The sequence below is a fragment of the Egretta garzetta genome, unplaced genomic scaffold (genome assembly GCF_000687185.1).
Source record: "Egretta garzetta isolate BGI_Z169 unplaced genomic scaffold, ASM68718v1 scaffold573, whole genome shotgun sequence".
Lineage (NCBI taxonomy): Eukaryota > Metazoa > Chordata > Aves > Pelecaniformes > Ardeidae > Egretta > Egretta garzetta.
In genome coordinates this window covers 589498-661586 of record NW_009259180.1, presented here as the reverse complement: position 1 = coordinate 661586, position 72089 = coordinate 589498, and the positions used below count along the sequence as shown (strand labels likewise).

At 37.5% G+C, this 72089-nt stretch overlaps 2 protein-coding genes across 6 annotated transcripts in view; one reads left to right on the top strand and one right to left on the bottom strand.

Annotated features, from left to right (window-relative positions):
- The window catches only part of DKK3 (dickkopf WNT signaling pathway inhibitor 3), a 26115-nt gene extending 1507 nt beyond the window's left edge, over window positions 1-24608 (top strand). The window contains exons 3-6 of the mRNA XM_009635646.2: window positions 17365-17457; window positions 19498-19642; window positions 22159-22315; window positions 24365-24608. Coding sequence (XP_009633941.1) covers window positions 17365-17457; window positions 19498-19642; window positions 22159-22315; window positions 24365-24608 — 639 coding nt within the window. The remainder of the gene's footprint in view (window positions 1-17364; window positions 17458-19497; window positions 19643-22158; window positions 22316-24364) is intronic.
- A 3090-nt stretch (window positions 24609-27698) lies between these two features.
- On the bottom strand, window positions 27699-69790 carry USP47 (ubiquitin specific peptidase 47). Of its 5 annotated transcripts, XM_035891258.1 has the most exons (29): window positions 69737-69790; window positions 66457-66660; window positions 65401-65514; window positions 64120-64258; window positions 63513-63701; window positions 62418-62514; window positions 61733-61878; window positions 60798-60877; window positions 59825-59974; window positions 53574-53669; window positions 53329-53481; window positions 51809-51976; window positions 50162-50293; window positions 49398-49474; window positions 49028-49083; window positions 45449-45561; window positions 44471-44575; window positions 43286-43493; window positions 42743-42858; window positions 41604-41723; window positions 39531-40308; window positions 37580-37755; window positions 37313-37393; window positions 36128-36243; window positions 34631-34749; window positions 32403-32533; window positions 30307-30354; window positions 30085-30215; window positions 27699-29098 (listed from the first exon to the last, which is right to left on the bottom strand). In XM_035891258.1, the coding sequence occupies exons 1-29, from the start codon at window positions 69755-69757 to the stop codon at window positions 28924-28926; spliced, it is 4239 nt and encodes a 1412-aa protein (XP_035747151.1). In that variant the 5' UTR covers window positions 69758-69790; the 3' UTR covers window positions 27699-28923. The 5 variants fall into 5 exon arrangements, 4 of the variants coding, with proteins under 4 accessions (XP_035747151.1, XP_035747150.1, XP_035747152.1 ...); XM_035891257.1 differs by lacking the exon at window positions 69737-69790 and having other exon boundaries at window positions 51809-51973; XM_035891260.1 differs by lacking the exon at window positions 63513-63701 and having other exon boundaries at window positions 27700-29098.
- Window positions 69791-72089: the final 2299 nt, after the last annotated feature.

Here is a 72089-nt window from a genome sequence, read left to right as displayed (position 1 = left end):
CCTCTGATAGCTGGCTTCACCTGACTAATAGTTTGTGGTTTAATTTAGTTTAACATGCCCTGGCTTTTTTTAGAGTAACTTTCTTCCAGTTCTTTCACAGAAGCAGCTCTTCAACTATTTTATAAAACATTAAAAAAAAATTATGGTGGTAGTTCCTTTTTTTTATGGGCATAAAACCTGAAATTAGCGCATCTTTTCTGCCGTTACCCTCTTAAGTTTTCCCTCTTTCAGCTCATATTTTTATACTGCTGTTAAAGTTTGAGAATGGCAAGTAGCAAAATAAAGTTGCTTGTATATGCTATACTTGTTTATTTTTTACTGTTTTGCAAAGCTTACAGATTAAATGGTAAGTCAAGGTACAAAACAAATTGCAACTATTCTAAGCTACAGCTTGGTTTTATACAAAGTGTGAACATATTCCACAATGCTTTTTAATAATGAGATATGTGTAATGAAGGCAATCCAAATGTTTTTTTCAAGGAAATATGGTCATCATCTTCAAACACAGTGTACAAAGGCAAACTTTTCAGCCTTCTTACCACTGGGACACAACACTGGTGTTGTTTCATAATGTATTTGGCTTGCTTGTGGTGTCTAATCATTCTTCACAGCTGTAAAAAATATTTCTAAGTTAGTTTTCTCCAACGGTCATACCGAGTTCCTTATAAGCTACATATATCTAGTGACATTATCTGCATTTTCCTTATGGGAAGGTTACCTCACCAAGTCAGTGCTGCATCCAGAACCAATACTGTTATTAGTCTTCCAGCTAAAGAATTTGAAGGCTGAATGCAAATTTTTGTCATAATTCATGGTGGCAGTGTTTATTCAGTTATGAAGTAAGCATAATCAGAACTGATCATGTTAACTCCTAATTATTTAAATCCTGGGGCGCTTTATTCACCAACATCCTTACTGCAGCAGCTGCTGAAACAAAACTACATTTGTTAATGTTTATTTCCCCTCTCACACTCACTTTGAACTTTCAGCATGCCCATGGTACAAACACCTTATTTAGAGGTTGCCAAGTTAGAGAAAAACCTAAATGGGAAAAGCAACCAACAGATGTGTTTGGTTGTTATTTAAGGAGAACGGGGAAACACACATACATTAATGTGACTACGAGATGCCTAACAGAATTAAATCTGAAAATACTTGAAAACTTTAAACATTAAGGAGGAATATGAATTACTTAGGGTACTACACGGGTGAAGAACTATTGTAGGAGTAATGGCATGAGATTGAGAATGGGAAAATTTGACTTGTAGCAGAAAAAACGTGCTGCCAAGGAGAGACCTACCAAGTGGAAGAAAAATTTTGTCCAAATTAAAAAGCATTATTGCTTAGATCTGTAAACTTAAGACAAAAGTACTGGGAAAATGAATTGCAGAAAACTTCGCGCTGGCCCCTTAGGTCATTTTTATGTATGTAAATTTTCATACTTGAAGTGCCATGTGACATTGTGGGATGTCCCAGTTGCTACCCAGGCCACAGGCTTCACACACCACTGGATGGTGGAAGAATAATTCTGCGTCTTTGCTGCTTATTTTAAATGTTAGCAACAAAGTAATATGTGTATAGGTTTTGTATTCTCCAGGCAGTTAAAAATGGAAACCTTTTGAAATCTGTTTGGAGATTATCTCAGTGGATCACTAAATACAGCTAGTGTATGCTGTTCTGTAATACACATCCTTAATACCCATCAGTGATTCATCATGCTGTTTAGTATAATGCAACAAGAGGTTTGTATAATTGTAGCTATAAGTACTGGCAGTCATTTGAAAAGGGTGATGCTGACATTTTTTTCTGGAGAATTTGGTAGCAGAGGCTGTAGGGAGCCATCCATTGGGAACAGGACCTCTGTTCTGGTGCTACTCCCATAGCCTTCAGATTGGCACCTCTTTAGAACAGCACTTTTGTTTTTATTTTCAATCTGTCAAGTAAGAGAAATGGGCACATGCTATCACACAACCTCAACTTTTATGCTTGTAGGGAATCTGAGTGCTGAAAACTAAACCTTTTTCATAGGTTCAGTTTAGAGGCTTAGCTTATAAAAGTTAAGGATTCCCACAGCTCCTGCACTTCTAGGTACAAAATAGGGTGGTAAATACAAGAATTCATCAAACACCTCAGCAAACCACCTGCTCTGAAATGTAAACTCTATGTAATTTATTACTGCAGTAATAAGTGGAACCCTACAACCCTCAGTTCATATTTATTCTCTGAGCTGAGTTAAAAGCCACTGAAATGAAAGTTTTTCCAGTGATGTTTTTGGGCTTTGAGACATGATGTAAAAGCCTCACAGATAGGCAAAGATCGGTCTTGTGACGGGTCTGTGTGTTGCAGTAATAAATCTACATACCGGCTGGAATGAAATTCGGCACTGGAGAAGCAGCTTCGTGGAAAACAGGTTGTGTCTGCTTTTTAAATCACAGTGCCTGTGCCACCCCTATATCTTCCTGCAAACAGGTACAAATACACACATATATAGTATATAAATATATACAGGTATATACACATACATACAGTGCAGATACAGTGTTATAGAAACATAAGGCATAATCTTACATGCACACACTTTCCCCTCTCGGACAGCATTTCTTGGCTTCGCATCACAGAAGTACTCTCTTTAGACTGTGTTCTTTGTTACTGAATGGCTCACTTGACAGTATTTTGATGGCCAAAAGACTATCAGTATTTTAAGTCTCCAGAAGAGGAATTGGGCTGCTTGCCATGTCTGGCAATGCAATCCTGTTCTTCAGAGGTGCTGCATTATTTGGAGGCGCCATTTACATTCCCAGACTAACACTCACTTTCTCAGATGTCAGTGCGGACTGACAGTCACCAGCATAGATGTCAGGCTTTGATCCAACAGTCTTGCATCTTTAAAGAGGCCAAGTACAGGCAAGAGGTCGCTGGATGCGCATGTTTTTATGTCTGTGCAGCATCCACGTGCTCTTGGGTTTAAGGCTCAAATATTCGATCATTTACTTCTCTGGGGAACATTGTTTGCTTGTAATAGAGTAATTCCAGTAGTAAGCTGAAGTATAGAACACAGATAAAGTAACAGCACTCTTTATTACCATATGAAAATCAAAATGTTTTCTGGCTTGTTGACTAGTCCTATTTCAATTGTGATGCATTAGCCTAACCAATGAAAAGCAAGCATGAAAAATAAAAGGAAACAGAATTGGTGCTGGTAAGATTTGCTGCACAAAGATTAGTTGCATTTCTTCTCAGTTGCGTTCAGAGTAGTATTTTATATAAGCTCTCTCTTCTAATTCAAAGCTAGTGTACCTAAGATTTTTTTTTCTTGTCTGTATTAATTTGATAAATAAAAATAGCAACAGCTTCTCTTTAGCAAGGGTTTTTTTTTCTTCCAAACTTCAATAGAAGTGCATCTGGTTGCTTTCAATTATCTATCTTGAAAGAGATTTGTAAAGATGCTGGTATCTAGAGAGGGTGTACCAGGGAACTGGAAGAGTATCATGCATTTCTCATTTGGCTTTGGCACTGTAAAACCCATTCTTTTCTTTCGCCTGTCCTTGGTGGTGGAGGCTCTTGAGGGCATGGCTGCGCCTTCTCATCAGTTACACTGTACAGGTCAAAACTGCTTTGTGGGGTGTAAGGAGAGGTGCCTCCACTGTGATTTTGTGCAAGGTGCTTGCTCTTTCTCTGCAAAGGTGGGTCTGTGCCTATATACACACGTATTTGGTACCCACCTTCTGCAAATACATCAGCTGGTTACTAAGTAATTTCAAACACTCTTAGGTCCTCAGGAGAGAGTCCCCATGATACCAGGCCTTTATTTCCATGGTCAGAGGGTGCTGTTTGGATCCCTGCAGCTCTGGGCAGGGAGGTCTGGATCACTGGGGACCTGCTTTTACATGCTGACTTGGCAGGTTCTGGAAGTGATCATCAGTCAGGTCACTGGATTATCTGTAGAGATAGAATGGGTAGCATGCCCATTATAATGGCCTTAGTTGAACCATTTTTCAGCCTTTATCTTTAGTCTCACAGTAAAATAGTAGAAAGAAAGAAAATAGTAGAAGAATGAAACATTAATCTCTGGGGTTCTATTTCCCCATTTTCTAGAGAAAATTCTGTTTTAAATGGCTAAGCTGTAGCATTTCATAACTGAGCTTCCACTTCTCTGCAGATATCCAGAACTGCTAAAGTAACTGCTTGATTCCTATCTGAGCAACTTTTATATGATTTCACTGAGCATGTTCTCAGCCACATATACTGGAGTTGCTCTCTTTGAGGTTCATACTGCTGCAAGGAGAGGCATTCATACCAGTGCTGAAGAGAAAAAGAGCTTTGAAAATTGAGAAGGAAGCATTAATGGAGTGAAAATTGCATTTTTTTTTCCATCAGCAGCACTGCGGGAGAGCAGCTGATGGCAGAAATTGAAACATGCAGCATCTTGGTGTTGACTTCTGCTCCCTTTGGCATGCTAGTGTCTCAGGGAAGACAGTAATTTTGGGCATCCCAGTCCTACATTTGGGTCTAATTTTTTTGTTTCATTTTTCACAGAACTTCTACTCCCTGGTGACTTGCAGTCAGCAACCTTAAGCTATCAGTAGACACACTAAGCACATTCCTGGGTTGAAATCCTGGTCTCTGGCTAGCCAAAAATCCCATAATACTTAAATTTGGTAGGTTTTGTATACTTAATAATTTAATTCATTAGCACTCCTAGTTTGCTTTTCTGTTAGCTGTCCAGCCTGCTCTGTTGACGTAACGTGTTACATGACTCATGTCTTGACTAGTACAGTTCTTTTCAAAACACCCCACCCTTTAGGTAATGCTTAGCATAGGAGTAGATAAGGCAAACTTCCTGCTCCAGGAATGCTCCACGAGAGAATTGAGAGATTTGAATGAACTCCCATCACTGTTTTTCAAGTTTATATACTAAACAGTAACTTGAATACATTATTACAGTAATAATATAGGCTAAAGCTTTCTGAAAAAAATGCATGAATAGCTTACAATGACAATTAGTTTAAAAAGTGAGCCATAGTTTCATTAGCCTTTTGTAAGCAGAATACCTGCATGCTTTGCACTCTCTTTAGACACATTCAACTGATACTTTTTAAGGAGTAAATCTCAAGTGTTTGCAAGTCATAGCTTACATTTTAAAGCAAAACACCTCTTGTAGGCTAGGTTCCATCCAGTCCAAATCCACCTAAACTCCTTCAGGAAAACTAATAGGCATTTTCTTTATCTTACCATGTGTGAAAAACTGTTGCTTTTCACTAGCAAATCTACCCTTACTTCTTTCAGTCTCTTGTACAACCTCTCCAAGGCAGTGTGATTTGTGTTTTGCCCTTCTGATGTATTAAGTTTCCTAACCTGCCTAATGCTAGCAATCTGCTAGTCTGCACTTACTCCACTGGGAAAGAGACAAAGTAGCCACGCAAACTGAAGTTAGTGAGAGAGCATTCTGATAGTGCTCCTGAGAGGCCTGAATACCTGTGTCTTGGTTTGAAACAAGCACATCCATCCACTGGCTTGTTTTAGAGAGCCAGGGCTCTTCAACCAGGCAGGGTTCAGGTATTCTGAACATTTTACCGAAACCCCTTTTTTTTTCCCCTTTTCAGTTTCAGTCTTGGCATGTAGAATATGAAGCCGAGGGGAAGGTGCAAAAAGCTCATGAGGACAAGTAGCTTGTGTTTGTTAGAGCAGAAAATGATGTGGAGAAGGGTGCAAAGGGAAATAGGATTTAGCCAAAGATGAGGAAAATGTTGCAAATAGTATTTTGAATTGCTCTTATTAGTCTGGAACACTTTTAGGTTATGAATCTTATATAGAGCAAGGGACATAGCCTTCTTGTATGAAAGGTGTGATGGAATGTGTGCATACCCCTGGGTATTCATATCTAACTCTGTAAGCAGCAAATGCTTCTTAAGTGATGCAAAAGCTATTAAGAGATTTAATTTAGCTCATGAGTGATAGGATGGCCTTATTGTCAGTCACAGTGTATCTCTAACACCAAAGTTTTTACCGGTCATCTGATGTTTACTGGACTATAGCCAAAAAAATCTGAATGTTAGCCTAATAAATGGAAAGATCTGACATAAGGAGTTTGAAAAACATGTGTCGTTTCTGATCCTGCATGAAGAAACTTCTCTGAGGAAGGTGGGAAATGTCTTTAAGTGCCAGCTGAGGGGTATCTTACACAATGCCCACATCTTTATTTAGTGAACTTAGTCCTTTCCGAGTTGGCTTGTTTTCTCAGAGAGAATGCTGTGTAGAAAGTTATGGACCCACACAGAGAGTCGGGAATGGATAGTGTGTACACACATAAGATGGTTTTGTAATACTATAGTGCTGCAATGGCCATGATATGGAGAAAAGTGAGACTGCAGTTTCCATGGACTCAGATATCATGCTTGGTGACCCTGAACAAACAAGCAGGTGTAAACAGCTGCTAGACCTTATCAGAGTGAAGAGAAGCAAGGTGCCTTTTGCTGAGAGGTGAGGCAAGCCAGGCAGGTGTTTCGGCTGAAAACACAACAACCAAAGGTCAGAGAACACAGATCATTATCACATTTTTTTGTCTTAAATAGTGGCTTGGATTTACAGGCAAAGAACTGATGCAACAGCAAAGGGGTTACTCCTAATTAAAGGTATCAAATCTTGCTCTTGTTTGTATCAGTGGGAGTCTGAAGTAATTCAGGTAACTTTAGTAAATTTACTTTGCTAGTAATGAAAAAAAAAATCAAAAGAGTGACTAGGGTTTCTTTTGTATTTCCTATTGGTCTAGCTTAATGTAAGTTTTTTTTTTTTCTGTTAAGTTAGGCAAACAAAACTGTGTGGTACTAATTGATATTCTGAAAGTAACTTGCTTCATTAATAATTCAGGTCTATGTCTGTGTTTAGAATTATTTTAAAATTTGCCAGATCCTCATGTACTATAATGTGGTATTTCTGTTCTAGTTAAACTCCAAAGAAAAAGTATTTTTATGCAAAATCAAGTTGGCTGAAGAATTGCCTCATCCTTTTTATCTATCTATCTGGACTGTTACCCTTTGAGTAGGTAAATATTGAAGGGAGAAAGAGTTTCTTGGAATAAATTTCTCCTCACCAAAAATAAGCTATTACTGTAACACATTCACAGTGCCTAGAATTGATTCAATTTTCTAGATGATTGTGTTAGTAGAAACACAACAGTAAAACAGTAAGTTTATCTCTGGAAAGCTACAAAACAGACTTTCTCTCAGAGAGTCAGTGCCCACCCGCTGCTTCATCAGTGTCGATCTGAGAGCCATGCACCACTTATAAAGCTTACAGTTGTGGAAATAAATTCTGAAGCTTTTCATCTGTGGGGAGGTACACATCATGTTCAGATATCTGCTTCTTCCTTGTTTGCATATTGGTTGGTACAACTCTTCTGCAAACAAGCTGTGGTAAGGCAGTAATGTAAATCAAAGAGCAGTTGTTTACCTTTTCCCTGGTTTTAGTTCAGTCTTCTAACACATAACACACTGAATTTAGGGAACCAAGGCCATCAAAATGTCTTTTACAGATCATGTCAAAGTTCTAGGGAGATACAAAAACAAATCACCATGAATGCTTTTACTTTCTGCCTCTACTAGATCAACCTATTTATCCTAAGAGAAATGAAATGGCTTTTTATCTTCTCTGTAAGGTAACAGATACAGTCAGGAGAGTGAATATTGTATGTGGGCTGGTGACAATTCTGTGGTCTACTGATGTCTGTTAAGAGATCATAGCATGGACTGTCTTCAGAGAGCAGAGAGGGTTCATCAGGAATGTTTCCTCTGTTCAGACGCATGTGGCAAAATTAATCACATGATAGAAAAAGCTTTAAGGCAAAAGAGACATTTTTTCCACTGTTTTTGATTACATGGTTTAATCTCTTGGCTCCAGCAGATACTTACTTGAGATTTTAGCTGAAACCATGTTACCTAATTAAGTAGTAACCTCTAGCTGGTAGGGTAGCAAGATGTAGCGAGGGCTTTACGAAATACAGGCTATGGTACTGGATGTAAAGCATAAATGTTTTGTCTTCTTATTTTTTATTTACAGCTGTTATAATCTTAGAATGATTGAGGTACAGAGGATACAGGTGAATGGACTAAATCTGCAGCTGGTTTACATCCAGTCCTAAGTCTTCTCTAACCTTTTCCTGGACCACAGGAGGGGTAGATCCATCAAAATCAGTAGAATGACACCGGTTTTACGCCATTGAGTAGGAGGAGATCTGTGATTGCTTGGTCTCCTGTGCAGTAGTTTATGGTCAGGAAGATGTGTGAGATGCTACTAATCCAGTTTGATGGTGTCTTGTGTATGATTTACTAAAGTAAACCATGGGAATTGAAGGAGAGAGGTGAATTGAACTCTGTTTCTGTTTAGTTGTTTCGTCAAAGATTTGGCAAATGTGAGAAAAAAAGCACTGTAGAATGGTGGCTTCAAGTGTATTCCCTTGAGAAATGCATTTCTGTGTCAGCTAGGTAAGTCTTGCTTTGTCCTTCCATCTGATTCAAAACCAGCATTTTGACATCTTTTTTGGTGTGAGTGTCTGCCTGACCTTTTGGGGGACTGAGTCACTTTGACAGTTAGCACTGAGGAACACAACACCAGTGAATGCATTAGCTGTCAAATTATGGCTGTTCACCACGGCAGCTTATGGATTCTTACCTTAATAACAAGTCCACTTCTCCCTTCCAGTTAGTAATATAACATAGCATAATTGGTAAAAAGATACACAGGGTGGAGTGGGAGTTTTGGATTTGTTTACTTGTTATTCTGTCTGGAAGTGACTCAGACCCTGTTCTGTGAATTTATATCAGATGAGGAATCCCTCAAAGTTGTTCCCTTAGAAAGTTCACTCAGCCCATGGGGAGGAAGATGCATGTAGAGAGGCTGACATCATGGTGTCAGGCAAAGAGGAACCTTAGTGGTCTTTCTCTGTCCAAGATGTTTCATAGCCATCAGCGAGGGAAAGTTTTGGTCTCATACATGGTAAAAATCTGTAATACATTCACATTCTTATGTCTTTCTGGAAAGACATAAAGAGTATGCTGAAGACCCTTTTTCATTTCTTCTTCATTGGAGTTTGTTTAGGAAATGGAATGAATATTCATGAATAGTCATCATCTCATGTTGTTGATATCCTCTAGACATACGATTTCAGACGGAGAATTAAATTAAGAGAAAAAAAAGGCTCTGTGGTAATCCCAACAAATGCCCCAAAGAGGAGGTCTGGAAGAAGCCTCAAAAAGTCAACATCTACCACCCAGATGCCTACTCCATCCTTAGGCAGACATTTATCTCCTGTTCTCAGAGTCCCCAAGTGCTGGAGGTGATTTATTCCAATGCTTCTCTGTGGTCACTCTAAAGTCTATTGCTGTAATTTAAACCCCTTCTTCCATCTACAGCTCATGAAAATAAATTATTCCCTTTCCTCTACAGTAACAGCAGTCTCCCATGCTGTCAACTCTGCTATAGGCAAAATCCATTGTAGATGAATTCTTACCCACGTATTTCTGTTCTAGTATTATTATCTTTGGCTGACACCTTAAACACAGTAAATAAGTCTGTTGAAACTGCAAGCTACCAAAAAAGTGTATCATATAAGAACAAAGCACGTAAGATTCAGTGTTTGAAATAAGCTCTGTAAGGGATTGAGCACAGGTTGGCATCTTACTCTCAAGTGTGCTACTCGTAATTTAGTGATTAAGATTACCAAGCAGCTATTAAGTACAGAAACCTTGTTTTCAGCTGTTTTTATTTTTGCACGGCTGTTTCACATCCTTGCTGTGTACATCTGCTCTGGGTTGTTTTGCTTTTATAAAATTTCAAATTTTACATAGTTTGGTAGTGAATCATGGAAACTTTGTGGCTGCCAATTGTAGAGAGAAGAGACACACGCATTAAAATTCAGCCCCCGGGCACACCATTACATGAAAGCTGGATCTTTATGTGATTACTGACTACTTAGAAATAATGGCACTTTAGAGCTTTGTAGCACAGTTTTACAGTGTTTCCATAGCTGTTACTGTATCTCAAGACATTTAGAATAAAAACCAAGATCTTTTAGACCACAAGATTTTAGACACATCTGGTTATCAGAGGTCAAAGAATTGTTGTTCTCCAATTAATACATCCACAGGTAAATGCATTTCTCTATTAAGACAATTAATTGCAAAATCATTAGGAAAACTTTGTTTGTAAACATGCATCAGTATTTTGACCTTATTTGATAATCTCATGTGAAAAACTTTTCTTAACATGGAGCAGTTCAACATGGAGCACATGACTATTGGTTTTGGGTCTCAGATTGTCTAACTTCAGAATACTCCTCATCTTTCTAATTATGGATATAGAAGACTACAGAGCCTCTGTGTATTTAAAAAAAAAAATGGACTGACTGTATAGAATGGCACCAGGTTTCGAGAAGGCCTAAGGGAAGATTTTCTTGTCAGAATTTCTGCCATCCTGCTCTGCCTATGGTACACCTGACAAACAGGAGAAAAGACGAGAAATTTCGTGTTATAACCTGTCCTGCCTGCTCTAGGCAAATGTGTGGGAGAAAGGAAACTCCTGCTATTGCAGACTGTCACTGCAGTGACTGTATATATGTGTGTATATATATATATGGCTGTATACATATCTATCTATCTATGTATGCATACATAGACACAGACCTTTGCTCCATTCTTAGTTGGGTAGCTCTTAGTTTCCAGACTAAGTTAATCACCTGTCAGATTATAATTTGTGAGGTTTCTTTACCAAATCTGAACCGTTCTTCTAGTGTGCCTCCTCCGATACTGTTGCAAAACAGAATGAAATAAGTACTTTGCACTGTGTTTCCTACTCAGCAGCATTTACACAGGCTGTAGGCTTGCCAGAATTAGATTATTACATTGCTTCCTGAGAAAAAGAGGGCGTGAGGGAAGAAAATAAAGCGACTGCTTCTGCAGAGTGACCTCCATGAAATTACTACATGAGATGCAGAGATTTTGACCTTGTGTGATTAGAACATGATCAGAGCATTTAGGCATCATTTTTCTCATTATCCTGAGGCATTTGTCAGACATCTTTTATTTTTTGCTTTTGTGTGTAGTTTCTTCTTTCACTGGAGTCTTACTTCTGTGAAGCTGTGGGCAATATGACATTTCATTTATTTCTTTTTTGACCTGGAACATTAACTGCATAAAGAGTCTGATCAGTGACAGGGTTGCTGTATTTGTGGTGAGAATAAGCAGATGGTGTAGAAAGGGGTGGATTTCTTACACTAGCTTTGCTGGCAGGCAGTTTATTGGGTGACTATAGCCTGCCTCAATTCATTCCCTAGGCTTTTTGACAGCACGTTAAGGCTAACGTAGCTGTGTCGCTTTTGGTACCTAAAGCCAAGCTTGAGTGCCTTTGGGATACCTTCAGTTATGTCATGTAGATATGTTTTGCATTCATTCATCCTGCATCAGGTGGAGAGCCAGAAATGAAGTTTTTCCGGTTAAAATCTTTGTTTTCTTGACAGGGGAAAAGGAAACGGGTGAGATTAGTTCTATGAAGAAGTTCAAGACAAAACTGAGGGAGTCACTTGTGTTTTCTTATTTATTAGTCTTGAGCTCAGAAGTCACATTCCTGTTGAACAGCCACACAAATAGCTGACTTCCCCACATAGCACTGGGATGTGACTAATACCATAGTTTGCAACTCACATGTCTGCTCTTTTTAGTATGTCTTTTTTTAACAGTAGTCCTTATTTTTATGAGTGCTATGTACTTGGCAGGACAGCAGTAAGAGGTTTGCTCTGCTGGAAAGTATTACTGAGGTTTTGAGGTATTTCAAGGCAAATTAATTCATATCTCATTAAAGACAAATGCATTATGACGTGCCCTGTCTAGACAACAAAGAGATTAGACACTGGAACGCTACTGCAATTCAAACTATGGTAGTAGTTCCATAAAAAAATATTCCATTCTATGTAATTCTGCCATTTTTCTACTACATGTAGTACATGTAGGATGTAAAACAGTTTTTATGCTTTTTTTTCCTTGCTACTCAGCAGTGTTTGACATCTGCTGCAGCAATGGAGACCAGCCCTGTGTGAAATGACTTGTAGAAATGAAAACAAAACCTAGAAGGGATATGTAAACACAGAAATAAATATTAACTCTTCCAAGTGCTGATTGCTAAGAAATGTCAGTTTCAAGGTGAACAAGTGGTTTTGCTGGAGCACTTCAGCTGTGGCTGAAACTATCACTGCCTCACAGATACACCTGGGTGAGCTCTGGAACAGTTTAGGAAGGATTTGTAGCTACCCTTTATGGAGGTTAATGTTGAGTTTTACTGGAGTTACAGCGTTTTGAAAAGGAAATTTCTTTATATCAGGAGCTTTTAAGAAACATGTACAGGGGCTTTTTGTTCAGAGGAGGTTATGAATCATAGTCATCCCAGTAGACTGCAAGAAGTGCCCCCATGCATTTCCAAGGTTGTTACTAAAAATAATTTTCTAATTGTTGCACCAACTGCTTTTGTACATTGCTTCCTTGTGTACCTGCTGGCAAAACTTCCTTACCTCTCTGAAATCAGTGAATTTTGCCTCTATAGTTTATGGCTTGTGAACTTGAAATCCACAGAGGCTTAGGAATGAACACTTTGGAATGGCTGTTTTGGCTTACATCTGTACAGGCAATGCCAAGGCAAAAAAAAAAAAAAAAGCCTTCCTCTCCTTTAGCTGTTAAGCTGTTCCAAAAGGTTTGTAGTCACAATAATAGAATAGACAAATCAAATGTCAATTTTGAATTTAAAAGCAACGATTCCATTTTTAAAGTCAGTGTCAGAATATGCTTGAGCGTTATTTTCTAGTCTGCACTTAGGGTATTAATTAGGAATTAAGGGGAAAAAGAGCAAAGCAAAATGAGCGTGATTTCCGTAGGTACTATATCACCAGCGAAACAGAGTATTAAAAATATTACCATAGTGAGGTACAGAAACCAGATGAACACTGCAAACGAAAGTGGGTTTCTGTGTGAAAGTAGGTTGACTCTAGTGTTGTAGTTCTTCCATAATTTGAACACAGAAATTCTTTACTTCTCCCTCTTTACCCTTAGCGTGTTACATGGGCAGAGGATAATGCGATCCGCACCACAGTTGGCTATACTCCACCAGACAAGCAGTCTGCCAAAAGAGTCCATAGTGCCTTCTAGGTCAATGAAGTTGACTGTAGGTCCATGCTGTTGGGTAGAGTGTGCAGACTGCTGTATCACATTGAAAGAAAATTTTTTTCTTCTGTGCCTTTCCATGTATAAATGAACATTCAGCCAGAAGGAAAGCACTCTTGTCAAAACCTGTTGCACCAGTTCAGACCTGTACGCTCCTGCACCATCTTGTGCTCAGGCATCTGTTTCAGTTTTCTGGTAGTAGTGATACTACCATACTTCACTGTCACTAACATCAGTCACTCACATTTTTACTTCTTTTATTCTCAAGTGTGGAGACTCACCATTCTTTAGGAAAGCAAACAATAGCTTGGCATAATCTGCCAAAGACAAGAATATTGAAGTTTCTTTCAGCAGCAGTTGTTTTAGGGTCTTAGAATACAGGGAAACTTTTCCATGAGTTTCAGTGTTTTGTTGTGTTTTTTTTTTTTCCCCAGTTCATTTTGGAACAGATCCTAACCCCCAAATTGCTTTCATGTGTTACAGGATATTCACTGCAGAGTACAATATTATAACAAGAGCCCACAGGATGCTGAGTATGTACTTACAGGTACATAGCACGCTCTCCTCCATCCTGGCTTCTGCTGTTCATGGGTCCTAGCACACCCATTAATAAATAGGCAATCCTACTTTCACTCTCCATTATTCTTTAGCGCGTCTCAAACAGCATATTCCTTTGCTGCTACATTAAATTAACTGGTATAACATCATAATGGATTTCTGAGAGATGTATACCATTATAAGTGTAGCTAATTCTGTCTTTAAGCTATCTGCTCAGCTTGTATGCTCTGCTGCATGCCAGAAGCCAGCACTCCCTCTCCTCAGTTTACACAGTTGCTCCTGCAAAGACAAAATATTTTGAGAAATAACTTAGTTTGTGGAATTCCAGAAAAAAAATGGATTGTTCAGAATCTGTTGCAGCTGATGAAGATCTTTAGGTTTGCTCCTTGTCCAGCAACTGTTGTGTCTCAATGTAGCCTGATTAGAAAAGGTCTGTAGCCTGATGAAATAAATTTAAAAAAAGAAAAAAAGATAAACGGTTACACATCTGCATGTGTAAGCATTACTGAGGTCTGCATTGACCGGATTACAATACCTGGGTGAAGGAAGTTGGTTTGGAGTGCGGTGCAAAATTTCACAGAGAGCATATGAAAGCAAGCTTTTTCCATGCCAGGAAAGAAAACCATGAAAGGATTTTTTTCCCCAACTGAAAACCCTTGTAAAACTGGAAGTCTGAGCTGGTGGGACACAATTCAGTAAGAGGGGAAAAAGAAGTTTTTTGGCATGGGACTCATTAGTGCAGGAGAAAGCAGTGACTGGAGAATTGCAATTTTGGTGTTAGGTGGTTTTAGAGCTGGAGAGAGTTATTCCATGAGCTTAAAAACTATTATGGCAAGATTTCGTCTCTGTGGAGAGGGACAATTGGAAAAACTGACTGAGACCTGGCTGTTTGCCTGAAAGTGGATGGAACAGCAATGAAACAGTACAGTTTATTCTGAGTATGGTTTATACAAAGGGATTCATAAAAGAAGCTGACAAAGCTACAGACAGAAAATTGGCCAGCATGGCTGCTGAAGGGGAGAGGGGCTAACTGCTAACTTGGAACCACAAACCCTCAAACTTACTATACGACTTTTGGATTTGGACCCGCCTCATTATGCAGCAACACAAAAACAAACCAGCAGAACACACACTGTACTGCAATAATGACGCTGCAAAAACATTATGATAATTTATAGCAGCCTAGACCTGGTGATACTAATGTCTCAAAACAGCTGTACTGAGTGCTTCTTAATTATATACATATAACCTGACTATCATGTCATTGGCTTGAATCAGGCCCCAGACTGTGTTTGGCTTCTGTTCTATGTTCTGGGTAATCAAATTGTTTGAAAACAGCTCAGATGGCCAAAATAGGAAACTTAGATGAGGCATTGCTCTTCATGCCGAGCAGCCTTGTCTCGCACAGGGCAAGGAGCTTCCATAAGGTTTGATCTGGAGAAGACCTGAAGACTGTTTCACAATGTGATGTTTTCCGCTTTCAGTGTTTATAGAAATTTAAGAGCTTCACTCAAAGTTCTTGCTGAGCTAATCATCAGCCCAGCTGAAACACAAAACCTAACTGGGATGGGGTGGAAGACGTCAGCAGTTTGGGGAGAAATGATCTAAAAAAGTAGAAATAGAAAATTAAAAGCTTAGTGGAAACTTTCAATAATGGTTGATGACAGTTGATCTGCTCCAGCAAGTGAGATTAACATCTGCCACAGAGCAGTCAACTGGTTTCTTCAGAGAATTCAGGGATTTTTGTATAATTCCTTTCTTTTTTTTTTGTTTAATTGACTAGTAGCAAAAAGCATCAACTTTATGACGGTACAAACCAATGATGGAGTACAAGCGACACAGAACAGTGGTGTGAGATAGTCTTCTTTTGGCTAGGTTGTTTCCAGCCTGGAGAAAACACGTTTTAGAGAACAGGGTTGATCACGTGATTTTTCAGAGGCAACCATTAGATGGGAAGAGGAAACACGCCCTCACTGTGAACCAGGCACTTCAGGGGTACACGAACATACATGCTTACTCTATTATCCTCACTGCCATACCTGCAGAGTTGTACTCTGGGAAGATTTTGTGAGCAGTTTGTACGTTCCCCCCGTGCAGCCTGAACGAAAGGTGAGCCATCTCTACCACAGTGCTTGTGGGACCTCTGGGTGAAGATACTTCAGTCCGAGTCTGTGATTCAGATGGGAACTCTCTCACGTGAACATTTTAGTTAAGGCCATGAAATTATTCCAGGTTTGAGAAGCTAAATGTGCACTCAAGCACCTTCTAGCTTGATGCCTGCTCTAGTGTCTTAGCTGGGTAGCAAAGGCTGATGCATTAGGGAACTGTGGGGCTTTTTTTCCCTAGGATGTATATGGCTCTTCAGTACCTGTCAATCTTAAATTAGTGTTCAAACCTGCCTGCTGAATACTTACATGCAGCAAACAAGGGGGGGAAACACTGAGTTTGTTATGTGCATTTCAGAAGTCTGTGATGTGGAAATCACGTTCTTCGAGAGGCTAGAGTGTTCCTAAATATAAATTGGCTTCATTGACAGCAGGGAGATGCCAGGGGAATGATGTCAGCTGAGAATCTACTCCTGCATATTTCGCAATATTCAAATTCAATTAAAGTACGGATTTAAAATTTACATGTGTAGGTATTTAGACATTTGCAGCTGTGAGCTCGCAGGTGATAGGCTATGGTGATGGGTACATGAGAGGCATGCTGTCAACCAAGAAAGGGAAATCAAATGGTGGATGACCTCTACTGCTTCCCAGAAGTACTGGCTGTAAGGTAGTGCTGCTGTTACCATAAAGTCCCAGGAATGTTTAATGTAACTAGTCCTGTGGAAAGCAGCACTGCATTTTTCAGTGTAGAAGCTGTGGCAGACAAAAATGCTCAGGCACTGCAAAGATTGCCTGAGAAGAATTTGTCTTCCCCTTGCAAAGGGGGGAGAGGAACAGTTAAAAGGAAAAGGAAACATATTTCCCTTCTCCCTTAGGGCTGTCCTTGCTGCCTTAGGGAAGCTAACCATGCTGCGGAGTTTCTGAGGCCGGCACTAATGTTGCTGGGGAAGAGGAGGGAGGATAGCATTAAGCTGCTTGGCCTGGGATCAAGAAAGCTGTTGCAGAATGGTCTCCCACAGAGCACAGAAAGATACTCTTGGCTGCTGCAGCTGCTGTAGCGTAGCCTCCTTCCTTCGGTCTTGCCCCCATCTGAAAAAACAGACAACAACTAGTGAATCAACAATTGTACTCTAATACAAGTAGAATAGATTTAATACAAATGTCTTCAGCCCCACTCCCCCCCCCCAAAAAACAAAACAAAACAAAACCCTAACCAAAAAGCCTGCAGAACAAGATAATTTATTTTCTTGTGGTTGCTGGTATCAATATTCATAGAATAAGTGAAGCCACCACCTAACACTTTGAGGCCACAATATTTAGGTGTGCCAGGGAGATAGCATTGTTCTATTACAGAACTGTGGTTGCATGAAGAACTGAAGCAAGTTTTTTTTTCAGTTCCCAAATTAGAGATATAATCAATCAAGACCGTCTGGCATTTCAAGAAGAGGTATGGATTTTTGACACACAATGGCAAATTACACTTTTATCCTTTTCTTCAGGAGTGTATCATTGACGAAGATTGTGAAACAGGGAAATATTGCCAGTTCTCCACCTTTGAATACAAGTGTCAGCTCTGTAAAACCCAGCATACGGTAAGTCCTGAATGAGAGGTGATTTTACGTGGTCTTTAGAAACTCAGTATGTAAGTTATTGTTGCTAATGTCAGCAAGTCAAAATTGATAGAAAACAAGATGCAAAGCTTACTGCATGAGGTTCAAAAATTGTAGAGTGTTTGGTTTGTTTTTTTTTTCTGCCTATTAACACAACTAAGTTTTTAAGGTTTCTGTTCTCATATGCTGTAAAACCTGTGCTCTGCTCCTTCTGACTCAAGCTTGACTTGTTAGGTGGCCTATGGACAGCATAAACTAACACAGTGTAGGTTGCCAGCAGAATAGGCAAAGAGGAAATGCTGTGCCAACTCTGAAGGCTCAGCTGACAGTTGGTCATTTCCAACTCTTGATTCCCAAGGAGAACTGCAGCAGCCTGCGCTCTTGCCTTCATTGACAACTTGTACACTGCTGTAGTGCAATTGTTACTGTATATGATCCTCTTACATGGATCATTTACATTATTTGAATCTGTGAACCTCAGGAAACATAAGTTCCAATCTTTTGAGCTGAAAGATAAATGTTCTTTGTAGCAGCTGTGGTTAGATTATCTTCTGTTGGTGACAGGTCCCTGAGAAGTTCAAGCTTTTTCCATGGTGAAAATCCAGTTTAAGAGCAGTCTGTCAAAAAAGGCCTTTTATCTGACTGTCCCTTTTCATCGAAGTTCTGCTGATGGCCTCTTGTGAAACAAATTAATTCCTCAAAGCATTTGCAGACAGTTAAGTCTGCAAGCAAGCAAACCTTGCTGTAAAGTCATGTGATCAATAGGATTATTACCATCTAAAAGCAATAGGCTGTTCCTGAAATGATTTAAATACTTCTCTAGGTAACATCAGGGAGTTCTATTGACTTCGGTGGATTAAATGCTTGCTTAAATGCAAGTCCTGAATATACGCTCAAGTGTCATTAAGAAAGCTTATTCTTCATATTTTAGAAAATGTTAAACTGGTAATTTTTCATGTTAACATGAAGTAATTAAAAATCAAGATTATAATGACCTAGCATCACCCCTTTTCTTTGCAGTCCTCTGTAGAAATGTTTGCAGGATAAAGAAAGTAAAAATGGGTCCTAGCTACACTCCTGTTGTAAAGTGAGCTCAGACTGAACATGGTGGGATCAATTCCCTGACCTAGAACCCCCACAATTACAAAACATATTTCTTTTTAATTAGCAGGTCTTAATAGCGCTAGCATAGTTCTACTTTTTGCCCTGCATTAAGCACTTCCTGTGGAATCCACTGGAAAAGAAATTCTGATTTTGTATGGCTGCCCAGACAGGGCTTTACACAGACAGAAAAAAGCTGTTAAAATGCTGACCTACTAGGAATCTTTAAGATGTCAATCAAACTACCTAAAATAAGAAAGCTTTTATTAGCTTGATTTATTATATGTGTATAGTTGAAACACTGGGATAATCTTCATACAAAGCTATCTTTAGGTAGAGATTTGCTTTTCTGATTTTCAAAGAAAATTCTTTTTCAAAGATTCTTAGTTACAAATGAGGTCTGGTTCTTATTCCAACTAAAAGTTGGATTTCAGTAAGATTTTTTTGCTTTGCTCTTTGAAAACAATCCTGAACAAACTGTAAATTCCTGACTGCATTTAACAATGGAAAAAAATCCATACTGGTTTCCATTGATAATGTTTCATTGATTAATTTTTGTTTTCCTTGATTGCAAAAGGATGTCCTAAAGTCCATTATTACACTGCAGGATGTCTGGCTGCTGATCAATTCTCACACAAATGCTAAAATAAGAATTCAGGTTTTGTAAGATTCAAAGTATAATAGTATAGGAAGAGTGCTGTTACTCTGCTGCGCAGGTTCCTGTCTGCAAATACTTTGATGTATGCTTGAAGTTGAGAACCTAAGCAGTTCTGTTTAAATAGTCGGAATATGACATGCATGTATTTAAAGCACATATATGCAGTTGTCTTCAGGAGCAGGGTTTAATTCTGTGTTTAGCTGTCCACACATGCAACTAGTGCTAGAGCGACAGTTTTCTCACGTGCTTTTTCCCTTTGCAAGCATTGCTCGCGGGATGTTGAATGCTGCGGAGACCAGCTTTGCGTTTGGGGCGAGTGCAGGAAATCCACTTCAAAAGGAGAGAACGGCACCATTTGTGAGAGCCAACATGACTGCAACCCTGGAATGTGCTGTGCTTTTCAGAAAGGTACAGAGGGTTTGCTTTTTATCCTATTCATTTCGTAACACAGGAGTGTGAATATTTAGCTCTTCTGCCCAAGTGAAGTGGTTAAATCTCTACAGAATCAATAGGCCATCCTCCCCCGGCCTGTGGAGCGCACCGTGTTAACTTCATTATAACACTTTAATAGAATTAAGAGTGAGATACAGTCTGATAGGGGTGCACAATGGTCAAAGAAAAGCCTGTTGCACACTGGAGATGAGAACAGCATGAGAAGCACAAAAATCTACTGTTCCTGAAGGGGAATCTCAGTAATTTAAAAGTAGCAGAACTCTGTGTTGAAATTTTATCCAATAGAGCAAAAATAAGAGAATTTAAATGAACAAAATAAATTAATGAGATTACCAAAAGTGGCTTGTCCTTCCTATCAGCAAGCAGGCCATCAGAATTGGACCGCAGATACCTTTCATACTCTGAGTTTTATATGAGCCTTCCAGGGCACCACGCTGTGCAATGCTGACTGGCCAGCCAAGATGCGGAGAGGAATGATGTTGCAGATTATGTTGTCAGACCACATGGGAATGTGAAACTTGATTTACAGAAGGGAGGGAGAGGAGGAGAAAGTATCAGGCCTGAAAGCAGTCCTAAATCCTGCCTGGTCAGGGCCCAACTTCTACTGTTTTACACTCACTAGTTCCTCACTGCTTTTATCAGAGTTCACCTTAATTTTGTAGTGACAGGATACAATTCCAATCATCTTCCTACGCCAGGTAGATGCTTCTCTAGATAGCTTTTTACCTGGCCCTTGCTATGAGCAAGAGTTGACCTTGTACCTTCACTGAGAGTTGGGCCGCCTGTCCCGCCTTCAGCCTGCTGGTCCATCAGGCTACCAGGGCATTTCAGGGAAACAAAGGAGAAAGCTCAACCACCCTTCAAAGGCAAGTGGGGCTGTTCAGCTTTTGAGCATTACATAGTGGACCTTCCACATCAAGTAAGTTTGGTTTCAGCAAGTTTTGATTAGAGCAGTTTTATTTTCCCCTTCATCACGTTTCTGCCTAAAGCATTTTTTTGGTTTTGTCAAGCTCTGCCAGAGATTTCTTTGTACTCTTTATTCTGAAATGAGGCAGAAAGAGCACTTTGAATAAACGCCTGTTACTTTCACTGTGTAAGACTTTGAATCTCTGCTCACGCTGCAGAGATGAGTAAATTGGTAATTTACATCCACTGGTGTTGGTAGCACTAGGCTAGTCTAGCATGAGGGTAATACTGCTTCTCTAGTCCCGATTTCCTGTGGGATCCAGACAACCTGCATCTTCATGATGATTATTTCAGCTGCATAAGATATTCACACTAGTTTGACTAAAAGTTAGTGCTTGGCTTGAAATGAAATTTAGTACAAACCTATAACTCAGCAAGGAACAATACAATAGATAATAATGATGGAATGATATTAATAAAACTTTAAATAAAGCTATTGATTAATAGCAATGGGTTTTTATTCTCTACAGTTGTCTATTTTAGCAGTGCTTTAGGGTTTTTCAGGTTAGGCCTAACCTCAAGGCCTAACCTCAAGGCCTTTCTCAAGGCCTACTCCATCACTAGAGTATTGCCAAAGGTTGTCCTAATAACAATTAGACTGGCTTTTACCCATGCATTTTTTATATAAAACTGTAGTAAAGTACGGAGCATTCTCTGCTTAAGATACAACCTGTTTTGGAATTAGGAACTGGTAAGTCATCTACGTTAAAGCATATAAATTTTGACCAAGCTTGTTTTAAAAACTTAAATTCTGAACTCTTCACAAATTTTATTCTGCTGTACCACAAAAAATAAGGTGAATGAAGACAAGAGGAGGAAGGGAGGTTTGATAAGAACATCTGGAAGAGCTGAATTCAAGCCCGACACTGTCAGGTACTAGCATCAGGAAACCCGAACGACATATCCTTCTAAATAATCTCTTACACAGGTTGCAATTCACTCCTGTGCAGAAACAAGGGTGCCAAGCCCCAAATACCATCAGACAGCCTTGCCTGTTGCAGAATTGCAATAACAAATTCAGTGGCTGAGGAGTAGTTCTTGTAACCTCGCTATTTAGTCTCTGAACAATTGCCCTGTATTTGTAACCTCTGCAAAGAAATAGAAGAAATAGGAAAAACAACAGAGAGTTCTAAAATGCAGGTATTTCTCTATTCAGATTTTAAACCATTAATGCTCTGCATTGAAAAGGATTCACTGTAATGTTAGTTTTCTTGGTTTTAGAATAGTCTTTCAAACCTCCAAGGGATGGAGTTGTGCGGTAGTACTGTCCTGACAGTAGTCTCTTTGTGAAGCAGCAGTTGATCTTGCTCATTAAGCAGAAACTTCAAATGTCTTACTCCCACCTAGTGGAAGCAACTTTCAGTTATAGCTCCCTAATACGTAAGGGGACTTCAGAAGGGGTTGTCTGTGTTTTTGTATCTTGCGTGTAGACTTAAAGATCAGGTCATCTCAGTTCAGTAGACAGTTAATGACTTCTCATAAAATTAATTTACTCTGGCATGCAGAGCTACTGTTTCCTGTGTGTACTCCGTTACCTGAAGAAGGTGAACCCTGCCACGATCCTTCAAACCGTCTTCTCAACCTGATCACCTGGGAACTGGAACCTGATGGAGTACTTGAGCGATGCCCATGTGCAAGTGGCTTGATCTGCCAGCCTCAGAGGTAAAGAGCAAAACTCAGCAGGCTTGAGATGTGTGAGGGGTCTCTCTCTGTGGTATGCAGATGCAGAATGAGCAGATTCTTCCCACAGTGGGAAGTGTTTTCACAGCTTTTCTCATCAGTAGCACTGAAACTTTCTCAGACTTGCTGGTTGGTTCCACACAGGTGCGCCTAATTGAGTTTGGCAACACCTTAATCTGGTGTGAATTAAATTTGTGTATTTTAGACATACTAAAGACATTTTAATACACACAGTAAATGTAAACAGGCTTGTTCCTGTTTACTGATTGGCTTTACAGAAGGCCACTTCTATCACAAGGAAAAAAAAAAAGGTTACATCTTTGCTTGCACTTTCCTTCAGTTTCAGACTAACCCCAGAAGCCAGTTTCCTGACAGCTGACTGTACAGAGCTGCTGTTCAGACCTGAAACGCTCCATACTGTGAAGACTTCGGTATCATTCAGTTTCACGGAATAGGAAGCAGGCTGACTCTGTATTTTCTGCTTAGAAGCTAAAACTTTTAATACACCATTCTTTAAAAGGACAGTTACTTGCATTATCAGCATTTTCACTGGGAGAAAGAAAGATAATTTCAGTTTTGCACTAAAAGCATTTTTAGAAAACCTACATGTTATCTATGAAATAAGCTCTCCAAGTTTGTTCCTACAATACCGTTTTCATTTTATTAACTTTCAACAAGACAGCACAGCTGTGATAAGAGATGTAGATTAGTATTTCTCTCTTCTTCTGCATCCAACTGTTTCTGTATTTTTTTCATGAGTTAAAAGTAATTGGGTAACATTTTGTTTCATAAATGTGATCTGAGGAAGCAAGCAGAGTTGATCCCATCCTTTCAGCACCAAAATTTTAGTTAACGTGCAAGTACCATTACCCTCAGGGAAGGTAAGTCAGCAAATGTCATGTCTAGTAAGAAGGAAAACATTTCAGGTGAGGATATAGAAACACAGAAATGAATTAGGGTGTTAATATAACTGAACTGTCCAGCTACAGTCATAGGAATCACTTACCTGGTTAGGGTTATCACAAATACAGTTATCCTGTGCGTACCACCTGCCCGTGACTCGCATGGACAGTAAGATAAGGCTGCTTCTGTGAATTTTAAGATTCAGATAATGTTTTTTTTTTATTAAAAGAAACAGCCCATCTCTGCTTGAAATGGCTCTTGGCTAAATATTACTAGTGAGCAACAAACACTGCAACAAGTGTTTCATTTCACTAGAGAATACAGGGACAGTCTGCCACACAGGAATCCAAAACATTCCTGAGGCTTCTTTTGTGTACATCTTTAGTTCGTTTACCCTTTGTTTCCAGTGACAGAGGCTGCAGCTGTAAGCAGCTGTTGCGGGGTGCCTGGCACAAGCAGCTGTCACCTCGCACTGTCACAAGGACGGGTAGCCCTGTTCTGTCCCGTGCAGTGCAAAGAGACCGGGTGAGCCGTGGTCAAGTTCTATCCCCCTGCCTCCTGTCAACAGATAGACACCATTCTTCCTCCCTTTTAAAGTTCTACAACAAACGTGGGTGTTTGTCTGCAGGCAACTGGAGCCACTTTTCAAAACAAAGACAGCAGCAAATACAGCTGCTGTCCTATTTAGAACCAAATATGTAATGCTCACAGTTCTCAACTCCACAGCTTGATGGCAAACAATATTTTTTCTGCACTCCTTTTCAGCTGGAGTATCGTGTTTCTTAACTCTGCATTAAGACATGAATAGAAAGGTACAGTCGCCATGAACTGCTTGTAGGCAGAAGGGCCAGATGGTGCTGAGGTCTGCTGCCATCTTGTGTCCCAGTCTCAAACATTTTTTGCTATTGGGATGTTTGTTCTAGCTCTGTATGTGGAAATCTCATCTTTAATTCTCCGGCTCTCAAGCATGTAAAAATCAGGTGTTTATGAGGTCAGCTATGGTAGATCTGACAGTATTACGCATTTAACGTGCTTTCCTGTGGGGAGGGAATGAAGTTGTTTATTAAGGAACTAACAAAAGAACATGACAAGATGTATTGCGTGACCAGACGTCTCTCTTTCCAACAGCCACAGCACTACATCTGTGTGTGAACTGTCCGCCAACGAAACCAGGAATAATGAAAAAGAAGATCCCTTAATGACGGATGAGATGCCATTTCTCAGCTTGATACCCAGAGATATTCTTTCTGATTATGAAGAAAGCAGTGTCATTCAGGAAGTGCGTAAGGAATTAGAAAGTCTGGAGGACCAAGCAGGTTTGAAGCCTGAGCCTGACTCAGCTCAAGACCTGGTTTTGGGAGATGAAATTTAAAGTCCAAACACCAGACAGTTGAGTTAGTTCTTTCTAGAATTTTTTGTCTATAGTGTCTTGCTTATATAAACCCTAAACACATATTGCTGGATAGAAGTGCAATAAACAAGGTCTTCAATGAGCACCCTTTTCTGTGCACCACACCTGCATGTTCAAATTATTGTTGAATTCATTCAGTCCTTGGACCAAACCTTCTGTCAAAGACAAATGAGAAGTATATCAGTGTTTCTTCTGGGTTAGTACTTTCCCGTTGTATGTTAGAAATAAACTGATCAGTACATGTACTCATTAAAAAAATACACATAAGCATAAACAATCTTGTTAGTGACTGCAGAAGTGACTTCTGAGTACATACGTTTAGAATAGTTTCTTTTTCTAGAGTAAGAACCATCTACTTTGTAGAGGTGTAGTCATTGATTTTAAGCATTTTTTTACTTTTTCTTTAAAAAATATAATCAGTGAAGCTGCAAGATACAGATTCTGGGTGTCATATCCCCCCACACACAGACTGTAAAAGGATGGAAAAGCTCAAGGAAGCTTACCCTCCCGGATGAATGTACCCAGAGCTGCTTTATCAGCTGCGTACAGCGGATGCCATCTGTCCTGCAGCAGCCCTCAGTGTAACTTAAGAACTGGTGTTCCACAGCTAGAGTAGCCCGTGAGTTTTATACTGTAGTAAACAATGGTCAGTGCCCCCCCCCTCCTGCCCCCGCTACATGAGGGGCATACCGACCAAAGAAAAAAGCCTGCGTTTTCCATATAAATAACAAACTGTGAACATAATTATATCCATCTAACACTGGTTTTCTATAGGAACTTTCATCTTCACTGTTCAGGGCTCTCTCAAGGGCGAAATACACTGTTTAACGCTGCAGGACAAACAGCTAAACAGGCTGAATACAAAGACTACAGATTCTCTGTTGCAGGCTGAATGCCTAAGTATCGGTACGTAAGAGAACAGCGCAGCTACAAGGTTACGCCTGAGCTAGAGCCAAGAGCAGTGCCATACATACAGCAGCATCCTGCACTACGTGAACAGAGCGGTAATGGGTAATGTTGCTTAAAGGACCTGCTGGCCATACTCCATCACCACCCACCCTTTTCGAGAGAGGCAGTGAACAAACTCATAACTCCACCGTAGCAGTAAGACAACCTAAATGGCTGCTTGCATTTAGAGACTTGTGCTTCTCCTACTTGATTCTATTACACCTAGAGAAAATTCTTTTGAGAAATGGTTTGTGCTTTTAATCCACTTCATAGGCGTAAAGCTGCATGTGTTACAAAACGTGATCATTGTTACCATCTAAACAGGTCATTGATTTAAGAAATCAATAGCAAGCAAAGAGTAGAACCCAATCCAAGCTCCCCAGCTCCCAGCTGTCTCAACAAATAGTTTGCTACAACAGCTCTCCCACTGTTAATGGTTTTTTGGGGTATAGATTTCACCATCTGTTATCGCATGTGGTAAAAGATGACACGAGGCTCCAGCCAAGTAACTTTTCATGGAGCTTCTTCCCAAATAACCCTACTGCTATGTCTAATTTGGGACAACAAAGCACCAGTAACTGAACAGGAGCAGCTACAAGACTGTGCCACTAGCCTGCAAGCCTTGCACCACTTCAGGTCTATGAGAGCTTTTCAGCAAATTCCTTGGGTACCGGAATTAACATTAACCATTATCATTAGTAAGGACATTTCTTCAGAACAGTCTGACTGTTAGTTTAAGGATTCACTCCTACCACCAATTATCATTAGTAAGGACATTTCTTCAGAACAGTCTGTTAGTTTAAGGATTCACTCCTACCACCAATCCTCACACCAACATGTGCACATGCTCTGAGAGTTCACTGAATTTACCTTTCCTTTCTATGCCTAGTAAAATTACTGTGCTCTAGCGCAGCCCATCTATACAAAGAGAAGGAATTAAATATCATTGCAATTATCCTGTTAAAAAAATACTTAACAAGAGCAGTAACTGTCTGTAAATACTGCCCTGCTTAAGGGTATCATTACGCTCCCTTTAAGTTTCTTGATGCCTCAGTTCCTGAAAGATCAACTGCTTGCACTCACCAGAAGTTCAGTAAGATTTCTGCTGAACTAAGATTAGAAACTCAAGGCTTTTTCTTTAATTAAAATGCCCATGGTCAAATTCAAAAATGTTTGAAAAGATCAGAGCGTAAAGCAGACACTGAAAAATGCCTCCTAGAACAACCCAGACTATACTGCAGTACACTTAGGCAGAAGGAAGTGCCCTACTGGACAGGAAACCATTGTAAGGATGCCCCTCAGTCCTCTATCCAGATTTCTGTCAAGACTTAACAGATTTAAAAGTACCTTCTTCAAAGTAGTTCTCAACAGAAGGTTCCTAAATAGGGCTAGATTAAGCAAGCAGTGTTTGGAATTCTTAACACTATTCCATCCCTACATTTTTGCCTCTCCACCTGTCTGAGTTGGAAGAAAATTCATGACCCATTTGATCGTTAATTTTTTTCTCTTGTCCCAATCCTCCAAGGATCCTTGAGCAGTCTTTACACATCCCTAACTGGTAGTTTAATGAAGTATTGTACCTAGTGGGTGGTACTCGCTCTACACTTCTTCTGTCTCTGCTTCCACCTCATCCCTGTTGGCCAAGAAGTGGCACAGGTCAAACAGGAAGAACGAGGGAATTCCTTTGCACAGTGCCTGGTTTTCAAACTGCCAGATTCCTCAGGATTTTTAGGTTGCTGTGGGTCAGCATGCAAGGAAGAGCTGAGTGCTCAGTTATTCAAAGTCTTTTTACTCTCTGGAGCCAATCGTATCCAGAGCTTAGAACTTTCACTGGCGAGGAATTAAATTCTGGAAAAGGAAACTTGAAGACAAATCTGGTGTGAGTATACGTAAAGAGGATCTGCACACGGGCTACAAAACATGTCCTGCAATAATGTGCACACGCGTGTGTGGGGGTGCATATACACACACATATACACACACAGCCTTACAATTCTGACATCACCTTGGGAAAGTCTGTAATTCCATGAAATAATTCCGTAATTTTTCAAATAAAAACCACACCATTTAATGATTAAAATAACACAACAGAATGAACAAATGTTTTATTGGCATGTTCATTGTTGTAAACAGCATCTGGCATGAAAAAGTTTACCAAAATCTTTTGATTGTTATAAATTAGGTGGTTTTCCAAAAACTACGGAGAATTGTTCTCTATTGATCTTTATGGACCAAAGCAAAAAATTGCTGTTCCTAGGCTTTGCAATGAAATCATGTTGACTGCATCAGTCTTTGCACCACAACCTGAACTACCAAGTCTGTATGTTGAGGTGTTAGAGGTTGCCCCAATATTTTTACTACATATAGCTACGGAATCAACTCTGCGAAAAATAAAATGACTTTCGGTGGGTGGAGAAGATGCAAACTTGTAATAGTCTCAAAAACAAAATGTACAAAAAGTAGCAGAACGAAACAAAAACTTCATTAACAAAGGGAAATACAACCCTAAAGTACCCAGCATCATCAAACATAAAATGAATACAAATTTAAATAGGCAACTATACTTCCAAACGTACACCATGAATGTTGATATGTGAAAAGAAATACCATGGTAAATAGCTGAACTGCAGTTCTGTTGAATGGCTAGGGCAAGTTTTATTTACACATTGAACGCAATACAGAGCTGCTCATCGGCTTCCATAACCTATTAAAAACCAGTTTACCTTACAACAGCACTTCTGCAAAACGCACCAACCCCGCCGGCAGCCTTCCGCAGGCGCCCCTCGCCCTACCTGTTCTATGGAAGAATCGTCTAAAACCTTACACGTGCAGCACTTCCATTTCATCTTCGACCCTTTGCTGCTGCTTTCCTAGAACCAATGTGTTAACATTTACTTCAGACTCTCTGATGAGGTAATGCGTGTTATCAGTGAAACAAACAGAAAAAAGGATTCTTTCATGGCCTTTGCACAGCTTTTATTATTAAGCTATGAGTATCCTGTTTGAGGCTAGTTTCACTAGCTACTATGTGCACACTGTCCTCAAAAATTTCCACTCGTTTCCCTCCCCGCCCACTTTTTAGTTCTAATCTTTTATTTGCACATCCCTTTTAGCTTTACAGTACATTTGACTATAGTGCACAACATGATTCCAAGTCAAACAGTGACCCAACGGGGCACTGCGCTGCTGATTGGTGACACAGCCCAACCAGTGCTGGTGTCAGCGCTTTACACCTAATGAGTGTCCTGCCGTAATGGCACTACACAGTAGTAGTGAACCTTTTCATTTTAAACAAAAAAATTCCCCAGGGAAAATGCTATAGCGAGTATCAGTCTTGAGTCAAATCTTTATTTGGTGCTCCGTCCAGATAAATTTTTAGTGCTTTTTCTTTACGGGGAGAGTAGGTTACCCGGTGTCCAGTCTTCTGGAGTCTGCTGCTTTCTTTTTTCATCAGTTCATTTCTCTGCTCATCTGTTAATTCCATTAATTCCTCTGTTTTATCCCTAAAATGAAAATAGATGTTAACATTCAGATTAAGACAACAACCATAATTGGCTTTCTGTAATTCTTTCACTTGGAGCAACTTAATAAAAACCACAACTAAGCATAATACTCCTTACAGGTTGTTTTTATTCTTCTCCAGAAACGAACAACCTGTCTATAAACCTGCTTTTCTAACAGAGACATTTGGTATTCTAACTGACAGCAGACCCAAGGAAAAGCCACAGAAACAAGCCTGCACTCCCCCATCTACCTGGGAACTCCTATTCCGTATAGCCAACGACGATCCTGCTCTTTATTTGGTTGCAGTGCCAACAGCTGGAAGCAGCACATCAGCCAGCCCCTCTCCCAAATCTTTTTCTTCAAGGCCAGCACATTATCAACCAGCTGCTGCCCCAAACTCACATGTAATTATGAAAAATACAGTAGGAGCACTGTGTTCTCGTGAGGTTGCCCTGCCCACCAAGTTTAGCAGAAATGACAATTTTCAAGCTTCACCCTCAAATAGCACCCCCAGGTTATTGCCACAAGCTGATGAGCGATTTTGATGTTAACAAAATTTTCATTGTAACATCCTTTTTTTTTTTTCCAAAGAAGCCATGGTAACTTCTCAAAGAAATAAAACTCAGAAAATAAAATCTTGCTCTCTAAAACCTATGGCAAGAGTCTCAGACTCCACAAGGGATATGGGTCCATTTTAAGAGATTAAATCTAGATATACACTCAAGCATCGCAACTAGTTTTGCGTTCAGCTTTACTTTCAACAGTTTGGGAGGAAGGACTGAGTAAAAGGGTGCAGTGCTTGTTTTCTTAGACAATAAACAATTAATATTCAGGTTCTTAGGAAGCTGAGAAGCACAAACATTTCAGCTCTGTGTTTTAAACCCTCTTTCCTTTAAGACAAATTTTATGCTTCTGCTGATTACATCACCTCTCAAATCTTATATATAGATTTTTTTTGCATGGTTTACTGTAATAAAATACATACCGATAAAATATTACTGCACCATCATCACAAATGTACAGAGGCCAGACATTCAATGTAGATACTTTAGGATTCCAGTCCAAGTCTTGGTGAATCTCTAGTATGGAAATGTCGCATGGAAATGTTCCTCTACCCTGAGAGGAAGCAATTACTTGGTGAATAAAACAAATTCATAATCACCAACCCATGCCATTAAAAGGTAAAAGTAGGTAAAATCTTACTTACCTTTGCAAATTCTATGTTTTCTAAGGGTATTCCACTTATTTCACTGAGCTGTAAAGTGAAGAAAAATGGTGGGTTTAATACTATTCCGCAACAACGTTACGTAGCATATACATAACGACAACAGACCTGCCAAATCTAGAAGTCAAGGAAGTTATCTGAAAGCCTTCAATGATCCAAAGTATTCATACAAAACCAGTGACAAGGTATAAACTTTTTGCATTTCTGAAGTTAGTGTGTCACAAGTGACACTTGCTGTGATCATACTTCCCTTAACAGTGAAGGGGGTGACAGAAAAAAGTTAACAATTAATTAAATAATCCAAATTCCAAGATACAAAGAGACCAACTGCCTCACGTCAAACCTTCATGCTTATCCATTAGCGCTCAGCAGCTTCCCTGTATGAAATGAAAATTATCATCAAGTCAGCCAGGGATCAGGCAAAGCCATGAAATACGCGTGACAAACCCATCTCCGCACACCTGCGCTTCCTACCGTACAACCCCACAACTCCCCAGCAAGCACCGCTGGCTGCTCTTCCCCCTTGCAGCCGCCCCTGCCGCGCATCTCCTTGGCGCAGAGAGCGCATGATCCCCTGCTGCCCGGTCCTACCGAGCGCCCACCAGAGGGTCAGCCTCCCTCCGCTGAGCAGCCTCACGGTGCACACAGGCTCATCGCTGCCTCGCCCTTAACTCAAGCGCAGGCTGTGGTCTCGTCCCCATGGCAATGCGGACACTAACTTAGATCTGCATTCATCTCTGGCTGCTTACTTTCCCAACACCTGAAGAGATCTCCTCTCTAAGATTCTTGCCTCCTTCAAATCCGCTGTTAAAACAGATGTGTTCAAATTAAACTGATGGTGAAAAAAACACTAACAGTCAGTATAATTTTCTAACTCTTTTATTCCCTTTGGAAACTAGGATAAATAAACAATACTGACAAAAGCCAGACAAATTCCAAAATGTATTAGCTCTACACTGTTAATAAAATTTGTCTGAAAAAAGGGCTAGCTGAACACATCTGTTACTACAGCTGTGTCAAATTCAAATTTATTACTGTCAGGAATAAAAAGATTAAGGTCTCAGAGAGAATGCTGCTAAAATTGCTCCCTGTGTATCAATTCTTAAGACAAGAAAACAAGAAAAAAAGCCAACCCTTTCTTCATACAGAAGTGAAGAGGAAATCTTGAAGATCACATGCAAGAACCTGTAGTCGTAACTTCATTTCTACATGAAGAATTTAAGAAATCAGTCCATAGCTTCATCTCTGTACATACGCAAATCCAAGGCTGTTCCCCTACAGTAGCTGAACAAAGCTCCTCTTTCCAGCCTATGAGCTAACCCCTAACTTACAAATGCTGAGTGTTTTAGTAAGGTAAGACTTCAGCAGACTTCACTGATACTAGGATTTTTGCTGACCTCAACATCCAAGGTGGCCTTCTTACATCTGGGTATTGCTACACATAAATAACCATTCCTCTAAGAGCGGAACACTTTGATATATGAGATGAATAAAACAGTCTCAATATGAGACACGCTTCTACTCTAGATTTCTGCTAGGACAGCACGACTGCTTACCTGTTAGAGGGTTCTGGTCCTAAGGGAAAAAACCCCATACCAGAGCCATATTTCTTCCCAATCAAAATACAGTTCAATCTACTTGGTAGTTACACCGTCCCTGAGCAACAGCTGTCACATTCACGCATGAAAAGGCTGAGAGGTTTGGTATTTTGGAACACCAAAATATTGGCTTGAAAAAATAAAGTGATAACAGTTTAGCTTTTCTTAAACGTGTGTTTTTCAAGGATAAGAGACACAGATAATATTATGCTTCTTAAACTTCAAGATAAGCCTTTTTCTTTTTTTGCATGCGTTTACCTGAATACTTTGATACCAGAGCATTATATGAAATGAAGAACTAAAGCTGGTAATTCATATGGCTTTGGTAATAGGATGGGACAGGGTCTCGTTCCTGGGAAAAAAAAATAATCACCACGCAACAAGATTTTTGCAGCTATGACATTTCTCTGCTTCCCAACAGAGGACATCAATAAGGCTCTTAAAAACCACAAGGAGCTTGCATCATGTTACACATTATACCTTCTCTTTTAATTCTTCAACGCTGCTGCTTTCTAGCACTACTTCCTGGAAAGAATCTAGTTTCATCTCTGATGGCCTCCATCGTCTTGATAAAACAGCAAGTTGTGACATGGATTTCATCTTTTCTACTCCTAGGAAAGAAAGAAATGTGTTAGATTAACGTCACAAAATATTCTATTTAAAAGTAGGGCTTTTCCATAATATATTAAAATATGGAAGAGTGCACTACGTATGCACACATCACCTAACTAACCCGGTAAGTCTGCTGCAAGTAGTCAATGAAAGAAAAAAAAGTGGTGGGGGGGGATGGGGGCTTGGACTAGGATTTAGTTGAACTTTTCTTTGTTATCAACTCCTTTCAAGGAATTTTTCATAGGCAGCATCTCTTACGAGCCATGCAATTTACTCAAGAGCACACTTTTCCATCACACCCAGCTCAGCTATGCATACATCTATCCACCTAATCAGGGGCTGACCTCCAGACCTTGCATTTCATTGAGACCTTCCTCAGCAATCTGGTATTTATTCATGTGCTTCACTTTTCTTTACTAAAATAAGCTTTCCACGTTTGACTTCTAGATTTCACACACTAACTATACACTTGCTATTAAAGCCTGCCTTACACCTACCACCTTGAAGAGTTTTAGTATGTACTGCCTCCAGCCCTTTCATAGCAGTTTCAGGTAACAGCTTCCCCTGGCTGACAGGGTAATAATGTTAACATTGCAATCAGATAAGCAGAAGTGGCAACAAAGGGCTGATTCTATTTTTATTTTAAATCAGTCTGTAATTTTGTAATTAAGCAGGCAGAACTTTTGGCTCAAACATTTATGTCTACCATTACATGCTCGTTTTGTGTGAAACCACCATCACTGTTTAAGCTTTTCCCCCAAATGCATTCTACAATCTTGCCTATGACTACATTTGTGCTGCCTTTCAACAGTAACCTATTGCCCAAAGAGAAGATACAGCCACCTAGTGCTTCTTGGCATTTATTTCAAGTAAGAGACAATTAGAGAAGTTCTCTTGAGAGCCAGAGAATAACTAATTTAAGTCTGCAACAGCACGATGTAAAGCTGCTATGCTAAGAAACTTAACTGCAAATTATTCTAAGTTGCCTTATTTAACTGCCTTATGTCTTCAGTGTTTAGCTGAAGAACAAGGTGAAAGCAATGGTGATGGTGGAAGGCCTTACAGGCCCTGATCTGACACACACTCTTCCAACAACCTCCGTGGCAGCAGCGGGTACATGAGTGACACATATGTCTATAGGAAGCAACAGGGCTCCTGAACCTCCCATGTTATTTTCAAATTTTTGTACTTGCATTGGTACAATTTTCTTAAAATTAAAAACACCAGGATTGAACACAGCTGCCAAAATACTGGAGCAGCAGCTAAATGAGACTTCTTAAGCCAGGTATGCTTGTGAAGAAAGTTCCCAAATGAATGGAATTCACATTCTTCATCTATCCATTAATAGAAATATCTGTTAACCTAGAAGAAAACCAACATGGCCTACTCCCCCCCCACCCCCCCCTTAAATGATGCTTTTGCATTCAGAATCCAAATTTTAAGTGTATATGCAAAGGATAGCTTAAGAAATGCCATGTTTTTAAAGATATTCAAGCAGAATTTAAGAAGCAACCTGCTCTCTAATGTTTGATCCAAAGTTGTTTTGATGACCAAGGTCTGTTAAAAAAGTTAGCACTTCATGACAGATGAGTGGTTTTTTTACCCCTGTCCAAAAAAATACTAAATGACTGAACAGCTGTGCTGACTTTAAAACCAAATACACACACACATATATTTCAGCTAATTACAAACATCACCAATACTAGTCCAAAAATTAAATACAAATAAAAGTCTACTATATAGGTATTCCTATGTTTTTTATGTACAATGAAGACATACACATGAAGAAAACCTTCCTACAGCAGTACAGTATGTCCAAAAGTTTCCAATAAACCTACAAAACAGTACTGCTTTTAGAACTTTAGACATCGCAGCCACAGGAAATCTGCACTTGCACAATCCTGCCCCAGCTTTGTGCAGAGCTTTTATTATTTTTAATTGGTTTTGCTTCTGTTTTTTTCTGATAAAATGCTATTAAAACTTCAGTAATAGTCTTTAAAAAAGGCAAAAAGCAAAGTACTTTTTCCAATGTTGTCTAAAGAAAAAAAAAATCTCTAACATCATCTTTACTTTCTCTTGACGCTATATCATATTACCATCAAGTATTTCTAAGAACACCTCCCAGTTGCTTGAAATATTGATATCTTCTTCATAGATATGATAATCCAGAAACACAGTGCCTGGGTTCTTCCAGGTTTTCTTTCGTAGGCGAAACCTGAAAGCATATCAGGACAAAAACACTTGAGTTTTTGCCTACTCATAAACACCACTGCCAGAGATGAAAACCAAATAGTTTCTGACAAAACTGAAATACAACTAATTTATGTAAGATTTGGGTTGGTTTATCAGGAATGAGTTTAGCATTCTGAAACAGCAAGGTATCACTACTGGCTCTTAGTACTGCATCATTCATGAACACAAGGAAAACAAGCCTGTGTTGCGCTTGTTTAGTGCAAGAAATGTGTGGGGATCTAGAGGAAGAAAACAAGTTTCCTGTTTAGGATAAGAACACAGAATATTCCCAAAGACTTCTGACAATTTTGCTGCTCCTCTTTTTTTCCCCCCCCCCCTTTTATTTTTTGAGGGGAAAGTGGGGAAGAAGGGTAGAGGTGGAGGATTAGAGGAGGATTGGTGTCTGATTTATGTACTTAGTTCTACTCCATCTACTCCAAGTGACAATATAAAAGTATAAGCTTTAATTTAGATATGGAGATAGACAGAGGTATAAACAACTAAAATGAGATTAAACACGAGGACAAAACTTCAATTGCAATGGTTTCTCCACACACAAAAGCAGACAAATTTTGTGATGTGACCCATAATTGTGAGGCACTAGAGAACATAATCCAAGCATGGCAATAAAAAAGATCCTTTCGCCCAGTCATAGGGAGGAAAGGAAAAAAAAACCTGGTCCAAATCTAGATTTCTACTCCTTTTCCCAACAGGAAAGGGCCAACACTTGTCTGCAGATGTTTTGCTCCAGCCTGATTTTAGGCATGTCAAGGTTCCACCAGCTTGCTTACCACATCTTACAGGTTTTTTTTCATTCCAGTGAACACAGAGTGTCAGCTCTTCCACAGCACAGACCACATCACTTGTAACTGACCGTAGAGACTATGTGGAATCAAGGCCCCAGAGCGAGTTCAGCCTTGATGAGGTAACCAATTATGGGTAAAAGGCAGCCAGTGGTGCTGGGTCAGTGCCATACACACACTCTGTGATAATGCACGAGGCAGTTTGCTAGTTTGCTGCAGTGATCTCTGCTGAGCCTCTATCTAGAGAGAAGGTGGCTTTTTTGTGAACTGATTTACTTAATGCTCTCCTTTCTGAAGAAAATCATCCTTAGAGAGAATAAAACTTCTTAGATCTAAACCCACAGACATGTTGCACACAGGCAATTCTATGTAAATATTATTCCCTATATCATTCTACATGAGATGAAAGCCAAGAATTGCTGAAGTGATGTTTGTATTCACAATCCAATTCAACTTATTTCTGCTCCTTTCATAACTTCCTTTCTCCACAACAGAAAACCACCCACATTTTAGAGTAATATTTAGTCATGCAACTTCAACGGATTGCAGTCTCTTTACCTGTCAATTGTCAAGTCTAGGCCACATTGTTCTCGAAGCTGAGGAAGCAGCTCCTCTTTTGACTGTCGGACAGTCATTCCTTTAGCAAAAACTGCATCTAGAAGAAACTTGCATGGCTGTGAACATAAATAAAAAGTGATTAAAGACAGATGTTTTGAACAGAAAAAAGTAGATTTGCCTCCTGTTCATATTTTGTGACCAGTCTCCATCCATCTAGCAAAATGACCACTAGAACGATTTTCATGAACAAGGTAGGCAATGAATTAAAATTCGGTTTAACTACTTTGTGTAGCAGCAGCCCTTTGACAGGTCCTTCAAACACTCTGAACACACACCACTGCAGGAGTAGTGTCTTGTGTCTGTATTACTATTTGCTACCATTATATTAACATTCTAAACAATCTGACAGGAGCTTTTAAATTAAATAAGCCATATGATAATAGAAAATGCCACTTTCTTGGTTTTCATTGGTCAGACAGACCAGAACTCCATGACTGGAAGTTACTTTTAAATTTATCTTATTCCCTGCTTTCTCAGTTCAGATTCAGTCTCTCCTGGTTATCCATTATTAATATGTATTCTGCAGTTTGGTCCAAAAAATAAAACCAGAAATTAAGGTGCACGCAAAATCAACTTTTAAAGATGGCAATCTACATAATGAAATCACTTTTATACTTTTCACATTCCAAAAGATGTAATAAGCAAGTGAGCTGAGTTATTGCAAGAGAGGCATTTTGTTTCAGGCTTGTCTTCTGCAGAGAGGATGATTATCCAAGCTAATCATTCCGATAAGCACCGTCTGTACTGCATGAATGCAACAAATCATATCAATACAACATTACTGAAAACCGCAACCATAAGCAAAACCAGTTTCTTACTGGGAAAGAATTCTACATAACTTTCATATATTTAAGGGAAACAAATAATTATTTTCATTTGCCCTCCATCTACACTGCAGAAATAGAGACACTTAAGAGAGATACTGTAGATCACATTCCAATTGTAAACTTGGAACAGCATAAACACAAATAATCTCAAGTTCCCTTTCTAAATCCAGGAGAACTTGTAGGAAAATGCAGAGAAAAGAGGGACTTTCTTTTTCCCCCCAATATTTCGGAGAAAAACCTTGGTCAGGGCAATTATTAGTATTTTCATAAGTCAATCTTAAAATACTCAACACCTTACCTCTGGCTCATTTACCAAAAGTTGATAGACTTTGACTCTGTATTCACCCTTCTTAAGGGCCCTTCCGAGTCTAATAGTTATCTAGAAGGCAAAAGGAGTATCCATTAGAATTGATATCAAAATCAAAATTACCTTTTGTAACACACTGCCAAGACCAATGTAATGACTTCACCCCACAAGTTAACAAAAAGTTGTAAGTTATGTTCTTAAGTTTGTCTATATTGCACCAATATATTTTTTAATGATTCAAAATAACTTCTGAATAACCTTATTGTCATCAGAAAATGATGAAAGTGTCTCATTCAGCCGAACGCTCTCAAACTCTTGATTGCTGGCATAGACTCTAAAGACTTTGAAGTGAGAAGATGGAACTCCAACAAAAGGCTCCAAGTGTTGCTTGAAAGCAGACAGTGTAATTCTTTTATCAACATGCACCATCAGCCCTAAGCAAAAATAAAGATAAAAATGGCATGAAACATCGCACTACCAAAAAAAGCACTCTAGTGTATTATTTCCATACATTCACAGTTATCACTTGCAGCAAAACAGTACTGAGAAGTCAGAATTATAGTTAATGTCCACAATTTACATTTTATCTGAGGGTGTTACTGTAACCTTTAAGAACTTTGCTGTATTTTAAGTGTTTATGGGTAGATACTCCTGGAAGACATAGCAGTTCCAAACTGCCTTATTTTGCAATCAGTGAAGCAGTGGAGCAAAGCAGTGTTTTCTCCATTCGGTAAGACAACAAATAGAGAGAATCAGAGGGAGTGTTTGCAGATAATCCTCCTAACAGGTTTCCCCTGCTTCACAGTAGAGACAGAAGTGCTTCTGAGTTGGGGCTGGCCAGGCACAAGCCACCAAACCTTTTTTCTTCTCCTGGCTTTCACAATTAAAAGTTTGGTTAACTACATGTTCTGGAAGGCTGCAGGATATCACAAGGTAAACTCATGTCTAGATTAGACTAGGGACTTTTTAATGGAACAATTTTGTAATTAAGGAACAGCCACTGTAGTAATGTGAAATCCTGGAAATTAAAGTATATAGTCTATCTTTAGAAACTGTGTTTCTTAATGTATGCAATTTGGACAACACTACAAACTACAGTATGATTGTGTCATGACTCATTAGAATTAAAAAATTGCTATTCTGAACAAAGACATTATTTGAATTATAAATCCATTCATATTGCCATACTAAAAATATGTAAAAGCTTTCCCCTCAGGATAATCATTTATACAGCATACTATGAAAGTGTCAAAATTACTGTAAACAAGTAATTCTTGCATCCAACTAGTCCAACTACCAAAAAAAAAGGAAAAATTAAAGTAGTTCAAGATTAGCCCCAAGGAAAGACCCTCCCAGGCTAAAGGAGTAATTTTATTAAAACTTTAATAGCTGCAATTAGATTTCTCTGTCATTTTAAAAAAGAAAATTTCATTCACAAAAAAAATGTCAGCAAAAAAAGAGTTTACTCTCTATCTATTATTATTACATCAGGATTTTGGAATTGACAGAAAAACCTTTGCCTTTCCAAATATTTATCTTACATCCTTCTAGTCTTTAATTATTCTACTGTTAGTTATAAGACATACACAGGTACTGAGCATTGTTTAAATTATTTATCTTTATAACAATTAATGTACTACTTAGGCTCTTACACTGAACTTGTTCAAACATTTTTGTCAGCCACATACTTCATTGCAGCTACTGTACTTCAGTCAGTGACAAGCAACAGTCTATTGAATTAAACAATCAATATCAAATACAGTTGAATTTTCTTTACAGCCAAATGACTAGGATTTTTCAGGTTTGTCAACAGAATTATTGCTCTGTAAACTACAGTAAATAACTGCATTCTGAAACAGGTACATCATCATCATCATCACATGCAACTATTTTCCTTTCACTGGAAGACAACTCAGCTTGTTCTCTAGAAAACACTTTCAATATAAATAGATGTATCAGAGGTAGCTTTTCATTTTCTTAAAAGCAAAAAAGCAGACACTGTTCAAATATGTAATCACTTACTGCAAGATCAAAATTAGGCTAGATTTTTGCTGAACATGACACCATGTCCCATCTTTGCACTTTCATTAGCTTTAATTTGACATATAACCAAGTTTTTCAATACTGTCATTAGACTTACTAACACAGTATGAATTAAGTAGTAATAAAAGCTGGATTATTTTAAGACACTTAAAAAAAGAATACATACATTTTTGCCCTTCTCCTGAACCTTCATCTGCAGTGTAAGGTTCTGACTTAAAGTACATATATTGTGCTTCTCCTCTGCTCTTGCCACTTTCATCGTACTCGCTATCTGTCCCAGAATCTTCTTCTGCTGTGTCCCAGGTTTCTTTCTTCCCCTGATTTGCTTTTGATCGCCTACTACTTGTGATACCATGAGAATCAAGTCCGTTAGCCAAGGGAAGTGGGGCATTGTCCACGTTGCATAAAGTATCACTGCTATGACTGGAGCTGAGGATGTCACTGTCCACTGAACTTGTACTCCTGTCGTTATTTACATCTGAATCTGACCGTTCCTCAGACTGGAGATTTTCTGGATCGGAAATCTGAATTTGGTTTTCAAGTTCTCTGTTTTCTGCTGATGTTGAAGAGTCTATTTCATTTAAAGGTGATTCAATGTTTTCAAAATCACTGGCTTCTGTGCTTTTGCTGCTATCGCCATTGTCTCCCTCCTGCTGCTGCTGCAGGGACAAGCTTTTAAGCTTCTCAGTGCTTTCTTCCAGAATTGCCTCTACAGATTTCATATTACCTACAGGTCCTTTTACTCTTTCACAGGCTTCATCCAAGTTGCCTGAATCTCCACTAGACTTCTGATAAACTGCTCGTCTAAATTGAGATCCAGGTGATTGCTCTGGTAATGAAACATATAGTCTGATTGTATTTGCATGGCGATCCAAAAGTTTCCATAAATGAGAATCCGTATATGCCACATGACGATCTAAAGACTCTGAGCTTTCAATAAATACCTGAACATAAACCAACAGTGTTTTATCATGTAGTGTTATTTTAAATAAAAGTAAAAGCAGTAACAGCAAACAGATAGGACTGAGCACACATTAGAAACTGTATCACTAAAACATCACCTTTTATAAAAAAAATAGAATACATGTTTAGAAAGAGACAGACTAAGGAATCTGTAGTTCAATAATGATTTTGTTTTTTCCTTATTTTCATAATCATGTTAAGATTGGAGTGAAATGTAACCAGACTGCAGTAAACACTTTCATGTTCAGAAGTGTATTTATGTATCACTTCATGTGCGACCTTCACCTGTACACTAACACTAGTTATGGTAGCAATGAGCCCCACAACTACAGCTGGCAGTCTTTATTTTCTACTATAATATCATAAACAAGAAATCTTTAAATGTATATATGGGTAAGCAGCAGTGCAAACTGGAACACAAAGGAACGAATTTCTCTTTTCCCTCTGTCAAAGGCCACTGTGTTGTAGTCACAATCTGCAATGCAAAAGGGCTTGAAGTAACTGAATAACAAGTCAATGCCATTGTTTTGCTCAGCTATAAGCCTTAGAAGCCTTTGCTAATCTTTCTTCACTGAGGGTAGTGTGTTCCTGAGCTTAAATTTCAGAGACAGAGGATGTCCAAAATGTGCTAAAATATGTGCTATTACTACTGCAGTAAAAAGGGCAATGCTACAGATGTCATTAAACTTATTTAGTACTAGGTTACTCTTTTTCTGAATGCATTACACAACTATTATTGGAAACAATTTATTAGAATTATTTTTGGAAAAACAATATAAATTTGGCTAGGGGGAATTTGCATCGTAAAGATTGCTGAATCTAAGACAAAACCCCACCAAAACCTTGCTCTTAGTTTTGACATTTGTTACTGAAGAACTTTAATACTGAGAGCAGACACAGCTGTTGAAAAGGTTTAGAAAACAAATTAGGCAGGTTTCATAGTAATAGGCCAGCCTTCACTCCCTAAGAAGGGTTGACTCTTAAAAATCTTCATCGTAAGGTTGTTAACTTCACCATCATTTGAACCATTAAGTATCAACCAGATGTCCCATTCTGAATCTGCTCTACCTTGTTATACACACTTGGTTTCATTTGTAGCCTATAGTATTCATCAGTATCACAATATTTGCTACGTAAAAAAGCCCCACAGAGTACATAGTGAAATACCTGACGGTCATCCATTACAAATTCCATACAGATATCCATACCTTTTAACAATGCAACAGTCAAGTCTACAAATACATGAAACAAACAATTTAAAAACCAGAGCATGTACCTTGTTGCTTCTAAAAAAGCCTTCAGCTTTCAGTGTTTTGCTGGAAACGTTCAGAAGACGCAAGTCATTGTAGCAGCGTTCTAATACTACCCGCATTGTTTCAGCAGGCAGATGTGTAGCCTAAAATAAGACATTGACAGTAAGGTAACATGCACATTATACATAATTCAAATACTGGAACAAGTGTTGCATTTTTTAAGATTATTCAGAGGGAAAAGGAGAAGGTTTGTTTATTTACTTATAAATGGCAGAAGACAACATTTGGGAAAAGCTTCCAAACCTGTTCAGTCCCAGTTCTTTCCCCCCATCCTTCAATATGTAGCAAACATTACTTTTTCCAAAAGGTCAGTAGACTAAAATGGCTTGGCTTTGCAGAGAACCAGCAAATTGTTAATGACCAGTAATAGAAGGAATTTGTCTTATTATTTTAGGGCATGAACCAACTGAAAATTAAAACCTACTCTCAAGCACCAGGTTTTGCACACTGTTCACTTAATTCTTAATTATTCACAACAAATATTATGAAGTTATACCAACCACTGATCTATTTTACAAAGTGACTGAGTAAAATGTCTGTCTTCCAGTTCAGTGGAAGCAGTAACATTCCATAGTTTAAGACCATGGAAAAATCAATCTGCATCTTAATAACAAGTGGCTGCTGGGATGAAAAGGAGGGTTTGCAGGGAGAACATGGACAGCTTAGGATGTTCATTTCAATTACTGAAGCCAATGGGGAAAGTTACATGTTGGTTCAGTTATATGGTAACAGTTCACTAGTTCTGACACTGACGGGTACTCAGTGCAGTGGTTCAAGTTACTAACCCAAAAGAACATGCAGCCAACTCTTCAGCTTCCCCAGAAAACTTACTATTTAGCAAGCAATATGGCCAGACAGTGGCTAAGCTTCTGCAAAAGCCAGGGTAGAACCTGGATGGAGGCAAGAAGGAGATGGCTGCTTTTGGCAGCAGTGAACCGATAGGCAAGCTCAACTGTAAAAACTAAGCTAATCCCTACTGGACACGATGCAGTACAAACTGCAAAAGATGTAGGCTTTCATTTTAGGTATTGAAATTATGACACATTTTTACAGTCAGAACAAATTAAAACTGTAATACAAGTCCCTAACAACTGTAAATTACCTTTGAAATTAGCTGTTTAAATTCTGAAACTGTTTGATTCAAATAAGCTCGTACACTTATTGGAGGAGCAACAGATTCAGTCTTCAGGTCAACTACATGAACCTTTACCATGACCTCTGTAGGGAAGAGAAAAAAGAAAACAAACCTACATATACAAGAGAATTCAACAGGCAAAGAAAACACACATATGCTTATCTGACGTACTCATTAAGGGGTTACATTAAATACATATAAACAATAACAAATTTGAAGAGCAGTGCAATTTCAGAATTTCATTTTCAGATCAATTTTAATGCCAGAGCCAAAAATGTTCCACAGTTAAGACAAATTTTAGTATACTTTAGAACTGCTTCAATTATAAACAAGGTGGCAACACAGCACAGTATGTAGTTCTGAGTACTGACTCCATAAAATTTAGTACAACGAAGTTTTTCTTCTTTCACACATCATAATGAAAGTTCTGTTTTACAAGTTTTATTTTCACGCCATCACGCAATACATGATTTCAGTCTATCTTTGCCTCTATGTAATTACATGTCTTACCACCAGGTTTATAGCACTGGAAAATTTGGTCAGGTCTTCTCGTTTCCAACAGTAAGTCAAACATGTACGTTGATTTGACACCTCCAAGTAATAAACCCATTGGTGTATCCTCTTCTCCTTCATAAGATCGTTCCAAGTAGTCATGAAACTCATCATATTTGACAAGACGACAGCAATCCAAAGGAACAGCCTCTTCTAAATCCATTAGCTGAATGGAGCACACACAAAAAAAACCAACAACGCAGAACATTTACTAATTGTTTGTGAGTTTAGTTTTTCCCTTGTAAGCAAGAAATATCTCAGTACATGCACATCCAGGAATCCTTTCAATTCACAAATTTCAAATTTGATTTTAGAAAAAGCATAGGCATACATCATACAATATATATACGTTTTCAAAATCAAAGGAGAAACCTGTGTCAAAATGCAGAGAAGAGGGAAGTTTGATAAATACGTCTAGAAGCACATGAAGACACATCCCAGAAGCATATGCAGAGGAATACATTGCCTATCAGTTATACCAAACAGCATCTTAAAGGCCTGAAGAAGTCCTATCCACTAATTATCTTCCATGCATCTCAAGTTGTTAACATTTTCCAAATCTGCAACAGCCTTGCTGGTACTGTCCCAGCCAGAGACACATATGGCAAGAACCAAAGAGTACAAGCAGGCAAGCAAGAATAAATATCTCCAACTTCCACCTGTTTTTAGAAGCCAAAGATCAACAGATGCTTTGGTGCCCACTGATATTACTGTATTTGCTATGCAGGAAGTTTCTTGAAAGAATTCTCTTACTACATAGCTAATACAACATTTTTACTGCAGTACAAATACAAGCATTGAGAATTCTTTTAACTTACTGAGGCTATGGTAAGTCTAACAGCAGCTCTCACTGTCTGATTTTAAAATAAGGGTATGTAAAATCATACTGCCTTTTAGAAGGGCAGGCTATATCATTCTGATCAGAAATCATCTGATGGCTACTAACAGAAAACTCAATCAATAATCCCCAACTTGAACCGCAAAAACCCCCAAAACAACCCCCAAAAATGACCCACGACAAAAAACCCGCAACCAACCCTCCACAAACACTCCCACAGCATTAGAAATTTAAAAACTGAAGATACACAACAGCAGAAAAAAAAATTACATCTAACAAATGAACTATTGTTATGCATAGCATACCTTGTAAGCTATTTCCACAGCTTCCTTCAGTGTCCTATCCTTATGAACCTCTAATTTGTTCTCCATCATTATTTGTTTTGTAGGATGCATGCAGAACAATTTAATCTATGAAATACAAAAGGAAGAAAAATTATCACATGAAGGTATTTGCAAATACCTTTCATATTAGAGTACATTTAAATTTACAACGCTATATATATGATCTACTTCACCTATAGGGCAGTTTCCTTTCAGCTGGTTACACAACTGCAGATAGAAAACATCAAAGGCACAGCAGATAGCACTGGTGTGTATATGTGTGTATATATATATATGTACATTTATATCCTTTTGCAAGCTAGGGCATGTCACCTATAACCAGAATATCTTTAAATTGTAGGCAGCATGCAAATCCTCCCAAGCAAAACGCACATAGGAGCAATGAATGTGAAATTCTTTTTTTACATACAGTGACATATTTTGCAACCATAGAGAACATTCTAATAAAACAATCACTTCATTCATAGGTAGACCACCTGACTGTCATGCTTGTAAGTCACAGACATCATATTTTGTTTGTTACTATTGAATTTAAGGTTGGAAAAATATTCCGCTCTTTCTTCCAAATAATTATGTTAAATTTGTTCAAGAAACAACATTTCAGAAAGCAAACGGGTCACAATAGGAAAAGATTTAATTACATACTCTTCGGAATTCATTTTGCTCAAATCAAGTGATGTCAGATTAACTGCAGTTTTGTTTTGGTTATAATTCCAATTCACATGAAGACATTAACTCAACAAAATATCTCTTGTGAATACCTCTAACAGATGCCTCCACTGTGCACAGACTTCCAAAAGATGTACTATTAGTTTTAAAGAGTTAATACAAATACACTTATCACAAAAGAGTGCTTGTATCGTAGTAAAAAACTACTATTTACTCTAGAAACAGTTCTTCTATAAACGTATTGTTACTTTATTCAGCAGAAATTCTAACCTTGCAAGTGTTGCGCTCAATTTCACGTTGCCTCTTTTCTTGTTCTTCCAATTCTCTCTCTTTCTGTACCAATTGTTTAATATGCTCTGGATACTCATGTGCCTCAAGAAACTCTGTGAGTAAAAACAAAGCAATAGTTTTTATAAAAGAAAATTTTCCATGGTGGACATCATCTTCGGAATGATGGGTATATTTAATAGTTATCTTGCCTTCTTCCTCTCTCTCTCTCTTTTCCACCCAAACTTCCCACTATACCATGTCCTGTTCTCTTTTTCATTATTTAAACAAAACCGAAGTCAGCCTTTTATTCCCTCTAATTATACATCAGCAACACAAGAAAATGCTATTAGCACAAGATTAATATTCCAGTATTAGTAACAGAAGCTTTGCTGTTGTAAAGAAATACACTGAGACTGGTGACCACACTTGAGCTTGTTTTTACAATAAAGGTAAATTCTCTTCTAGAAAGTAAATTGGCTGATAACAGAAGTTACAAGGTATCGTTTATATTGTGGTAAAATAAGTATTGCACTTAATACAGATTAGCGTACTTAATGATATTTTGTTTCATAAGAAACAAAACCAGAACATGCAATACTTCATCAAGTTTTAAAACCATCAGCTTTTGCAAATACAGTTGTCTCGCAATCCTGATGCCACCCCTATCGCAAGGAATTGGGCACAATTTTTCAGGTTTAAAAATGGGTTTGGCATGTTCAAGAAATCTGAATAGCAGATTCCATTGCTTTATTTACTTGTCGAGGAACTAACAATCATAGCACTCACAGGAAAATCTATTTCCAAAGACAGCTCTTGACCCAAAGACTTTCTTTATGGCTGCTGTTTGTTTTTAAGCTTCGTATAATTTACAATCCCTTCTTGTTCAGAATGAATAATATTGTTTCAATGATTCAAATGTTGAAACAGTATTATTTTTGTTGCTTTTAAGACTTACTATTTTATCAATTTGTTGATAAAAGGCTTTGTTTTAACAGCATCCTTCTTGTGTTGAAGCCACTTCAAAAACTATAGAGCATCTACTTCAGATAGTTACTTTAAAACCAAATAATGTATTCTTATAACTGCACTGTCCCCTGTATCATGAATTCTCCAAAACAGAAGCGAGCAAAATTGATTTTGTAAGATACTTAGGTTTTCCCCTCCCAACTTCCTCAAAGAAAATACCATTGTTCGTCTTCATTGAGGAAATAGTAGAAAAGTAGAAGAAAAAAAGTAGAAAAAAGTAGAAAAGTAGAAAATAATAACATGTCTGAAAGTACTCTATGTGTGATGAAATAGATTGCTGCTAAAATTAAACATGGTTTGTGTTTATTGGGTTGTTGAAATGAGATTACAAATTTGCTCCAAGTATCATAAACCACTTTTTCAAATATACTGATATAGAAGTAGTTGCAAGTCTACTTTAATTTTAGGTGGTTTTTTTTTTTTTTTTTTTTTATAAAATTTATAGTATAAGCTTAGGATTTTTTTAGTTTGTAGTCCAAAAAACACCAATTGCAGTGTTTTGTCCATCCTTGCACTGCCAATTTCTTTCCTTATTTTTGCTAACAGTCAATGACAGTTTCTCATGGTGGAATTCAGAATTTTTACCCCAAAAGAAGCAGTTAAAGGAAGCAGATTAACTTAGGAGGGAGGTGAGTGGTTTTTACAGATTTAGCAGAAGATAAACAAATTGTTATTTTCAAAGGTCTTTTACTCCCTCCTCCACTGGAGGCATTACAGGCTGGTGTGTTACACTCTCAAGCATACAAGTCTTTTCCACACTTGCATGCTCTTCAAAACCACTAAGCATGCCCCAAAGAGACCTACCTACACAATGTGAGGTGTCAAAGGTTTCAATTGTGAGATTCTCCCCTATTAAATAATGTGTAATTTCAGTTTACCAATTAAGAATTAAAAAATCCTGCTATCAAAATAGTCTACCTACAAAGCATGATTTTAAGACCTCTTGAGCATTTAATGAAAAAGAAAAAAAAGAAAAAGAGGAATGCAGGGGTATTAGAGGTATTTTACCTGCCTTTGAAAGTTACTGTGGCTTCACATCTGCTCAAGCTACTAGGAAAAATTACTCACTGACAGGATTTTTTTGTGCTTATCAGGTTATTAAAAGTTCTAGCAACTGAACTATATACACCTCAAAAACTTAGAACAGTCTACACACAGCCTACCTTCAGCCAACAAATTTCCCTTTTTAAGGGCAGACTATTGAATTTTTCCTTTAAGAAAAAATAAACACAGCTTTGATACTGCAACCAAGTGAATCTTTGGCTTGATTCAGCCAGTTAGAATATTAACAAAATACTTGATTCTTACAGGTACACTGCTGATGAGCCACTGCTCTTCTGGTATCCTTTTGACAGCTGTGCTTCTAACAAGGGATTAACAAGAAGAAGAAAACAGCAAACTAACACTCTTCCTTCTATTTTGATGTTAGTTAAAAAAAGGTCTATTGAACTTCCATTTACTATTGCATCATTCTGGTGTGCTCAGATTTGAAATTAGAAACATTAGTGTTTTCAAGCAAATAATACAGTATTATTACAGTAGGGCCAGCTGTGACAGGACAAGGGGTAATGGCTTTAAACTAAACCAGGGTAGGTTTAGACTGGATATAAGGAAGAAATTCTTCACAATGAGGGTGGTGAAACACTGGAACAGGTTGCCCAAAGAGGTAGTGGAGGCCCCATCCCTGGAAACATTCGAGACCAGGTTGGATTCAAGACCAGGTTGGACGGGGCTCTGAGCAACCTGATCTAGTTAGCGGTGTCCCTGCTCACTGCAGGGGGGTTGGGCTTGATGACCTCTAGGGGTCCCTTCCAACCCCAAACATTCTATGATTAAAAAACATACAAGAAGAGAAATCCTGGAAGTTTACAATTATTAGTAATTTGAACAGTCTAAGAGCCTACGAAATTAGCCAATATTTGAAAGAAGCCTTGAACCAGACGTTCCTTTTTTGAATCCAAATAGAAACTTCATTTTGCACTGTGACATATCTCAAAGATCAATCAACCTGTCAGCTATCACATGGGGACAGGCATACACTAAGCCTTGGTGAACTAAATCAAATATGAGGGGAATAAAAGACTGAAATCCAAGATTTGTTTCTGACTACATAACTTACAGTATATTGTCTCACCTCCTAACTGAAACACAAATAATAAGGGCTGGTTATACAGTGTAAGACTTTGTCATTATGAGGTTCTGACATACTCGTTCTTAAGTGAATAATTTTTTCATTCCACTATCAACTGTGACACTAATAGAGCATTACATTATACTTCATTCAGTGTCGACTAGTGTATCTGTTCCCCATTTCCATTATATCCAAAATACTAAAAAATTAGAAAATTTTATTTTGTGATGACCTCCTAATGATCCATAAAGGTTTACTATAAGAAGAGTAATGAAAAGCTATAAAAGAAGGCTTCCTATAGGAAAATTACATTAGCTTACCCTAAAAATACTATTACCACCATCCTCAAAAATTAGGACTCAACACATGTAAAACATCTCCTTATTCCACAACAGAATCTTACTAGTTAACAAGATACCTACTTGCATTTCTTGTCGGATCCTTCAGTCTATATATCAGCATGTATGCATTTGTGGAGCTGGTGGAGAAACAAATAGTTATCTGAATTTATCAGACAGGAAGACAATATTGACTTCAAAAGTCATCTTGTTTTTTTCCAGTAAGGAGCTATGTCACACGTATCTTAACAATACACTAACCAGAAACAATTTAAAAAAATAATTATCACATTGTTTTAGTCATCTAAACCAGCAGTTAGGATAGTTTTTGCAACTATTTGAAGCATCTATTATTAATTTTCAGCTACCATGTTAAAGCACATGCATCTTGGCCATTCATTTGTCTACACTAAAACACCACCAGAAATAAAAGTAATATTGCAGTACTACTAACCTAGCAAAAGCACTGGAATAATAGCCTCTGCTTCCGGAAGATCCACCGTATGTTTTCTTAATATCATCCTGAGTTATCTAACAGAAAAACAATACAATGATTATTTGAGAAACTTGCACTAATTGAGATGCATTTACTCTCATCAGGAAAAATGGCACTACATAATTAACACACAATATTAAACGTTCTAATTTAAAAAAAACAAAACACTTTTCTGCTTATTTGCTGACTGCAAAAAAAAAAAATCTGTTTCAAAGTGATCTGCCTCTTCATTTTACAATGAATGCAAACTTCTTTTTTAAGTAGGAACGGCTTAGGAAAACATTATCCATGTTCTTGATTGCAATAACGTTTATAGAGACATGTAACACCTGAAATGCATCAGCAGGACAGGTTGTAATAGATCTATAAATACAGTTCTCCAAGCAAGAAGTATTCTTCACATGTAAAGGAGGCAAAATTCTAAATCCACCCTGGTCTGTACATGAATAAAGGCTTCTTTATGAACTACCCGCCTTTCACCATCAAGAAGAAACACTCCTCCCCCCCAGTGCACTAACCACCCCCCCAGAAATCAGTTAAGCTAATGAGTGAAACATATGAATATGGGAGGACATTAGGATGAGAAGATAAAACAAAGTAAATGCTTGAAATACCTATACATAAAAGCAACTTCATTATATTTAAGTGAAAAATCACGTGCAAAATTCAGATTTATTGGTTCATCTGTGAATACAGAGAGGTGACTAAAAATACTATTTTACCTTGCTGACATGCTGATCATTAAAGCTGTACCACTGGTCATCACTAAAAGATTTTATACAGGCATAATAATGTCCACCAGCAGCACTTCCAGAATGAACCATAACAGAAAAGAGCTCATACAGTAAAGAACTCTGTGGAGAGAAGAAAAAAGTGTCATATATATTAATAAAAGGTAATCAAATTATCGTATTAAGAAGTCTTAAAACAATTACATGAACCCAAATATATAAATAGTGGCACATTACAAAACAGATCTGTTTAACTGAAATGCATTACTACAATAGATACTGAACAAAATCAGAGCTCTGATATGCTAAACATTATACAAGAGTATGTAATAAGAGTAAAGAGGAATTTCCCCTTTCACTGGAGGGAAGAGAGAGAGGAAAGACCAAACGAACTTAAGAAAAGAACCATGGAAACATTTTTCAACTGGCTTAATGCGTTACCGTTGCCTCTTTTCTGTACAAGCTCTGAATTTGTGAGTTCTTATGCTAGATAGGTATTAAACATATCTCCACACCAGAAACAAAGTAATGACCAACTTGCCTGTAGCTACAAAGTTTAGGTTTATTTGCTGTCACCCTTCTCTTCATTCTTGAAGATTACTTTTTGCCCCTTAATGTATATTGCAAACCAGCAACACGCCATTCTGTGCTTATCAGCACTCTGCATTACTTTCTCTCACAGCACTCAAGTGTTCTGTCAAACTTTTCTTTTCATAGATGACAGGGTGGGTACTAAGGACATACCTTAAGTGTTGGGTGTACATTAGAAAATAAAACTGAACAATATTGATTCACACAAGTGTTATAAGAATTAAAGATTTTTAGATGATATAGAGGAAATGCTCTGTAAATGCTTAGCACATACTGCATCCATTGTTAAGACACCCAAACCAAAAAGCTAACAACATGGCTTGACAGCTAGTTTGCCTTGTGTTTATTCTCAGGTGACCTCCAAATCAGTTGCATGCTTTCCTTTGCTGTAGTGTCAGTTTTGGGACTTTGAATAAAAATACACGCTCCCACCCCTCACCCCCAATATCAGAATTACTTATATTTTTATCATTTACTTTCTGGTGGGTTGACCCTGGCCAGCAACTAAAGCACCAACCCAGTCAGTCACTTACTACTCCCTTTGAGTGGGATGGAGACAACCGAAAAAGCAAAGGTCAAGAAACTTGAGGTTGTAGATAATAAGTGAAGGAAGAAGAAAGAAAGAAAGAAAAAAAAAAAAAAAAAAAAAAAAAAAAGGCCGCAACCCTCCAAAGGCATTACTCACCACCTCCCACCAGCAGACCAATGCCCAGACAGTCTCTAAGCAACAGCTACTTTGGAAAGTCCGTACTTTTTACTGCTGAGCATGACATTACACAGTAGGGAATATGGCACCGAATATCCCTCTGGTCAGTTCAGGTCAACTGTCCCAGCTCTTCGAATCTCTTGCCCACCCCTAGCCCTACTCATCACAGAGGCAGAATGAGATACAGACAAAGCCTTGGTGCTGTGCAACACTGTTCAGCAAGAGTTAACACAACGGTGTGCTATCAACACTGTTAGTCACAAATCCAAAAGAGAGCACCATAGAGGCTGCTATGAAGAAAATTAACTCCATCCCAATCAGATCTATTTTTTTAAACGTACCTTTTCACTGCCAGCTTTAGAAATTCTTTCTGCTGCACTGTTGCTTTCTAGGCAGATTCCTTCATCAACTCCATCATCATTAGAAAAATCATTGCTCATCTGATCACTGTGACAACTGCCTTCATTTTCAGCTCCACTATCAGTGCAACTCTCAGTCTGAGGAGACTTCTTAAAAAATAAGACATACATACTAGTATTATACAGTATTTAAAGTTACACGGAACAAGAAATAACAATACATTTGTGAAATGAAAAAATTCCAATCCGCAAAACAATGAAACTCCTCAAAAACCTAGAGACCTCTGCAATTCAGCATCAAGAATGGACTTGTTTCTATTAGTAACCGTCTTCACCTCTTAGATCAATATTTTCTGGTCTTGTGTGCAACAATGGTAATTACCTGGCTTCATACTTTTCAAGATTGTGTCTGTTACTAGCCTATTCCATTTACCAGTTAATTCAATTAAATTAATGGCTGTCTAATATCAGACAACAAATCCTACTGTAACACGGCCCTGTTAGTCAGAACTGATTTGACTGGAAATATTTTCATACACAAAGATCTTTTTCCATTTCAACTCATTGAATAGAGTCAAGGTATTACAGCAAGACTGATTAGTGCTCTATTAGCTTAAAAGCATGCCATCAACAACAGTATGAATGCAGTTCATTTAGTATAAGTCAGTATATCCATCTCAAGTTCTATTCTCTCAGATCAATCTTTGTTCTCATTTACTTCCCCCCCCCCCAGTAACACTTTGAGAGGTATCACATTGCTTAAACGGCATGCTTCATAAACCAAAGGTTTGTAGAGTCAGAAAATCCTCTCCATACGCATATCAAAGCTGTATACCTCTTATACCACTACAAGCTAGCAGAGTGACATAATGTTTTCAGGAATGGAATTAGAGGAATAAATGTAGTCTTTAATGCAGAAGGTGCATTAAATACTTTTTGGTGAATGTACTTGCACAACATTAATTTTGGCTAAAACCAGAAGAGTTAAAAGCCAGAAGAGGATGCAAGTGAACAATAACATTTTACAAATCTCATTTCTACAGCATACACAACATTGTGAGTCAGAGGGAAGGAATTAATCATTAATGTTTTCTAGACTAACCTCAGCATTCAGAGTTTCAAAACTTCACATCACCTCTTGTGACCAAAACAGATTCAGACACAAATTTAAGAAATATGTTTCATTCTGGATTTGCAGTATAGGTAGAAGCCCTGAGACTTGTACCTTTAGATTACTCGCAAAGATACAAGAAGTCAGAAACAGCTTCTTTATGGAAGCATGGAAACCCTATAGTGATTAGAGATCATGCTTCCTTTTCAGTATAACTAAAATCCACACGGACAGATTTAAAAACTTCAAATTAAAACATTGCCATGGCTAAAAAACATTTTACATAGATGAATAGTGTTCTTAAAATGGGTTTATTAGACCGACATTTTAATTTTCTTAATGAGAAACTTCAAGAAAGTCAAAGACTTTTCTCTGAAAACAAACACTTTACCTCATCTTCAACATCAATGAAGACGCTCATGTCTAACTCCTCAGGAAAAGTCATACGATCATTGAGTTTAATTCTGTGCATAGTGGTATAATCAAAGTCAAATCTCTTCAGCTGTAACGTCAGCAGATACGGAAAATGCAAGAACCGCAGACCCTAAATGCAAAGCAAAGGCAAGATTATGTTACCATTGTCAGGACTGGTATTTACCAAAAGTAATTTGTGCAAGTGATTTGGACAGTCTTTACCTTCCTTGCATCACATTTCTTCTTACATCGTTCACAAAAATACTGATTGGGGCCATCAAGAATCTCAGGCTGAATGAAAGCATGCAGTGCTTCTTCCTAATAATAAAAAGATGTTACCTGATTTTTAAAGAATGTTTACTATGTAGATATAAATCAGAATTATAAATTTACAATGAGACTGCTTATTTAAATAGAGCTTATTTAAATTAAATCTACAACCAAAATTTGATTGACAAACTTTGATACAGACACAGATTTACAAAAATACAAAGAGAAACCAACCTTTCTATCCAGCCCAAGGTTAAACAGTCAAACCACAATTACTGCTAACTGTATTTCATTCAGCATTTGATGAATCCAAATTGCTTTGGTTTAATAAACATAAAATATAAAATTACATTTACTCCTGTTATCTTGCACATCACATTTAGGCATGTCTATTCAGTCAACTGCTGTTAAAACTAATTTTTTAACCCTGCTTTGGCCTTGTTCTCCCAGAATTTTGAGATGGTGGGTCTGCATTTCAGAAGGAGTTTTTCCCAACAGATACCATCCAATAAATACCGGGAGAGGGGAAGGTGACAGGACAAAATGTTACTCAGTTCCTCAGTGCTCTGCCTGAGGACTGCCTTAGGCCCATTCTACGAAGGAACTTGGGAAACTACATTCGAAGATATTACTATTAAGTGAAAGGTGAGAAAAGGACAGAGAGCCTACTTGAGCTTCACTCCCAAAGGAGTGAAAATCAGATATAGCCATCTCCTATAAAGACAGAACTAGCTTCCTATCATGAACCTTATGAGGCAACTGACCAATAACTGGAAACGTGTCCTCTGACAGCTGCCTAAAACTTCTGTGACTAATGCTTAAATACAGGACTTTAATGATTTCTAGTTTACTCCTCTCTACAGCAAACAATATTCAAAATACAACCAAACTGATCATTAGTCCTCCCCCTAAAATAATTTAGAACAATATTACACTTAAGTTGTATATACTTGAGACCAAATTTGTTCAAAGAAAATTCACTAAGAATACTGAGGTGAGTTCAGTGAAGAATTTCATCCAGAGATTTTTAGAAGTTAAAACCTTTAAGAGTCACCTTGCAAGCCAATAGGCTTTGGGTTTCTAAACTCAAAGTGGAACCCAGAAGCTTTCTGTTCATCTGTAGAGGTGAAAACAAATACCACTCATATATTTAGTCACTCGGTTTAAAGCAAAAATGAACAGAAACAATGCTTTAAAAATTATCATCTCTTATGAAGGAGTGCAGCTGTTGCCTGAAGTCTGAATAAGTAAGAGGGGGCTTAACTGGCCAGCGTAAACTCACCAATTGTAATGTGGCTGGCAGAGAACTTAGGATTACTATCTAAATCATGTTGTTTGGTAAGTCACACTTTGGGAGGAAATCAAGGATATGCCAAATTCTTAAAAAAGACTCCAACTCTTCCCTTCTCTCTTCTTTCTGAGAACTCAGGGAAGCAGCAAGAACAATAATAAAACAAATGTTTTACAAAAGCTCTGTTGCTGTTCTAGGATAGAGGACTTTTTAAAAAGGACTGTATTCCAGGTGACAACTACTCACAAATGAAAAATATGCCAAACTCACTTCACCATTTTTGGATCCAGCTAGAAAAGCCTTTGAACAGCCCTGAAATCACAGGTCTTAGGCAACGAGACACGTGAAAACATTCTAGAGTCTGAATTCAACTACTGTCTACATATTTACTTCTTAAATGCTACAGAGGCTGAGCTGCTTTTTACTCAAGGGCAACAAAGAGCTAATGTTTAGTAAGATTATGTACTGAAATGTGAGGAATCTCATTCTAAAATATAAGAAAGAATCTAAACAAGATATAATCCTGCTTAAGGAGAAAGGGGAAGAAATGGTTTACTGCATTTTGACTATTCTGTGAACTGGTTATGGAATTAATATTCAGAACTATTAAAATGAAAAGTAAAATTTAATAATCAACACAGAAAACACAGAACACATCACATAATTAACATAGAACTCTCTCTTATGAATCAAATGCCAGTTAAGACAATAAAAATGTATTTCGAGTGTAAGAAAAAAGCTGCAATCATGCATCAACACAAATATGAATGAATGGGAATATACAAATGATGGGACACAAATGATTATGTAATGCTTATGTAGACTCATGTGATGTGCAATTTAACAAGGAAATATACTATAAATATTTATATATGGAAAAAAGTGATGATCCTTCAGACCCCCCAAAACTGAATGAAGTATTATTACATTACTCCTGTGGTTTCACTGCTTAGCATATGTAACGAGCTGTGCTTTGAAAAAAAAAAAAAAAAAAACCTGATTAAAACTGTTGAGAATTCCATTATTTTTGAGCCATATGAGTATATGTGTATTTTTCAATCCTTGTATAAGGAACACTGCTGTTCCTCAGGTTTACTCATTTATGCCTCCTCCATTGTTCTCCTATATAATCTTTACATCAAAGTTAGTTCTGCTGATAAGGATGTTTCTTAATAGAATTCCTATTCTAATGCAGTTCATTTTCTCCTCTGACAGTTTACTCAGCAAAAGCAGTGCTAAAGCTTCTACACTGCACAACCTATCACATGACATCCCCCATTTTTGTGCAACTCTACTTTTAGAGTAAATGTTACTTTTGAAGTTATCTTCAAAGAGGTAACTACTATGTAGTCTAGAGCTACTAAGCATTTCCAACATTCCCAACACAGGCACACTTCAAAATATACCATAAAAGATCAAGCAATAGATTAGTATGACAAAGGCTATTTAAGCTTTTTTTTTATAGTCCACAGAATCAAAAGCACAATATAGGCTGAAAGAGACTTCTGGAAATCATCTGATCCTAACTCTCTGCTCAAAGCAACTTAAAGCACATTGCTCAGGGCCTTGTCCAGCCAAGTTCAGAGTATATCCATTTTTTAATATTCTGATTATGAGATCTATAACACTTAGCATACTAAAATTCCCTACTAAACAGTTCAAACTTATTATTGTCTGGCTAAAGATCGGCACTTAGAACACACTCTTCTCCACAAAAATGCATTATGGTACAGTCAGTAGTTTGACAGATATCTTATTGCAAGCAGTTGTATAAAACCTGGAACAGGAGCAGTAGAACCTTGATGAAAAGTTACAGAATAAATAGTCATTGGGCAAAACTGTTCATGGCAAAAAATAGAAACTAATTGCCATCTCAGATTTTCAGAGCTCGTCTAGTTTTGCCATGTCCAAAGAATATGCTCAACTGAAAATACAAGACCTTGCTACTACCAGGCTAGCTAGCTTATAAAAAGTATATACCACATCATCCATATTCTAACTGCCTTCAACAGTTTTTGTTTGGCAACGACACCACAAAGTTCATGCAGAAGTCCAAATTAATTTCTGCCCAAAAAAGGTCTACTTATATGCATAGATACACCCTCAAAAGAAAAGCTAACATACAAAAGATGGTGAAAACTAACAACACTTAATGAAACAGAACTGTATTTGCTACATCTCCAGAATACTTGTAATATTAGTAGTCTTCTGGTATGACAAAGCAATTTCCACTGTTTTCTAGTAACATAATTTCAGCATGCCATCTAGTTCCCCATTGCATCCACTCTTCTCTCAGCTGTTCTTGCAAAATTTTATGTTTTGCAGCCAAAGAAATATTGTTAGTTTGTCTAATGCTGTCAAATTCAGGCGTCTATACAAAATATACTAGCAACTACAAAAATCAGTATGTGAATTGCTGCTCCTGTTTACCTCCCTGAAATAAGCTATATATTTTTATGTCTCTTTCTGCTGACCTCAAGAAAAGACTGATTCAGGTTTTTTTAAACCATGCCCCCAAACAATACAGATAGTATAAGTACTTTTTCAGAAACTTGTACGTATCTTGAGATACATACTGAAAGATCTCAGTGCCCCAGAGATGCCCTAATAAGTTTATAGCTATGTAGTCTTAACTACATGAACTTGGGGGATGGAGTAGGCAACCAGGAAAAAAAAAAAATTTCAAAACACAAACCTTAAAACGATACTGAAGAATTTCAGAATTACTTCATATTATGAAATAAAGAAAGCATAACATTATCCTTCCCAGTTCTTCAATGTTCCCATATATTTAAGAAGTAATACATAAACAGTCATAGATAAATGCAACATTTCAGGTATCTACTTTTTTTTGGTAGTACACAATGTCGAACAGTGGGATAATACAATTTATGTGGCATTCTACAGATTAACTTTAAAGCTCACACATCCATTCTCTCTTATTAGAAAGCAATGGAAAATCACTTACCTCTAACTAGAGTTCTTTGAAGGTAGTATCCTCCTTAGATCCCCTATCTTGGGTTGTGTCGCCTGCTGCAAGTTCCCTCAGGAGCTGACTAGCAAGGTCTAAAAAGTTTTACATTCCCTTCTATAAGCCCTATTAGCGCATGTGTGAAGTTTTTGATCTGTCACTCATACCCTTTTACCTACACCTACTAAATCACCATCATCTATGGATCAATGGAGGATACTACCTTCAGAGAATTCCATTTAGAAACAGGCGATTTTTCCTTTCTCCAAAAGCAAGTATCCTCCATATCTCCCCACTGTTGAACACTACAAAACTAAAAATTACATCTGCTATAGATAATACAAATGCAGGGAGGAGAATCAACTAAATATAATCAGAATATGAATTTAAAAAGCTCAAAAATTGAAGCATCAGTACAAATGGCAACCATGTAACTGTGTAACAAAAACTTTAAAACTATTTTCCTCAATGTAGTAAACCCAGTAAATGCTGATTTACAGAAATATCAAATACTACTAAAAGTAATCTGATATTTAAGTTCTTAATTGTTCGAGCTTTCTATTTTTACAAATAAAGGGGGTTTTTTTTAGCATTCTGCTATAGACTTCTCTACTAAACAAAAAAATTTCCATTTGACACATGTACAGTGCATTGTTAAATGCAGAATACAACTACATGAACTGAATAATTTTCATTAATAGATCAGAAAAATCTCATTATTGAATAAAAATTACAACAAAAAAATTTTAGTTTAGGGCGTATTTCTAGAAAGGAGTTATAAAAGGTGAAAAGGGCAGCCATCTACATGAATCATCAAACTATCAATGGAATGGCAGCTCAAAATACAGCTTCAATTAGCTGGATAGTTATAAAAAAGTTTTAATGCAATCTTAAAAAGGATTCAAAGGACTTGACTATCTTGAATCCTTTTTGTGAGATCAATGTCCCTCATCTTTACTACTTCTCAAGACTGGTATTTAAAGTTTAAAATACGAAGTACTTTGATCCTATGCTGCAGTTTAACCTAATTCTAACAATTCTTAACAGAATTATTGTTAAGAATTACAGACTATTAGTGGTTAAAAAATATTGCCAGCATACTAAATACAAAAGGAAAAATACTTTTTATGCAATAAATAATCCTGGTAAGCCAATTAAACAACAAGTGTTTGTTTAAAACAACCTTTACTGAAAGACTTGTTCAATTTTTTCTCATTCTTTCTCACTTTTTCCATAGTACAGGTATTTTAAGCCACAACAGTGGCATTTCATAGTTCATTATCACTTCTTTTTGGGGGGGGTCGAAAAAACAAAGCAAAAAAACTTCCACAGATTTATTAAACAATATATATGCTTGCCAACATCTAATGCTGGAGCAAGAGTGATCAAGAACACTGATGTACGATACGATTTTTTTATTATCATTAAATCGCTTGTTAAAAGAATATGGCATTTGAAAATTGAACTTTAAAAAGCACAGCAACAACATGGCAATTAAACTAAAAATTCTAAGTCAACGTTCTGTTCTTTCACTAACATTTTCAACAAAGCTATGAAAATTTAGCAGATGTTTCAATAAAGAGAACAACCCAAATAAAACTTAGTGATCTCATAAAAATATCTCAGGTAAATGCTGAAGATTTTATCATGAAGAAAATAATTGATTACTGCAGCCCTAAGGCAATAAAGTTGCATTTCCCCTCCCCTTATACATGCACCAGTAGGACTCATTGAAGGGCAAAAGAAAAAAACAAAACAAAAAATAAACCAAAAAGCCAAAAAAAATCTTCTAGAACTTGCTAGCTGGTTCACTGCACAAAGACGAACACCCCAAGATGGAGTATCTAGGATGATACTTACCATGTAACAAATTATACCACTGTCGCATTATGTATTCTATGTGTGTATGGATGCACTATTAGTCAGCATAATAGTACACACCACGCTAGCAAACGCCTGGTTGGAGCCATACGGCCGAATGACCAAAGGAATATCCAGGTAAGTGTCGATTCTCCAGCCTTCATAGCCGCATTCTAGACATCTTACATAGTCCTTCAGTTTGCCTTGATACAGTTGATTTATAAGATCAGCCTGAAACAGATAGTCAACAGAGCTTTAAACAAATGAAACAGAACACATTTCCTTTCTTTAGTTCTACAAGAAAATGCCTGTATTAAATCTTAATTGCACAGCTACATATTTAGAATACCATTCCCCAGCAGGACACCCTCTGTTTGATTTCTTGTTTTCCCCTGCCCCAGCACTGCACAAAACACCTCTCAAATGAGCTTCACAAACCAAGTTATACAAGTTTCACAGTATACTTTATGGTCACATCTTAAGAACGACAACAAAACTACCAAAATTGAAGTTTGTTTTAGAAACAAGCCTGATCTTGCAGACTTTGTTAACAGACTGATACTGCAGTCCTCCCCTGTACCTCCAGAGGTAGGTGCAGAAAGAGGAAGTATTTGCCAATCTGCAAATCTGGAAATTGGTCTATAACAAGTTGGCCACGTATCAGAATGTAGCATGTGTTATGAATGTATTCCTATCTTTTTCCTGCATTAGAAGAGTGGGCTTGAGCTGCAACAGCCTAATAAATACTGACAGCCAGGAAGCTATCACAGAAGAGAAGTTATACAATCACTTTCTGTGCTTCAGATAAAGACTTTAGTATCCAGAGTTCACAATACTCCCCTTTTAACTGAGGGAGGACAACATTGGCACCACACTCTCGAAGTTGTACATTATAGTAGCTTAACTATTGCATCAAACAAGAAAAACTACTGCAGACTTCCAATAACCTGTATTTAATATTCCCTTAACATTTTTCACAATCATCCTTAAAAGAAACCCATCAAAATCCCACAATACCACACCACTGACAACGGAAAAGTTTTTATACAATTACCTGTTCTGTTTGCTTCCATTTCTGCTCCAAAGCATCAAACATGACTCTACAAAGCTCCTGTACATCATGTTGCTGCCATGCTGTTAGAAATTTAAATTAGTCTTAATTAAAACAAGAGATGTTTTAATACTGAATACTGACTGTAGCCTAAGAATATTTCCTAAAAAGCTACCAATTTGTTTAAGTCTGTACCTATTGTTTACTACATTATTCACTATTGGGCCAGTGTTCAATTTCACAAGCAGCTGCCTCTCAAGTTAAGTTCAAAAAGTAAGCAGCCAGCTTGCTCACAATGCTTATGCATAAAGAAGAATCATGTACATAAGCAAAAATATGTAGAAGATACAGAAACGCTAATATGCATACTTATAGATTAACTGGTTCTGACTCATTTCCTACTGTGCGCCGAGTCTCTAAAATTCTAATTTTTTTTCCTTGTAAGCTTAAGTACACTGAAATCCAACTCCTTACCATCATGTGATCACTCCATGGAAAAATCAGCAGATTATGGGGCAAAATTACACTACATAAGTGTGAAAAAGACAAATACAGTGTTTGATTCTATGGAATTATCCATATTATTTTCTACTTAAGTGGAACATGTGCATTTGACATTTGTGATTCAAAACAGATGCAAGTTTCTAATAAAGAGCTACTTCGTTAGAAACAATTAACAACTGTAATGATAGCTTAATTACAAAAATACAATGCTTTTTACTTTAACAGCCAAGAACTCAGAGACATAATTTCTTTAAAAGTCAAACACACACCACAACAAAGTATCCATTTAGGCTATTTTGTTTCCACTGAAACAAGGTGGGTTCTAGTAATTATTTTCAATTATTCCAGCATTTTCCCCCCCCTTCGACAGCAGTTTAGGCCCCTCACAGGCAGCTGCTGAAGCAAATCATGCAAGCTTAATCGCTGCATATTACCCTCACTACTATCCCATCCAAAACTCCGTGTAACATCTGTTGTTTCAATTGCTCTTTTTTTGCTGGTCTGCAGTAAAACAAACAGTCTTTGAAGCTGGTAGGGGATACTCGTCACAGGATCCTCTTCAGATTCTTCAAATTCCCACCTATTCACAACACAAGATATTTGACAATTAAAAATGCTTTGAAAACATTACTCAAAGGCATTTAAATCAGCATTTATTACATTTCAAGAGGTCTGCCAGATTACAGCAGTTAACTGAAGCTCTATTTCTTGGGAAAAGTCAAATAGAATTGCTTTCCATTTCTGCAGTAAATGATAATACTATTCTTTAAATGTACAAACCTAACACAAACGAATGAAGTAACTTTAAAGCCATTCACTGCATAAATACAGACATGAACTGCACTTAGTATCGAATTTAATTTCAAGTTTTAAGTTTTCAAGATGGGCCAAATTCTTTAAAAAACCTCATCCATGCCACAAGGAATAACATATCTTAGTACTTTACTAAAAATCAGAAGCTTTTAAGCAAACATCACTTATAATAGTCTATCCAGCTTGACTTCAAGTACACTTTTCGGTACCTAAACAAGGAAATTTTGACAGGAGGAATTTGAAAGTGTCTCCTACCGTTATATACCAGGACAAATTTAAGAACAGGTTTTGATTATATATACTCACTTATATAATGCATTTCTAAATTCAGGAGTCATGAAAAGTGTTTGTAGAAGGCTGTTCAAGTAACAAGTCATTGCTTGATTTACTAGCCCCACATAACCTAAAAATACAAGAATGAGATGGAAATAATGCAAAAAGATGAGAAATCATTTTAAGAATTAAAACATTAGACAAGGAAACAATTTTGTGATAATGTTTAGGACCTGCATCCAGCTGTTGTCATTTATTGTTATTTGCAATATAAAAATTGAGGGAATACTATAGTTGCTCACTTCCAAGAGCAATAGAGAGTAACAGTTTACACAACAGAAATAATTTCCCTGAATGACACAAAGCTATTTTAGTGATCATGAATTATGTTTCACAATGATAACCAATATTTAATGTTGAATACTGCACAAACACAGGTTAACTAAATATTTTAATAGTCAATTTAAATATTTTACATAAGAATCTAGAATTTGGTAAGAAACAACTGTATACTAGCTTAGTTATTCCCTTATGTCAACTAAAAATATCCTAGTTATAATACAAATATTGGTTTGTACTATCATCTCAGAACTATAAATTAAAAAAACCTAAGGCATCCATGCGCATGTATCTAAAACCTTGTCCCATAATAACCAATTAAAACAGCTACTAAAAATCACGTCATTTTTATTAGCTGAAACGGGAATTATTTATTTATATTCATTAAGATTTTCTCCATAATACATATTAACAACAGTTGATAAGTAAGCAGCACATACTGAAGCACAGTGTAATAAAGAAATTAAATACACCTATTTATACTCTGAAGCTCTTAGTTCAGTATTAAAAAAAAAACTCAGTTCCCTATTCATAATGAAAAGGCAGCTACTCCATGCAAAACACAGGCATTTTCTTTGAAGAGACTGAGTTAGAACATGTCTATTTTATTTATTACTCCACTCTATACAGATCATCTTTTCATAGCTATATTAAATGAAAAAATGGTATGCGGCAGATAAAGTTTATCTCTCAAAAAAAATCTTGAGCATGCACCAATTGGTGTCCTCTTTGTGTCTACTCAACAAATTTAGTATCAGGAGTTTGTCTCATTACTGAGCTGTAACTTGCTGTCTTCTCCTGCCCCCTGCGCAGCAGAGGAACCCAGCCAGCCTCCCAGGACCTGCCCTGGCACTTGACTGCGAGGCAGAGCTGCACTTCCCTTCCAGAGGGAGTCTCTGCTTGCTGGTGATAAGCCAGACAGCCGAGGATGAACCTCTTGGGGAAGCATGGTGCAGCCAGAGAAACAGCAACCAGGGGCTACAGAAGGAAGACTTTAGTTAACAGGCAGAGTGCAGAGATTTGACAACAGCCCCTTTGTAACAGAGTATCAAGTACTCATTAAGCTGTGAGTGAACACACAGCTTGGTAAATACTTTCTGGTAATACAATCCTGACTACTCAACCAGGGACACAGCAGCAGATTAATACTGAAAAGGAGAGCCCCCGACCGTGAGTCTGAATTGCACTGTCACAAGTAAGAAAAGAATGGGATACAGCTCTTCTATTCCCAAAGTGATATGACAATATTGTAGAAAAGATAATGGAAAATGCAGTAGTGATGTGGGTGGTTTTTAATATAAATTGCAATTTATTTCAAAAATCTTAAAGTGCTGCTATTTGAAAGTATACTAAAATAATTATGAATTAGCATTGCCTTTATAAGAGAACAATATACCTGTCTCAGATTTGCTCAGGACTGAAGAATAAGAGTAGCTTTGACTGACATAATCATTGGTACAGCCAACAGAGCCTTCTCTCGGAAGAGGGCCTATAAATCTGTCTTGCGCACTGTCATCTGTTGTACTCGACTCCTCCTAAAAACATAAATACACCAGTTTTATGCAAAAATTAGACAACAAATTTTTACTGAAGCACTTACAAGTTTTTGATTTCTTGAAAGAAATCAATTTTGTTAGCATATCACACAAATGTAAAAAAATTGCAGAAGTTGCTTGACTAACTTTAATTCTGCCTTCCAAATTGTCAACCCCTTGAGAAATAGTTCTTCACATTAGTGGAAGCAAATTTAGAAAAAAAAATAAAGGAAGTCCTTTAGAATACTGTATAATCAAATACAGTACCATAATGCATAGAACAAGCAAGTCTGCAATTTAGCATCTCCTGTGTCTCAAGTTTTCTGCACTGAAATACCAAATAAGATTTTTTTTCCACATATAAAAATTACAATTCAGTATTTTCAGAATCACCCTCAAATTCTGACCTTATGCGCAATTACTTAAACGTGGGAGGTTTTTTCCTCTTTTCAGATAATTAAGTCCACAACAAAGGCTAAGTAGACCAGCATTATGCTGACATGAGAACAGCATAATAAATCTTAACATATCACTAGTCTACCCAATCCCCAATTTAAATAAACTGCAGCTGTGTTTATCTTTCACTGCATCACATATTTGAGAGATAGGAAATTTCAAGTATTTTGTTATGGCAGACAGTTGCTTCTAGCAACACTGACAACTCTTCTGTGTTTTGTTTTTCCTTAAAGGTAAATTTGGAAGCAGGTAACTGCTGTTGATACAGGACTGCCATTTCTGAGACTTCTGTCAGAGTGGCCTAATACTGCTTTCAAACACCCAGAGGAAAAGGATTAGGTATATGATTAAACCCGTATTGTTAAGACTTACCTCTAAATATGTCAAAGATTAATTATATAACCTTAGAAAATTACTCATAGCAAAGCATTCCATAAATATTTGACAAGGATGAATAAAAAATGACAGCAAATTATTACTAATGAATTGGTCCTACTCAGGAGAAACCCTAGAAGCGTAGAAAAGTAGTCTAAAAGTCTGTTGAGAAGGCTCCTGAAGAAGCTTACTGTATGAAATACACAGCCCAATTTTACTTCATTTTCTGATCTTACCAGAGCAATACACAGAACATACGTCTCTCTCCCCCAACACTATAGCTTAAGTATCTGAGTGAAGATTTTACTTACCGGCATCATATGAGGCTGCTCACCATCTTTGTCTGTCAAATGCAGGAAGTTCTTCTTCCCTGGCTCAAAACCAGCATCAAGAATAGTTTTGTCACTGTTCTGATCTATTGGAGTCTGGTAAAAAAAACAAAAAAAACCCACTTTTTTTTTAAAAACCGATCTTTACTTAATGAACAGATTCCGTCCAAGTACATTGCTTGATGTAGGTTCTGACACACTAAGATGAAATGAAAATAAATAATTATCACGTATAAACAAAGCATACTCATCATCAATACTGAAAGAACTTGGGAACAGTTTAAGAAACAGTGTAAATTAAGTATTACAGTACAGTTTAATACTTAGAAGTTGGTTAATCTATTCAGGAGTCTAGACACTGTTCTACAAGTTTCTTGCAAAACATCAAGCCATCTACTGTCCTAAATAGGTTGCATACACTTTTTTTAAAATAAAAAGTTGTTCAGCAAGCATAAACAAGACCTGAAATAAAGTAATGTCTATTTCTTAAGGAATCTTACCAAGTTTTCTAGGTGCATCTATAGAAATCAAATTAACTAAACCCAACACCAATTTACAACGAAGTATAGAAGTGATATTAATCACAATTTTTTTGTATCATAAATTCAAACAGGTGTAAGAAACACGGAAAGTCACTACACAGCATGCTTCTGTTAACAAGACAACATTTCTCAAACAAGACCAAAGGAAACAGAGGAGAATAATTATCATGGGTATTATTAAAAACACATACTGATTAACAAAAACTAGAATTACATCTGAATGACCACATTAGTTTCTTTTGTTTAATGATTAAATACATATATCAATTAAGAACATATTTTGAGACTAAAATGTGGATATAATACAAAATAAAATTTAGCCAAATCAAAATAGTGGTGTCAGTCTGCTCTGGTCCACCTACTACAAATTTTTACAGGAATTAAATGAGAACACTTTTTTTACAGGAATTGAATAAGCACTGTGCAATACAGATAGCACTTTTCTATAATGTGAAGATTTGCTATCACAAGGAAACAAAAAGCACTTTTGCCGTACCGTATCAGTTACATTATCTCCATTTCCCCACACTAGATCAAAAGTTCCATTCACGTAGCCCACTTTTGAAGCCACATCTTCAAACAGCCTTTTAAGTGGTGTGGAAGCTGGCAGGTTCAAGGTAACACGCTCATTTACTGTTTTGGAATTTGTGGTATCTTGTATTATACACAGCACCCTGGGTTCCTCAGCAGCACTTTCCACCTGAAATGACAGCAGGCAACAATTCATGAATAAAGCTAAGAGCATTTTGGAGTTTAACTGAAAAATCAAAATGAGACTTCACCAGTAAAATGTGGTATACTTTTACAACCTAAGGATCCTAAAACTGGACTTTATTTTTGAAAGCATTCCTAAAAATTAAGAAACTTCCAATTTTGGAAAACATACGTAAAAACAAGCTCCATTTTTATAGAACATGAAGGAATCTGGATGGGTGGATCACTGTGTAGAGGCATAAACTGCCCAAGTTCTGCACAATATTTCAGCCAGTAAGCAGGTAGAAGACTGCTTCAAATCAGGAACAGAGTTTCAAATCACCACTTCAAGCTCATATTTTGCTTTGATATGATCATAACTCCTGCTGAGGTACACAAGTATAGCTTTTGTGATTTTTAGGAATACAACACAGAAGAACTGCAAGCTTCCAAATAATCCTGGAAGCTGACCATTAAACAAAAAGTTCTGTAATCAAGCCACCAACTCTCTTCTACTAAATTCACTGCTGCACGAATCACAGGAGAAATTCTTCTGCCTGAATAGAGTGAGAAAATTAACAATGCCAAATGGCTGCTAGCCAAAGTAAAGAGATTTTAAAGAGCAACTTCAATATATCTGAAATCAGAAAAGTCACAATCTTGAATAAATGTGGCAATGGAATAGTGATATAATTTTATGGACCCAGGTAAGCCAAGAAAATGGCATTTTCCAACACTGAAAACCCAGGAAGTCAAAGATCTAAGCACAATCAATTAGTTCTCTCAATTATCCAAAGTTGTAGAACAACCAGGAATAAGTAATATTTAAATACAGACCACACAAGAAGGCATCAGGTCAGTAAACTGATTAGTCCCCAAGAACTCTGCCTTTTCAACTCATAACACACAGAAAGCATTAGTAATGCATGTCAGAGCACCCAAATCTCAGTCCGTGGCTAAAGGGCACATCATCTAAAAAGGCAAAAAGCGACATGCAGCACTATCATGATTTTCAGTGAATAAAAACATTAACAAATAGCAAGAACAGTGTTCATGCTAAAACTGTCAACCATATCATAAGCATCTTCTAGAGAATAAAGAACTACAAAGAACAACTTCAGCATCCCTTGTATAACTACAAAACTGGCCTCACAACATAGATGACCACCACTAAAGGGGGCTAGTCCCTTATGAGAGCTTGTACATCACCCAATCTTTTAAAAAGGAATCAAAACATTTTAGCTGATGCTGCATCCCTTAATTTTACAAAATTTCAAGATCAGTTGACAGTCTTCACTCAACTATAAAATACAAAGCTGATTGCAGCATCTATTCCTATCAGCATCAGAAAACATTTGTCACAGAAGGGCAAATAAAACCACCACCCCCCAAATTATGATAGTTTGCTTTAGACTGTGATTTTTAATTAAGACTTAAAGTAAGCCTTTCTGTAAGTTTATCAAGTATAATGTCCCGTGTGGAAATCTTCATTAACTGCATGCTCAAAAAGATGCAAGGCATCGTTTCCAGCAAATCTGCAACACTTCATATATTTCATCTTTACTGGAGAATTTTAGGTTTATGAACTACTTCCCAAGACGACAGACAAAACTATTACTGAAACATTAACCACACATTAAGAAGCATACACAATTTAGAAATCAAAGTGATTTTGACATATTATACCCTCACTTTCATCCACAGCACCTGCAGACACACACGGCTGTACTTGAGTAGACTAAAATTAAATTTCACCAGAGATGAATTCTCCTGGGTTCTGTCTTTTAAATTTCCCAGCACAGCTTTATTCTCCGATTTTTTTTTTGGCTAAGTGACAAGCATACAATTTGTCTCTTTCATTGTGTGGTTACAAGAGAGAAGATGAAACTTGTGGCCCAACTCAGTAGTCTACTTCCTTGATTTTTCTAGAGAAGATGAGCAGCAGCTAAAATTCAACAAACTCTTAAGATCAACCTACAATTATGACCCAGACTCCCCAGCATTGGTAGAGGCTTGCTCTGGGTACAAGCCCACCCTCCTCTACAGAACAGTGCAGAGAGGTTAAAGAGGCATTTGCTGCTATTCATACAGCTTCATCTGGGAAAATGTAAGTTAACTCATATTTAAGGATTCCCACTGATCCTACAACTTGGCCTGCTACTGTGTATGAGCATGTCAGGAATAGAAGACTAGAGACTCAATTCCTTGTTGTCCTACTGCCTTTACATTACCAACACCTTAACTCCCTTCCTCTCTGCAGAAGATACCTATAAATTCAATTCCTCTTACACTTTCTCCACTACCTTCAACAGTGAATCAGTTGTGACTTAAACTGGAGCTGCTAGTGAAAATAATTAGACACACAGTATCTGACGGATGGAAATAACATTAAGCGAACAAATTATAGAAGATTACAGAAGATTTGCTGGTTGGGTTGCTGGATGTTCCATGTCTGACAAATCCTCTCTCCCCTATTCAGATGTAATTCTGACAGACTGAATTCGTTTAACTCAGGGTTAGTACAGCAAAGGGTATTAAGCCATCATTCATGCTGCCACTGCTTCAAGTTGTTCATAGTAAATAGATAAAGCAAAAATAACCTCAGACCAATTCTGTTGATGGCAAGCATTCACATATACCATCTGAACTGTCAGACAACAATGCAAACATCTTGTCTGTGGCTACTTTACTATAAAAATAGCGTAAAAGGCAATACAGGCTAGCGATAAGCCTCTCAATTATTTTGACAGACTGTTATCAAACTGAGTCCACAAAGTAAACACAAAACTTTTAATCATTACATAATCTGATATATTAGGACAGCTACACAATTCAATTTTTTAATGGAAAGCTACAGAGGGCCAAAAACCCACACACCAGCATAAAATCATATAAACCCATTGTCAGTTTGAAGCTTCTGTTGTTAAGATCACATTTAATAGGTACATAATCTTCATATTCTAGAGCATGCACAAAAAATTCAATAGCTCATGCTCATGTTAAGAAATAAACAAAAGCTACAGCATCATGCTGTTACTATGTATCTTGGTTATCACTTTATAAAGTTCATTTCATCTGTCTACCTGTGAAAATTTCTTCTTCATTTCAGCAAAGATACTTTGTCTGCAACTCCAAAACATATCCTATAGTACACAAAAACAAAATTAGTAAATCATAATCCTTTAAAATACTAAGTTGACTTTTTGCAGTCAGTTTTATAGTGTAAGTAAAATATTATTACTGAGTTCCAAACCACCATTCACAGAATAACTTCAAAAGGAATAGCCTCCAAATAACATAACAAGTTCTCTATTAATATGAGGTTCAGTGCACACTATTTTACTATTTACATTATCATAGGAGCAGTGTTACATAAAACATTAGTTAAGTCGTAATACACGACAGACCACGTTTCATAAAGTAAAAGAAGAAATGAGTGGATGAAAAATGTAAACAACAATTCAAGATAAGAATTCATACTAACAAATTCCTTCATTATATTAAAAAAGCCCTCCAGACATAGGTAAACATTTTACCTCAAATGGCCGAAGCGCAGAATTAGCATACAACCCTGTAATTCAGTTTAGTATTGCATTTATAAATTATGAAGCTATCCAGTTTCATATGAAACTGTTCCTTCATGCCTGACTTATTTCCTCTGGGGAAGTTTTTATTAACATGAATCCATTTTGGAAGTATGCAGCTAAAGGTAATAGAGATGAAGTTGCTGACTTTTCTTATTCCTCACACCCTTACAGAAAGCATGCCTTAGTATCTCTTTTGTACCATCAAAAACATAACAATAAACATTACCTGTACAAAACTGTTTTCTGACTACAGACAAACATCAAAGCAACTAACTCCCGAATCCGAAGCATTGCACTTTGTATTTTTCCAGAAAAGAAAAACAGGAAGTGAGAATGAAGATGCTAATAACATCATTGCTCTTTTCCAAATTTCTTCAACGGCACCCTCAGTCAAGATTATCAAAACATGAAGTACTGACATAATCTTCTTCACTGATGTGCCCTATTTGCCCCACCAAATGACCTACAAAACCAGCCCAAATTAGACCACTCCATTTAACTTGTCAGCAGCATGATACATAAGGTGAGATTTCTTTCTTTGCATACAGAACTTAAGTTCCAGTTTTGAAGTTTTAATAAACTAAGATTAGGAATTATATCTAGCAATTATCTTCTTTACACACCAGTTTGACAGAGGTTTTAAGAAAAAAACCCAAACAGCCACAGACAAAACAACCCTCCCTCTCCCAGCAAAACCAAACAGCACCACAATATAAATGTTTTATTGTTGCTTGCTAGTTTTACCTGCTCTCAGCTGGAAGTTACATAAATTTTGCTAAAGTGGCTTAAGTTAATAGAGTCCTGGAAGCATAATTTTGAAACTGCTGATTTATAATATTACGCTAGTCATCAAGTATATTTCCCTGTGCCAAAGACTTAAATTTTGATTTTCCTCCCAATTGGTGCCTCCAAAGATCCCTTACTTCAGCCTGTATGCCTTCTCCCCAGAGACAGGCAAGTTAAATCCAGTGTACCCAGGGGCATGCATAATATTCTAGTGTGCTGTTCTACTTGGTGCATGCAGTGGAGGGTGGGAGGACAGGCTCCAGGCATCACCTGAACTGGACAGAAATATCTACAGGTTGCTTCTTTTATAAGAATGCTCTTATGCTGGGTTCTCAGCTCTTGATTTCTCAGTAAAGGACTGCTGGAAGATTTTAAAGAGTTATTTCACTCTAAACAAATTTTGAGCAGCAAAAGTTGTTTTTCAATATTCCAAATAACACATCAAACAAATCAAATTTACAAATTATATTGTTTATGTGATGTTCAGGAATTTGTGAAGTAATTAAGAGCCTTCAGCTGCTCTGACAAGACAAATCATGAAATCACACAGGATGTGTCAATCCTCCAAATGCAGCATTCCCTGCTTTTCAATTAAAGCATTCACTCTACCACTCTGAATACTTTATAATAACCACTAGTTCAATTCTACATTTTACAGAAAAGCTCGTTTCACCATGGAAATTTACGCTTTAAAGTACAACTAAGAGAACAAATATCATGCTATAAAGTTGCCTAAATTTTACCCTGATAAAAATGACTCTGGAATTCACCAAACCAATTCTTTATTGCACTTCACAAAATACATGAGCATATTAACTACATAGTTCAGGGTTTCAAATTAACATACACATGGTATTCACAGGTACATACAAAAATATCCTACTGGTAAGAGCAACTACTCAGGTAGCAAGCACATCTTTTCTGTACTTGTGAGAAGTCCTCAAAGCTAGATGCTGCTACTTTGCCATACTGTAACATAGTATGCACACCACCAGAACCTTAGTAAAATAAGTTGCAACTTACATAAGCATCTAAAAAGACAAGTGTAGACTCCTACTTAAGA

Bases quoted from the DNA above. Each gene is read 5' to 3' on its own strand.
- USP47 (XM_035891258.1), bottom strand. From the start codon at position 69,757: ATGAAGAAGAAATTTTCACAG. The intron at 37,756-39,530 runs GTATGTATTCTT...ATTTTTGCTTAG, and splicing joins TTCAGGAGAAGGGCAAAAAT to GGCTGATGGTGCATGTTGAT. The intron at 30,355-32,402 runs GTATAATGTGTA...TTCACTTTACAG, and splicing joins TTGAAGAATTAAAAGAGAAG to CTCAGTGAAATAAGTGGAAT.